Here is a 68875-nt window from a genome sequence, read left to right on the forward strand (position 1 = left end):
GGGTGTTCTCGGTGCATTCTGAGATGTATTTGTAAGGACGGTGTTCTCAGTGCATTCTGAGATGTATTTGTAAGGACGGTGTTCTCGGTGCATTCTGAGATGTATTTGTAAGGACAGGGTGTTCTCAGTGCATTCTGAGATGTATTTGTAAGGACAGGGTGTTCTCAGTGCATTCTGAGATGTATTTGTAAGGACAGGGTGTTCTCAGTGCATTCTGAGATGTATTTGTAAGGACGGTGTTCTCGGTGCATTCTGAGATGTATTTGTAAGGACGGGGTGTTCTCGGTGCATTCTGAGATGTATTTGTAAGAAGGACAGGGTGTTCTCGGTGCATTCTGAGATGTATTTGTAAGAAGGACAGGGTGTTCTCGGTGCATTCTGAGATGTATTTGTAAGGACAGGGTGTTCTCAGTGCATTCTGAGATGTATTTGTAAGGACAGGGTGTTCTCGGTGCATTCTGAGATGTATTTGTAAGGACAGGGTGTTCTCGGTACATTATGAGATGTATTTGTAAGGACGGTGTTCTCGGTGTATTCTGAGATGTATTTGTAAGGACAGGGTGTTCTCAGTGCATTCTGAGATGTATTTGTAAGGACAGGGTGTTCTCAGTGCATTCTGAGATGTATTTGTAAGGACAGGGTGTTCTCAGTGCATTCTGAGATGTATTTGTAAGGACAGGGTGTTCTCAGTGCATTCTGAGATGTATTTGTAAGGACAGGGTGTTCTCAGTGCATTCTGAGATGTATTTGTAAGGACAGGGTGTTCTCGGTGCATTCTGAGATGTATTTGTAAGGACGGGGTGTTCTCGGTGCATTCTGAGATGTATTTGTAAGGACGGTGTTCTCAGTGCATTCTGAGATGTATTTGTAAGGACGGTGTTCTCGGTGCATTCTGAGATGTATTTGTAAGGACAGGGTGTTCTCAGTGCATTCTGAGATGTATTTGTAAGGACAGGGTGTTCTCAGTGCATTCTGAGATGTATTTGTAAGGACGGGGTGTTCTCAGTGCATTCTGAGATGTATTTGTAAGGACAGGGTGTTCTCAGTGCATTCTGAGATGTATTTGTAAGGACAGGGTGTTCTCAGTGCATTCTGAGATGTATTTGTAAGGACAGGGTGTTCTCAGTGCATTCTGAGATGTATTTGTAAGGACGGTGTTCTCGGTGCATTCTGAGATGTATTTGTAAGGACAGGGTGTTCTCAGTACAGGTGCAACAGAAATGTACAGTGGGCAGACAGTTCAGTTCCGGTATGGTGCCACGTCCATCCGTCCCCAGCCGGGGCTTCAGAGAGTTTCGGAATTCCTCTGTAATTAACGACCCGTGCGCCCCCGGCTAATCCCCCCTCTCTCGTTTGTGGCCGGGGCTCATCTCCCCGGACCCTGACCTCCCCTTTCTCCCCGCTTTGTGTCTGTTTCTCTTTGCTTTTCTTCCTTTGCTTTTGATTCCTTCCTTCCTTTCTCCCTCCTTGTCCGCTCCCCAGCAGTGCTGTGCCGTTGCGTTCTCAGATGCAGGAGAGGCTCCTCTTTCATGAGAGCCGAGTCCGCTGCTTAATCATGATGGACAGCTCCTCGGAGCCGCTGACTAACGAGGGGAACTGCGACTTCAATCAGCCCCCCTGAACGCACAGAGCCGCTCACAAAGAGAGGCGCCTTCCCTTCAGAGCTCTTGTGATGCCTCTTGTAATGTTTATTTTAATTCCACAGTTTTGTGTTTCGCATTGTCATCTGTTCAGGATGTATTATTATTAATAAAGTAACAGAGGAAGACAGTATCCCACCCATATCTTGCATTGGTAGTTAATGGGGCTGATGGTGCCACTGCAGTAAAACCTTTGGTCTGTTCTGTATTACCAGCAGGGCTGCAGTGATTCGATGTATCGATGAATCGTGATCCTTTCTTTACATGCTGTATCGTATTGTGATTGAGGGGTGTTTGTAAAGCACAGCAGTGCTCACTGTAGTTCACCCAGCGGTTCTGGAGGGAAGAATCTGCGTGTTTTTTAGTTGCCATGAATTCGTGTTCTGCCTCACTCGTTTAATTTTTGCCTCTCTGTCCAACTCCGCTAAAACGTGTTTGTCTGATATCCACTCGCAACTGTTCATTTCTGAACCTCTTTATCAGGGAGATGCTGAGAAAACGAGCCTCTGCTAACCTCTGCCTTGGAGAGGCTTGTTTCCTCTTTCAGCAAGGCTGCAAAGGTCTGGTCATTCCCTGCAGCACCTCTGCAAAACCTGCCATAGCCACCAGGTGTCACTGTTTCCACAGTTCACTATAATATAAAAATGTATTATTATTATTATTATTATTATTTATTTCTTAGCAGACGCCCTTATCCAGGGCGACTTACAATCGCAAGCAAATACAAATACATTCAAGTGTTACAATATAAGTCATACAATAAGAACAAGAAATACAATAATTCTCAAGTGTGACAAACCACAATTCAATAATACAGCAGATAATAGTGAAAGTTACATCAGGATATGATTAAGTAGTGATAGTTACATCAGGATATGATTAAGTACAAAATACTACAGATTAAACACTTGGGAGATTACAATATTCTGAGGTACAGGATTAAATGCAGTAAAATAGGGGGCAGATAAGAGCAAAATAAAGCATATTTAAATGAAGGGTGATAGTGTCCCAGGATACAACAGAGGAGTTCTACAGGTGCTGTTTGAAGAGGTGAGTCTTAAGGAGGCGCCGGAATGTGGTCAGGGACTGGGCAGTCCTGACATCTGTAGGAAGGTCGTTCCACCACTGCGGAGCAAGGGTGGAGAAGGAGCGGGCTCGGGAGGCAGGGGAGCGTAGCGGAGGTAGAGCCAGTCTTCTAGTGCAGGCGGAGCGGAGAGGTCGAGTGGGGGTGTAGGGAGAGATGAGGGTCTGGAGGTAGCTGGGTGCAGTCTGATCAAGGCATCTGTAGGCTAGTACAAGAGTCTTGAACTGGATGCGAGCGGTGATCGGGAGCCAGTGGAGCGAGCGGAGTAGTGGAGTAGCGTGGGCGAAGCGAGGTAGAGAGAACACCAGGCGAGCAGCAGAGTTCTGGATGAGCTGGAGCGGACGGGTGGCGGACGCAGGGAGGCCAGCCAGGAGGGAGTTGCAGTAGTCTAGGCGGGAGAGTACCAGGGCCTGGACCAGGAGCTGGGTAGCATAGTTGGTGAGGAAGGGTCGGATTCTTCGGATGTTGCTCAGGAAGAATCTGCAAGTGCGTGCCAGAGTGGAGATGTGCTGGGAATAAGAGAGGCAGGGGTCCAGGGTGACTCCAAGGTTTTTAGCTGAGGAAGAGGGAGAGAGTGTGGTAGATTCCAGAGGAACAGAGATAGAGAGATCAGAGGAGGAGGGAAAGAAAAGGAGGTCAGATTTAGAGAGGTTGAGTTTGAGGTGATGCGAGTGCATCCAGGAGGAAATAGCAGACAGACAGGTAGAGATACGGGAGGAGATGGTGGAGTCAGAGGTGGGGAAGGAGAGGAAAATCTGAGCATCATCAGCATAGAAATGGTATGAGAAACCATAGGATGCGATGAGGGGGCCCAGGGAGCGGGTGTAGAGAGAGAACAGGAGAGGACCCAAGACTGACCCTTGGGGGACTCCAGTCAAGAGAAGGTGAGGTGTGGAGGTTGCTCCACGCCAGGTTACCTGGTAAGTGCGGTTGGAGAGGTAGGAGGAGAACCAGGCCAGAGCAGTGCCAGAGATCCCCAGGTCAGCAAGAGATGATAGTAGAATAGAGTGATCAACAGTGTCAAAGGCAGCAGAGAGGTCGAGGAGAATTAGGACAGAGGAGAGAGAGGCAGCTCGGGCACACTTAAGTGAGTTGGTGACAGAGAGAAGGGCGGTTTCAGTGGAGTGAGCAGAGCGGAAGCCAGATTGGAGAGGGTCAAGCAGAGAGTGGTTGGACAGGAAAGCAGAGAGCTGGCGGTGTACAGTCCGCTCGAGGGTTTTGGAGAGGAAGGGTAGGAGGGAGACAGGACGGTAGCTCTGGAGGGAGGTGGGGTCGAGGGTAGGTTTTTTGAGGAGGGGAGTGATAGAGGCTTTTTTGAAGGCAGAGGGGAAGATGCCAGAAAGTAGAGAGGTGTTGAGGAGGGAGGAGATGAAGGGGAGTAGAGCAGGAGCAGCAGCTTGAAAGAGGTGAGTGGGGAGGGGGTCCAAGGCACACGTGGTGGGTTTGTGACCCTGGAGCAGGGAGGAGAGGTCAGAGTCTGAGAGGGGCAAGAAGGTGGAGAGGGAGGGCGAGTTAGTAGGGGATGTAGTGGGTGTAGGGGTTGGAGCAGGAGGGGGTGCGGGGGAGGGAGAGGTGTTAAAGAGTTTGCGGATATCTGAGATTTTAGAAGAGAAGAAGGAGGCAAAGTCGTCAGGGGAGATAGAGGAGGGAGGAGGAGGGGGGGGAGGGTTTAGGAGGGAGGAGAAGGTAGAGAATAGTTTACGTGGGTTGTTAGTGGAGGCTTGGATTACAGATTGGAAATAAGCACATTTAGCAGAGGAGAGAGTAGAGGAGAAGGAGGAGAGAAGAGTGCGGTAAAGGTCTAGGGCAGCAGGGAGTTTGGTTCTCTTCCATTTCTTTTCAGCAGATCGCAGTGTGATTCTTGCCGAGCGGAGCACAGAGGAGAGCCAGGGATGGGGAGGGGAGGGGCGAGCGGGTCGGGAGGTGAGGGGACAGAGGGAGTCGAGGGAGGAGGTGAGTGAGGAGAAGAGGGTGGAGGTAGCAGAGTCTACGGAGAGTTGTGAAAAGGAGTCGATAGGAGGGAGGTGAGAGAGAGCAGTGGAGGCAAGGACAGAGGGGGAGAGAGAGCGGAGGTTACGGCGAGAGGTGACAGTGGGGGTAGGAGGAGCAGGGAGAGGGGGGAGAGACAGAGAAAAAGAGATGAAATAGTGATCAGAGAGGTCCAGGGGGGTGACAGAGAGGTTGGAGGGGCAGCAGGCCCTGGAGAAGGTGAGGTCCAGTTGACGGCCAGCTTTGTGGGTAGGAGGGGACGGAGAGAGACAGAAGTCGAAGGAGTGAAGGAGAGGGAGGAATCCAGCAGAGTGGCTGGGGTTGGAGAGATGGATGTTGAAGTCACCCAACAGGACAGTCGGGGTAGACAGAGAGGGGAGGGAGGAGAGTAGATAGTCGAGTTCATCCAGAAAGTGAGTGAGAGGCCCAGGGGGGCGGTACAAAACAATGAGCAGGAGTTGACAGGGAGAGGTTAGTTGGACTGCATGAAATTCAAAGGTAGTGACAGAGAGGGAGGTGAGATCAGAGGGGACAGAAAAGAGTAAGGAGGGAGAGAGGAGAAGACCCGTCCCACCTCCCCGTCCGGTGAGACGCGGGGTATGGGACAGGACGTAGAGAGAGGACAGGGCAGCAGGAGTAACAGTGTTATCAGGGGACAGCCAGGTTTCAGTGAGAGCAAGGAAATCGAGCGAGAGGTGGGAGGCAAAGGCAGAGATGAAATCAGCTTTGTTAGCAGAAGAGTGACAGTTCCAGAGTGCACCAGAGAGTGTGCGGGAGGGGGGGAGAGGCAGAGAAATGAGGTTAGAGGGGTTGGAGGAGCAACAGCGGAGGGAGGGCAGAGGACGAGGACGGGAGGACAGAACAGGGATGTGAGAGACAGTCATAGCAGGACAAGCAAGACAAAAGGCACAGTAGGAGCAGTGGGGTGGAGGATACAGACCTGACTAGTAGATGGCTTCTTCCAGAGCGCTATCAATAGGAGATGCTTTGATTTCTTAATCCATTATGAACTTGGATTCTTAAAAATAAAAAATAAAAATAAATAAGACCTTCTTTAGAAGCACTTCTATATAAGTTTCAGTATAACACTAAGGAATCCTGTTAGTCTGCCAGGTCCCTGTGAATGCACTCGCATCATCTCAAACTCAGCCTCTCCAGATCAGACCTCCTTTTCTTCCCCCTCTTCCTCCCTCACCGCTGCTCTCTCTCTCTCTATTCCTCTCCTCCACCACCCTCTCTCCCTCCTCATCCACCCTCGACCCCTCCCTCTCCTCCTCTCAGCACATCTCTACTCTGGCACGCTCCTGAAGCAGCTTCTTCAGAAACATGCAGAATTCGCCCCTTCCTCACCGACTACTCCACACAGCTCCTAGTTCAGGCCCTGGTACTGTCCAGCCTTGACTACTGCAACTCCCTCCTGGCCGGCCTCTCTGCCTCTGCTATCCGTCCGCTCCAGCTCATCCCAAACTCTGCTGCTCGCCTTGTCTTCTTCCTTCCTCGTTTCTCCTACGCTACACGCTATCGCTGCTCGCATCCAACTCAAAACTCTTGTACTCGCCTATCACTGTGTTGACCTTTCTGATCTGTCCTATCTCCAGACTATCACCCCTCTCGTCCCCTGCGTTCCTCCACCACCGGCAGACTAGCTGTATTATTATTATTATTCAGGGTAGACCTCAGATTCAGAATGAACTGTATTTCAGTGCAGTTGCTTTAATCCACATTTCCCTCTTGATCGCTTGAAATGCTTCCCTTTGTCTTTAATCACAGCTATAGAGTGTGCTCATACGCCTGCATGTTGAAGCACCATTAAAAGGGAACCCTAGAAGGATCAAAGCGCTGTTAAACTACAGAGTATAACATAAGGACTGCAAACTTGTTTTAGTTAGAGATTCATTCATTTTCTGTTTCGCCGTTTTTGGTTAGGTTTTTTTGCATAAAAACTCCCAAATAAATTGGTCTGAGTGCTCCTAATAGTTTTGGAGGCCGGTGTTATTCATATAGAGCGACGCCTGGTGGATTGGTAAGGAATTACAGCTGTGCTACTGTATGCGGAGGCTTTATTAAGTGTACTGGCTGGTTGTTACGAGCAAGTTATTTTTATTGGAAGGGACTGTGTCCAACCCATGCCATATTCCGAGCATTCAGGTTGTGTTTGTGAATATTAATGACGTGCCGAAATGCAGATGCGCTTCAAGGTGCCTCTCCTCTCCCTCTCCGTTTATCTGCGCGTATCCATGCTTCCACTGCGCTTTATCGCACACTGCTGTACCTTCGGTGTGGACAGCTTTTATAAGGTTGCTTAAATTCGACAACGTTTAAAATTAAACAGAACAACAAAAAAATGATAACTTTGAAGATACTTTTTTGCAAGTGACATTTTAAAAAACATTTGTATCCAGCAGTCCCGCGAGAGTCGTAAAGAGCAGCAGATAAACGGATTCAGTGGAAAAGGAGGGGAGGTACTTTGGGGTTTCATGCAGGGAACTGGAGAGAACATTTAAACATCAATGAATTAGAGCAGGTGGGAACCGTGGATCACATCCAATACGCAGGTGGACTTCGGTACAACCAGGACTGTGTGAACAGCTTACAGAATAGATAAGAGCAGTGAGAAAGAAGTCATTAAAAAACAGGCACATGACTATGTGAAAGGGAAGGAGGGAGCATTGCATGTATATACAGAGGGATCAAAGGATCCAAGCTCAGGAAAAGTGGCTATATATATATAGATAGATAGATAGATAGATAGATATAGTCAAAGATTCGAAACTGTACAACATTGTTTTCTGGAATGTAGTCAATTCAAACAAGATAGACAGGTGTTAATAAATCAGTTGCATTAGAGCTGGATACGAGATTAATACAGAGCGTATTGAAGGAGGGGAAAGGAAACCAAAAAGGGAAAGAAACACACACAATCCGGTCTATCCAGACTACGGGAACACGGGTCCGAATCGAGATCATACTGCAGATGGGCGATAGAGGGCGCGCGTCATCTGCGGTTAAACGGCATGCGCCAACTTCTGAAGAAAAGTGTCGTGAAGCACCTCCTCCCCTCGCGATAGCGGCACTTTGCGGCAGCGAGGAGCTGGGAAACCGAGAGGAGAGAGCGAGCGGAGGAGAGGCGAAATATTAAGAAGAAAAAAACAAACTTAAAAGGCATTCATAAGGAAATTCAGCCACGGGAGGACAGGAGAGGTGCCCTTCACACCCGCCGCTCGCTGTGATATTCCCCTTCCGTGGCTCCTTTATCGCCCCCTTTTGCCCTGAATGAAGCGGAATGGCCGAAGTGCCGCCTGGGCCTAGCGCGCTGCCTGCATCCCCGGCCGAGATTATCCCCTTCCTCAGGGCTGGACGTGCCTTGCCCGGGGAAGGGCAGGAGCGAGGTTGTGGGCGCGGAGGAGACACAGCGACCCCCGGGGCCGGACAGCAGCACCCGGAGAGCGAAGGGAAAGGGTCAAGCAAGCTGCCGCAGAACTGCCTGCACTCGCACCCGAGCTCTCAGCGCTTACACCCAGCGCAGCAGCAGCAGCTCAACGGCATGATTGGCGGCGGCTGTGCTGGAACCGGCGCGGAGGCCGGCTTGCAAAACTACCACAGCCGGCTCAACAGCCACCTCCACCAACACCACCCGGCTCACAGGCCGAACGACAGCCCCCGGGGTCCCGCTGAGAATTGTGACAGCACAGGCGGGGTTCCGGACGGGCTCCCCGAGAACAACAACTGCAGCAGCTTAAACAGCAACCGCAGCCTGCACCCCCCGCACAACCACAGCCCCTTCGCCAACAACAATTACAACAGTATCAACAGCAAGCGGGCTCCCAAACGAGGGGGCAACAGCACCACTACTATCACCGGCCAGCAGGCCGAGACGCAGCTGGGCTGGACCGGCGGCCACAGCAGGACTGATCCCCGCTGCTTGGCCCTTGACATGGACGAGGACGAGGAAGGTGACGGTTTGGAGAGAGCAGGCCCCGGGGCGCAGGGGTCTGTAGTAGAGTTAGCCGCGGCCCTGGACGCCTCCTGCACCGTGCATGATGAGACAGGGCCGGGCACGGATACGAAGCCGGTGAGCCGGAGTTTGAGCAACAGCTCGCTGGAGGAGGAAGGCTCGGAAGAGGAGGACGCGATCCGGTACGTCCGCTACGAGTCGGAGCTCCAGATGCCCGATATCATGAGGCTTATTACCAAGGACTTGTCCGAGCCCTATTCAATTTACACCTACAGATACTTCATCCACAACTGGCCTCAGCTGTGCTTCCTGGTACGTAGCATTGAAAGCATGCGAGTGAAGTGAACCGTGTGTCCGGTCATGTTTGCTGTGGGGTGAAATACTCTTCGTATCGCTCGGTGTGTTTCCATTGTGTGTAGGCCCACAGGATCCAGACAGTGTTATAGGGATCTTCATGAACTGCAGTCCTGTTTATAAAGAGTACCGCGAGTAATTATTCAATAAGGGTCGTGCGAATTAATCAAATATATTGTGTCTGATTTTATATATATATATATAAATTACTTCCACGCATTAAAACCCTAACCCCATTTATATCTTCATATATAGCCCAGATACAAGTAATACTGTGAGTGCCGACATACTGTTATATATATATATATATATATATATATATATATATATATATATATATAATTACACAAACAAGCTGGTTGAAAATGTCCTCATTGGTTATATCCTGTCATTAATTTAGTCATTTTTGGTATTAACAGTAAGTGTTAGGAGTGCAAAACGAGTGTGTGTGTGACAGACAGGTGAGGATTTACCGGTCATGTATTTAGACAGGAGATTAAGAGACAGGGAGACTGACAGGCCGTTCTAGTTTTTAGTTTCAAGCCATGTGAACAGATGGCAGGAATCTTAGCATTCAGACTGACCCCTGCGAAAACTTGCTTGTTAACCAAACAAAACCGGTAGGGAAGAACAATTCATTTGACTGAAATGCAGAGCAGATGAAGTTAGCAGCCTGTACGAATGGTCATATTCCTGCACGAGAGGTTTACAGAAAGAAAGAAAGAAAGAAATCAAAGTGCTAAGGAATTGGGGTACAAAGGTTCCCAGCGTCTGCGTAGACATGACCGAGTCAATCTGAATATTGTGAGCTGTTTCCAAAGTGAATTCAGGCACCCTGCCCAAGATTATTAAATGGATAGATTTGCTGTCCACACTCACAAGGGCCGCAGGGTTTACCCAATCATAGCAACTGGGAAGTTTGATACATTAATGCTGGCAAAGGATAACATTTAGAAAACAATGTAGCTCTCTACTAAATAGATGCAGATTAGAGGTGTAAAGGTCAAACTCTGGACAAGCCCGAGCTCGCGCTTGCAGGGTGTGCAACCCCATGGAGGAAAAGCACGTTTCCAGTCCCTGCACCTTTCCCTCAGAAGCTGGGGATAGGATGGCAGTTTCCCCTGGTAATCGGGCAGACATCTGAGGGACTGGGAGGCAGTGTGGTTCTAGTGGTGAGTGAGCTGATGATTTGGGAGGCAGTGTGGCTCTAGTGGTGAGTGAGCTGATGATCTGGGAGGCAGTGTGGCTCTAGTGGTGAGTGAGCTGATGATTTGTGTGGCTCTAGTGGTGAGTGAGCTGATGATCTGGGAGGCAGTGTGGCTCTAGTGGTGAGTGAGCTGATGATCTGGGAGGCAGTGTGGTTCTAGTGTTGAGTGAGCTGATGATCTGGGAGGCAGTGTGGCTCTAGTGGTGAGTGAGATGATGATCTGGGAGGCAGTGTGGCTCTAGTGGTGAGTGAGATGATGATCTGGGAGGCAGTGTGGCTCTAGTGGTGAGTGAGCTGATGATCTGGGAGGCAGTGTGGCTCTAGTGGTGAGTGAGCTGATGATCTGGGAGGCAGTGTGGCTCTAGTGGTGAGTGAGCTGATGATCTGGGAGGCAGTGTGGCTCTAGTGGTGAGTGAGCTGATGATCTGGGAGGCAGTGTGGCTCTAGTGGTGAGTGAGCTGATGATCTGGGAGGCAGTGTGGCTCTAGTGGTGAGTGAGCTGATGATCTGGGAGGCAGTGTGGCTCTAGTGGTGAGTGAGCTGATGATCTGGGAGGCAGTGTGGCTCTAGTGGTGAGTGAGCTGATGATCTGGGAGGCAGTGTGGTTCTAGTGGTGAGTGAGCTGATGATCTGGGAGGCAGTGTGGCTCTAGTGGTGAGTGAGCTGATGATCTGGGAGGCAGTGTGGCTCTAGTGGTGAGTGAGCTGATGATTTGTGTGGCTCTAGTGGTGAGTGAGCTGATGATCTGGGAGGCAGTGTGGCTCTAGTGGTGAGTGAGCTGATGATCTGGGAGGCAGTGTGGTTCTAGTGTTGAGTGAGCTGATGATCTGGGAGGCAGTGTGGCTCTAGTGGTGAGTGAGATGATGATCTGGGAGGCAGTGTGGCTCTAGTGGTGAGTGAGCTGATGATCTGGGAGGCAGTGTGGCTCTAGTGGTGAGTGAGCTGATGATCTGGGAGGCAGTGTGGCTCTAGTGGTGAGTGAGCTGATGATCTGGGAGGCAGTGTGGCTCTAGTGGTGAGTGAGCTGATGATCTGGGAGGCAGTGTGGCTCTAGTGGTGAGTGAGCTGATGATCTGGGAGGCAGTGTGGCTCTAGTGGTGAGTGAGCTGATGATCTGGGAGGCAGTGTGGCTCTAGTGGTGAGTGAGCTGATGATTTGTGTGGCTCTAGTGGTGAGTGAGCTGATGATCTGGGAGGCAGTGTGGCTCTAGTGGTGAGTGAGCTGATGATCTGGGAGGCAGTGTGGCTCTAGTGGTGAGTGAGCTGATGATCTGGGAGGCAGTGTGGCTCTAGTGGTGAGTGAGATGATGATCTGGGAGGCAGTGTGGCTCTAGTGGTGAGTGAGCTGATGATCTGGGAGGCAGTGTGGTTCTAGTGGTGAGTGAGCTGATGATCTGGGAGGCAGTGTGGCTCTAGTGGCTAAAACAAGGGGCAGAGAGGAACAATGGAAGTCAATTCAATAAAAGTTACTGTGCACAGCAGTTATTTTATTGCAGTCATAAAATGCAGTTTCAATCCTGGATTGTAATCCAGGGAACAGTTTTAAATTTGTACTTATGCTAGCAGTAGCCTTGCATGGCTGATCAAGACCACAGTAGGCAGTGATTTATACAGTAGCTGTAGGCTATTGGCATACAATGCTATTTTAATTACACAGTGCACCTTTCCTAAACAGGCTTGCGTCAATGAGCAGTAAAACAGTCAGTGAAAATATCAGGTCACCAAATACAAGGGCTTGCAGTTCAGCAGGCTCTGCACCCCTTCATGCTCGCAGTTTGATAGTCTGTTTCATAGTGGTAGCTGCAGCGTGTGTTTTTGTTTGAGCAAACTGCGTTAGTGAGCTTGGAGTCTATCTTTTTTATCCCCTGTGCCGTGCTGAGCACCAGCCACTTATTTCAGCAACTTGGGCAAAATTTCCACGTGCACTCTGAGCTTTTCCTGTTGTACCCGCTGGCGTTTCATCATTTTTTTTATTATTTTATTGTCGTAGCATAGTTTAGAATATTAATATATTAAATGCTAAATCCAGTGGGTTATAGTTATCCATTTTTGTGTCGCTTTACAGTATCAGGAAAGAGAACAGAGCTCAGATAAAGCATTCTAGCACAGAAATGCAGAATAGAGCTGTGATTACCTTGCAGGTTCAGTCCTTTGTTGAATGCTGCAGTTTTCTGTTGTGGCCTAGGTTGCAAAGAGCATAGCTTGTGTGTTAAAAGTTGAGTAGTAGGTTTGTTTTGTGTTCTGTTGTGGTTGTGGTGGAGGTGGTGGAAGCAACTGTGTTTATGAATCACTGAGTCCCACTTTGTGTGTTAAGTCTTATGCATGTAAAAGACATTCTGCCACACACGCAAAACATTTTAAAAAAAGGGAGGTTGCAAATGATAATAGATTTTTGGGTGAATTCTTTGGGGAATATTGTGGTGTGTGTTTTGTGTATGACTGCACGTGCGCTGTACAGACACATACTAGAGTTCAAACACTAAGGCTGCTGTCATGTAGATCTTTAACATGTATGTTTTTGGTTTAGTGATTTGGACAATTTATAAAAATGCAATTTTATTATAAGCTCTAAGCTGTTCACCCCGCTAGGGTAGCGCATTGGCTGTGAGACCTGGCTTGTGAATGAGCGCCCCCCCCGGGGCCCCCTCTGACCGCTCCTCTTCGCTCTCCCCCTGCAGGCGATGGTGAGAGAGGAGTGTGTGGGTGCCATTGTGTGCAAGCTGGACATGCACAAAAAGATGTTCCGCCGGGGCTACATCGCCATGCTAGCTGTGGACTCCAAGTACAGGAGAAAAGGCATCGGTAAGACACTACAGGGGCGGGGTGAGAAGATACTACGAGAGAAACACAGGCACAGTTATGAGTGTCCTGATTTCTCTGTGAATGCTGTCTGCAGTGAACTCCACTCTGCTCGTTTAACCCTTTTTAAATCACTGGGTTAGAAACGTGCTCCTAGTCACGCAACCAGTTTAATTATTGAACCAGGAGCCAGGTTCTGATTTTTAAAGATCGGGTCTGCACTGATAAGTCTGATTTTAGTATTTGGTACACAATTATGTATTTCCATATTTATGCATTCACACGTGTGTACATGTAAAGATGGTCAGAGTTGAGAAACTGCATCTCTAATGCCCTGCCTACCGTGTGGAAAATCCCTCTCTGTTCCAGGTACCAATCTGGTGAAGAAAGCCATTTATGCCATGGTGGATGGAGATTGTGATGAGGTAAGGCTTCAGCAGCTTATATATGACGGTACAGAACATTGTGTTTTAAATAAATAAGTAAACTCAATTCCTCCTGCAGGCTGTCTTATCCTGGTGTTTCTGTTTTAAAAATGCCTTCAATGCGTGAAGCTGTATTTTTTTTTTTTTCTGTGTCTCTAATTATTCCACTAACCCAGGTTCTCTTTCTGGTTCTCTTATTGTGCAGGTGGTTTTAGAAACGGAAATCACGAACAAGTCGGCTCTGAAACTGTACGAGAACCTGGGCTTTGTGAGGGACAAGCGGCTCTTCCGATACTATTTAAACGGGGTCGACGCGTTGCGGCTCAAACTCTGGCTCCGCTAGCGAGTGACCCCCCCGCCTTCTCCCACCCAGGCTGGACACGAGTACAAGGAATGCGTTTCTTCCTCTTCTCCATGACAAAAGGAACAACAACAAGAAACACACACACAAATAAAAAAAAAAACAGAAACTATATAAATTTAAAGTTATGATTTTAAACTAGGAGAGCTGCTGCAGTGTTCTTCCCAGGCATGCAGCAGTGCAGTGTTTTTTCGGAGCAGTTTTGGGGGCTGCGTCCGCTCCCCCTCGTGATAGAGTCCGGGGGTCGTGTGAGAAGAGAGCGACCACGTCTAGCAGGACTTTCTCCCGTGCATTAAACCAATCAAAAACAAATCTCCTGACTGACTGACTTTTATTTTTTACAAAAAAAAATAAAATAATTAAAACTAAACAAAACACACCGGTGTAACAAAAAAGCCTATCTACGCCTACTGCTACCACTGGCAGACATCTGTGGAACTTCATTTTAATTTCTTTTTTTGCTTTTATCTTGTGGGTGTGTGTCTGTGTGTAAGTGTGTGGGTTCGTGGGTGCGTGTGTAGAGACTGGCTGATCTTGTGCTTTTGTAAGAAGAAACGCCTACTGGCCGAGTTTCAAAATGGATTCTCATAATTCTGCTCAGACGCACAAACACACACACACACATATAATGGTATACTTTGAGTAGAAGAACAGGAAATGTGGTAGGTGGGGCCCTCATAGCAGAAAGGTATTGCCAGTTCATGCATTCTGCTCACTCGCTGAACTCTCGGGCTGTGAGAGGTTCTTAGCCTGCACCACGAGTTTGCTGCACACGGTCGCATGTGTTCCTGAGGGGCTGCGATCGTTCTCATGGAAGTGTGTTTGTGGTTATAACTGTCACAATGCAAGTGCTGATGGACTACTGTGTTTGACGCATGAGAAGATACAGTTATCATTCACATGGTTAAAACGTTTGTTGATGTGGGGGGAAAAGCATGTGTCAACCATTTATCACATTTCTTCATGGTTCAAACCCTGTTTGGTGGACTGCTGGTGTGTGTGTGCAGTGTTTTGGGTTGAGTTGCATGCTGTATGCCCTCTGGCTCTCTTGTTTCCCAGCCCGGAAACAGTGGTGCTAATGTAGTGCAGTTTAAAAAAGTGCTTTATTTCAGAAGGGAAAAATATGATGTGTTTCTGCTCTGCTTCTGATCAAGCTTAGAATTTTTTTTATTTTTATTTGAACAGATTAATTTTTTTTTTTTTTTTTAAACCCAAATTTACTGTTCTTGCTTCTGACCCCTAAAGCTTGTTTCACAAAACCTGCTTCTCACTAATCTTGGACACTCTTGGGTAGCATTTGGTAGTCCCAGATTAGGGCTGATCGAGGTCTGTGAAACCAGCCGTTTCTCTCAAAGCCGTGCCCACTAGTGGTCGAGGCAACTCTCTGGGAGGGTTGAAAGAGAGAGAGAGGCAGAAATAGTGTGTTTGTAATGCATTCTCATGCTGGCAAATACAATTATGCATTTCTGGCCTGTTTTTTCTTTCCTTTCTTTTTTTTTTAATACATTTATTATTTCGAGTACCAGAATGATGCTCTTATGCACTTCAGTTTGCTGCTGCTGCTGTGTGTGTTTGTGTGTGTGTGCCAGTGTTTGCGTGTGATTTTGTGTATGTGTTTATATACATTTATTACTAATGCTTACAATTCAAGTGTAGTCCACCCCCAGAAATGGTTTGTAACATGAATTATCAGCATTGAGTGTATATATTTATACATATCTGTATATATTTATATACATATAAATATATATATATATATATTGTGAGATGCCCCATCAATGTTCTTTTTGTTTTGTTTGTTCCTCTTGATATGGGTTCATGCTGGACGGTGTTGTGAAGAGAGGTCCGGGATGAGGAAAAGGGAAATTGGTTTTAGTTTTGTGTTGTATTTTAAAAGTGCATTGGGTGTGTCCGTACTCCTGTCCTGCTTCAGCTGTTTGCTGCTCTGAAGTACTCTCTTTGTTTCTGTGACTCCTTGGCTGTGGAAAGCCATTGGGACAGGTCTTCCCCGTCACAGTGCGCCCCCCTTTCTGGTTTCCGATAGCCCCCTTCACGGTTGTAGCTGATTGCAATCAGACCCACTCTGTAGACTGAGGGTCTGGAACCCATCTGGTTTTCGTTCCACCTGTACCCTAAATTATTTAATTGAATCCATTTAACCTGACAGGTCCCAATCGGATAATTATTTAATGATGCCTTGAAAACCTGGAGGACTCCGGAGCTGGAGAAACCGGTTTGCCCCCCTGCATGAAGAGAGTAAAGCACACCTTGAATTCCTGCTGTCAGCCCTGCCCGGCATGCTGAGCCTGTGGGGGAGCAGCAAGCACCCCGCACTCCTTTAGTTATCCCCCTTTAACTTTGTTGTTTTCACTGGGTTGTAAATGAATTGCAGGGAGGTCAAATAGAGAAGGTGGCCCTTCCAGTCCTGGTCTTTGTTACAATCCTGTGTTAAAGTGAACCAATTAAACCTCCATCCAGACCCTGAAGTCGTTCCTGATCTCATGTTACCTGTTAAACCTGGAGTGGAACGGCCCTCCAGGACTGTGATTGGACACCCCTGGGTTACACCGTGGTTTAATCTGGCAGGGCGAGGAAAGGCTTGTTTGTGACTAATTAAGCTCCTCTTATGTGAAACCTGAAATGGCTAAAACTGCTATGCAATCGGAACAGTGTCTCCCCCCCATATCCCTGTGTCGTTTAAAACCAGCGTCCTGTGCAGATAAAATAGAACACTGCAGAATTGAAATAGCCGATGAAGACTGTGTGTGCCTCTGTGGCAGAGCAGGGCTGTCTGGCAGGGAACTTTTAAACTGTCTCTGAGCCTCAACCTCGGTCTTCCTTGTCACATTATCCCACATCTGACACCAAATGTGACAAGGAAGACCGAGGTTGAGGCTCAGAGACAGTTTAAAAGTTCAAAATAAAGTTTTTAATTCACAAAAATACAAAATAAACAGGCACAAGGGCCAAACAATAAAGGTTTCAAACAGAAAATACACACAAAACAAAACTTACAAATAAAGCTTCCAGGCTGGGCGTTGCCTTCACTGGTTTAGCAAAAACGAAAAAACCACATACAGAAAAACACAGTTGCTTCCTCTCCTAAAACTCTCTCCCCTAAATGGGAGGCTGAGGCCTCCTTTTATGCCAGGTGGCTGGGTCCTTAATTGGATAATTAATTAACCGATTGCTCCCACCTGACACAATCAACCTGGGCAGGGAGGAGAATTTAACTCCTTCCCTGCCAGTATTTCTAAGGGCAGAGCCCTGCTCTGCCACAGCCTCACACTCCTCCCAATACTGCCTTCAGAATCTGCTGCTGCTGAGGCGCTTCCTACACTTTGTTCAACATGCAAAGAGTCTGACAGTTGCATTGCCTTTTCTAATGGGTTTTGCCATCTGCAGTAATGCAGTAATGGTCTTGCAAGCTGGGTTTAAGGAAATGTTCTGAGGTCAGGATTTTTGGGAAGGTTCTTTGGAAGAGGAATTCTAAAATGAATAGCTGCAGCCTGCCTGCAATAGATCAATAAAGTCCAGGGCTGCAGAAACCACAAGAGTCTTTGACCCAGCATGTTTGGCACAAGTATTTCCGTGGTGGTCTGTGTGTGTGTGTTTTGGGGTGGGGTGGGGTGGGGTGGGGGGTGGAAATTACTGAAGTTGAGTTACGTGTCTGTGTTGCTAAGGGTTGGACTTGCATGTGGAGTTGTTTTTACTTTAATGTCATGGATACCTAGGAGAGCTTGTAAGGGTTTGGTAAAACGGCTGGTGGGTTGGATGTGTTTTCTGTTTTGTGCTTGGTTTGTTATATATATTTTGACATGGTGTGAAAGCAGTGCTTTGTCTGTTTGTCTGTCTCTGGTGCTGCGACACCTCCAGGTACACAGGGAATGAAACTGGACCACAACCAGTTACCATACTGAGCTTTTGAGAAAACGCAAAGTTTTTTTTTATTACGTTTAGTTAAGGTTACAAATAAAGGGCCGTATTTTCAAAGCGATTCTCCAGTCTTTAATGAAATCTTTTTTTTTTTTTTTTTGAAAAGGAGAAAAAAACAAAAATGATGTTAATATTATAAAATGATACAAAAACTAAGAGACATGTAATAATAACAAAGACTGTGTTTGGCAGTATTGTGTGTCTAATTCTTGATAGAAAGAATTGCAGTCACAAAAGCTTAGTAAATTAAACTTTGTATCGGGAGGGGACTTGATCTCCACACCACCTGCATTTGGACACTTGAATATTTCTTCAGAAATACAGCTGAGACCGACAGGTTATCCTGAAACATGCCAAAGGGAGCCCGCTCCAGTGTTAAGGTTTGTTGACAGCCGTTTCATTTGTTTTTTGTATGCTGGTTCATCTATAAATTCAAGAATTATAAAGTAACTGGGATGGACATGCATTGCATAGCAGTTTGAGCCTTTCCTGGTTTTACTAGGAGTTTAGTAAGACACACTGGCTAATCCAGCTTGTATTGAAACCTGGGATGGGTGAAACTATTATGCAATATAAGTCTTATTAAGAAATTCAGGTTATGCATTACATTAAAACTGTTTAATCAATGAAACTTTGACTAGGGCCACACTGTAGATTCACTCTCCCTGTGCACTTATTCCACTGAAACCAGTACAGCAGCTAGCAATAACAAGGTTGTTTATTTGAGACCGAGGGGTCTGTAAAGTGTGTTTTTCTTTTTCTTTTTGTGATTTGTTCGTATTTGCAATGTAAGAATATTGAATTAAGTAAATTGTTTCCACATTTCCTTTGCGTGGGAGATAGAATTCCAGACAGCCAGGTCCATGGAAGGTAGCGCAGAAGATTTCAGAAAGTAATATCGCACAGTCTTCGAAACGCAATCCTGCTGAACATTAAAAATCTCCCTTCAGTTTTAAAGGTAAGGGTATTGATGTCGGGGGTTATAAACAGGATTTAAAAATCATGTTTGTTTTTTTTTGGGGGGGGATGTGTTGAAAGCCCTTTTCTTTGTTTCTGTTTAATCTGGGATATGCAGCTTTTTCAAATACAACACTACAGAATTAAAAGCTGCTCTTCCTTCCTGTGCTGTAGGTTACACGGTCATATCGCCGCTGGACCGCATGCACCCAGCTATAGTATTTGTAGACAAATCTCTTTGAAATGGGAGTGAACCTGTCAAAGGCTGTTGCTCATTCCTGCGTATTTGGGGATCCCTTTTATAATAGGAGCTATAGCAGGGGTCTGCAGCCCTGGTCCTGGAGAGCTATTGATGCTGGTTTTCGTTTCAAGCAATTTCCTGTTACTTAATTGAACCAATTATTGGCTTAATTAGTCAAGATTAACAGGTGTTCTAGATCTTTAGCTACTGATGATGTAGAGACATGTATAAAATCTGCTGGATAGGGGCTCACCAGGACCAGGGTTGGAGAGCCCCGAGCTGTAGCACTAAGCTGTAATATCACAGCGCCCACTAGATGGCGCCTCTCTGTGAGCAGCAGGGGTTGCAGTTTAGCTTTGCAGTGTTGGCTGTTCACAAACACAGCAGTGTAATTTAAATGACAATGCAATTATTTTTAGTTGTCATTCTCTGGGACTGGAAAGTAAACACAGACACACCTGAGAAGCTTTTTTTTTGTCATGCAAATCCTGCCGGTCGTGCCAGTTATGCAAACGCTGCGGAGGACATGGTGGCGATTGAATGAATTAATTCAATATGAATCAGAGTTTCTTTGTACGGGGCATTGAGATGCCATATCTACATGACAAGCACTAACCCTCCTTACAGAAGAAGAAACAAAGGATCTTTATTCAGACTGCGCTTTTGAATATGAAAGGCGGTTCTTTTATTAAAACTCAATAATAATGTGTTCTATGGAACATCAAAACCCTAAAAGGTCTGCCTGGGTGCCTTCTTCCCTTTAGCTGTTTTATACTGACAAAAGCTTGGGGACAAAAGATTTTTGTTGGTTGGTTTATTTTCCAAATCAGGAGGATCATAAGACCAAGCCAGTATCTGATGTTTGACGGCCACATTAACATTGAGTTAATGAACGACGTGAACTTGACCAGAACACATTCTGTTGAATTGTATCCTTATAATGTACAGGATGAATAATAATAATAATAATAATAATAATAATAATAATAATAATTGTGGAACCCTAGCAAATGTTGGGACAACACACAGAGCTCAAGTGAGAAGAAATATTTCACGCTAATTAATTCTATAGGAGTGTTCTCTGAGCAGCAGGTGTGTGAGAGTGGGGTCCCTGCTGGGGGGTTCCTGCCCTGTCTACATCTCATAGTCCAGGGATTCCTCGAACGCAGGAATGGCCTCAGCCTTGGTCCTGGAGAGCCTGGGTCTGTGCTTCCAGGCCTGCCCGCCCTCTCGGAGCTTGGGCCTGGATTTACACTCCTCCCCCATTCTGCAGTCCGACTGCCCCGGCCCCCAGCAGGCCCCCCTCTCCCCTCTGTTCTCTGGCAGCCGGCTGAAGCTCAGGTGGTTGTCTCTGTCCGCTTCCCAGTCCATCATCCAGGGCTTCGGTTTTCCGGCCTCCCCAGCTCCGTGTTCCGAAGGCCTGGGGCTCGATTTCCATTCCCCTCCTGTTCCAGACTGCTGCACCCGGGTCCAGGGGTCCCCGGGGATCACGGCCTGCTCGCCGACACACAGCCTGGGATTGGCCAGGCCCTGCTCCCCCAGGTCTAGCCCCTCTCCGCTGGAGGTATCCCAGAAGATGTCCCTCTCTGCCGACCGTTTCACTAGACGGACCCGGGGTTGCCCCTGGCGACCATCGGGCTCCCCTCCCCCTATAAAGAGAAAGAATCAGATTTTGACGCTGGCGGTGCTGCAGGTGCCCTTGTTTGCAGTGTGTGGGAGTTGCTGCGTCACTGTGTGATTCCAGCAGGAAGGGGTATATACTGTAATGCACCGGATCATAGGACCATCAAGTCTCTTCCATGCAAACTCATGCGCATTGCTGAATGTGTTTTTGCAACGACACGACACCGACGTGGGTACGGTTTGGGGAAAAACAAACTTCACAAAGGGATGCGTTGACAGCACAGCGTCACCAGCCTGCCGCAGAGCTGCATGACTGATGTGCTTCCCACGCTTACCTGCTCTCGGGAGGTTCCGCACTGCTTTTTTTGATAAATACTGTTGTAGTACTTATTAAAAATAACTTTCTTACTAAGTGTTTTTTTTTTTTAGAGGTATTAAGCAAGTTTTCGATGTGTTAGGGTTCTCTTACCACAGTCTGTGTCTAAGGAATCCCCTTCCTCCTGGTGCAGCAGACTGTCCTTGTGAAGCCAGCTTCTGTCTCTGTCTCTGTCTCTCGCGGTGTCTCTGTCTCTCTGCTTCCTCAGCTCTCTGGCTCGCAGTCTCTGGTCTCTCCGCAGTTTGTTCGATTGCTGGCTGAACTCCGCCTGGGCAGCCAGCAGCGCGCTCTGTGTAACACGAGGGGTTGATTATCTTGATCATCAGCATATGTTAAGCTGTCCAAACCCCCTTCAGTTTTACAAAATGAAATCTAATATGGATGGATCTGAACATGAAGCCCAGCATCCGTATTTATCATTTATTACATTTAAGGAAGAAACGCAACGTAATAAAAAAGGAAATAGGAAAAACAAAAACCTACAAATCAGACGAGTAAATTAAACTTTATATCGGGGGGGGGGAGGGGATCTCCAGCCCCCAGCTCAGCTCATGGGGGGCGGGGGGGGGGGGGGGGGGGGCTCGTCACAGTACCTCCTGTCCCCTGGCGAGTGGAGCGATGCTGCACCAGTCCACTTACTCCATTTGAGTTCTAATTACCAGCACTGGGACTCGAAGCTCTCAGACATGACAAGCAAGCTGTCTACCTTCCTCTCCCACTCTCCTCCACATGCACTCGTTCTCGTTTTCTCTCTCTCTTCCCCTTATTAGTAGTAGTATTTAAGAAAGGGTGACGGTCCGACTGCACTGGAACCTCAATCCCCCAGTCCGAATCGTTACCTCCTGGCCCTGCTGCAGGCCTCCAGCTCGAGAGCGCCCCCTCTGACTGTGAGTGGACGAGCGCTGAGCGACTGCCTTCCCCCACTCCCTGTCCTGTGAGAAAAGAGATGTGAACTTGTGAATGGAAGAGCCATCAGATGCTCATCTTTGGACATAAACTAATTTCCACAGCGAGTACAAAATACTTTTTATTTAGAAATAAATGTAGAGTAATCTAGTCTAACAGTCCGACCAATCCGAGCTGAGAGGGGGCGGGGCAGCAGGGCTTACCTCTGACTCTCGATTGGCTGCTGACTCCAGTCGCTGGTGTCGGAATTCCTTTGTTGGCGGAGCCAGCGGCTCCAGTCTCTGGAGAAAGAGAAAGGAGTGCAGTATATAAGGCCCAGAGCTGTCGGACAGTCCGCTGTAAAATGGGAGAGCAGCTTGGACACTAATAGATGGTGCTCAGTTGTTTGGAGCCGCTGTCTGCCTGTAGCCAGTGCCATCGGCCCTCACCTTTCATGAACAAAAAACAGAGAAGTGAAAAAAATACATCTGTGTGCGTTGGGTCCTTACCTGTGGTCTACGGGGCGGGTGTGTTTGAATGATGCTGCCTGCTGCACTGCCTGAACAGAAATCAAGAGAGAGGGGGCCTGCAGACAACAGAATACAGAAAGAAAATTCACTGACAGAAAACATGGTGTGCTGTACACTGCCAAATACAGGAGACTCGTACTCACCAACCATAAACTCTAGAACTTTAGAAAAGACCCTAACCCCTAGCCTCTCATCTTTACCCTACCCTAGCCTCTCCTCTTTACCCTAACCCCTACCCTAACCTCTCATCTTTGAACACTATGATACATTTTCACAGAGAACAAAAAAGATTGAAAATAAGTTTAGAATAATTCAGCATCTAACACTCTGAACATTCTGAGCTCAGCGAGGGCTGGGCAACAGGACTTGACCTCTGCCTCCTGATTGGCCAATTCCTAATAGGTGTGCTAAAACCACAGTTAACAAGGGTGAGGATAGTTAATAATGCACAGTGACCCAGCAGAGACCCACCTGTGTAGAGAGGGGGGAGGGCCAGCGGCTCTGCTGTTGCCACGGCGAAGCTCAGAGGCGCTTCCTGTCTCAGAGGGGGCAGTCGTCCAGTCCTCCTCCTTCCCAGAACCTCCTGCTGCTCTGCTCCACTCTGCAGTGGTTCTGGGCTGCGGTAGGGTCTGGCCCAGATGCCCCTCCCATCTCGCAGGCTCACTCCTCCGTTGTGGGGGCTCTGCAAGGGGGCTACCCGAGTCAGCTTGGGTCTGGAGTTAGTGGAACCCATATCCCAGCCAGCCAGCCAGTGAGCTACTGGGGCAGGAGCACAAGCCAGTTTCCATAGAAGAGCATAGCCCCACTCCACTCCATATATATTTATATATAATATATGTATATATGCACCTATACGTACATACTGTCATTACTAATAGCAACTCAAGTAATTAATAAACGTTACAAATAATTTCTTAAAATCATCTACACATCACTGCTACAAAGACTATTCATTGTGTCCATTTTGTGAGTAAGTAGTTCTGTAACTGTGTGTAAGAACTCATGTATTCTTGGTTTCTCTCGGAGTGTTTGTATGGGCACAAAGCCTGCGTTCCTTCGACTCCCTCTTCGCTATGTGGAGAGCGTGTCTCTGGCAGAGGCAGTGATGTTCTGAGACAAACCCACCTCGCACTCCATATTACGTCCCAGAGGTCAAGTGTGGCCCTTAAAGACCTTGCAAGTGGCCCAGCGGTGTCTGAATTTATGCGTTAACGGATAACAAGGAAATAAAAAGAATCTCCAAATGCCTTGGACGCAAACACATCCCAATAGCCTTCTGTTGAGGGGAGCATGACTAATAAACAAAATAAATCAATACATCCTGCAATCCCTGAACCGAGGCAATCGAGTCGTCCCGCGCCCTTTTCTGCGGCCCCTCGAAATCTAGCTGCTTCACCCCGATGGAATGCACAGAACAGTCAGTCCAGTCGCCGTTCGTTCCTGTTGATTTACCAGGGAGAGCTGTAGAGACGCTGTCCCCACCAGAGCAGTGTCCAGCTGCCTCGTATCCTGTCCCACAGTTTCTGTCCCTGTCTGGGTCTCTAACCTCGGTCCGGCTACAACTAACACAACGAGGCCTGCTGAGTTTTCTTTGTTTTTGTTTGTTCCCTCAAACTTATTTTCTGTAACATGGCATCTCTCTTTCTCTCTCTCTCTTTCTCTCTCTCACTCTCTCTCTCGCTCTTTCTCACGGTCAAACGAGCTGTGTTTCCGTGGAAACGGTCACTGTGCAGGTTAGCCAGTGACTGCACAGAGTTAAAGATTGACTGGAAGTTAGTTTGTGGGGCTGAGCCTGGTTAGAGCTGCTTCTGCAGCTGAGGCTCCCCAGCTCAGACCCTGGTCTCAGGGAGCAGCGGGGCTGGGGAACACCATTGAAAGAGCTCCTTCACACCAGCGGCTCTCTCTGTAAAATGCCTTTTCATTCAGCTTGTTTAATACCCTCTAATTATTATTATTATTATTATTATTATTGTTATTATTATTATTATTATTTATTTCTTAGCAGACGCCCTTATCCAGGGCGACTTACAATTGTTACAAGATGTCACATTATTTTTACATTTATACAGTTGGGTTTTTACTGGAGCAATCTAGGTAAAGTACCTTGCTCAAGGGTACAGCAGCAGTGTCTCCCCACCTGGGATTGAACCCACGACCCTCCGGTCAAGAGTCCAGAGCCCTGACCACCACTCCACACTGCTGCCCACGGGACAGATCTAATGCTTGCTTGGGACAGATCTCCATTACTATTTCTTGCTTGGATGATTATTGAGCAGGTTTACTAACTAAGCTGATTAACTAAGTGAGGTTTGGTTGGAAATGATCATGAGGGCTGTGCAAACGCTGTGTTCTTAATACCGCCTTGATTGAACAGGACACTATGTAGCACTCGTTAACATTGAACAGGACAGTATGTAGCACTCTTAACATTGAACAGGACACTATGTAGCACTCGTTAACACTGAACAGGACACTATGTAGCACTCGCTAACATTTTCATATGAAGGCTCTGCTTGAACCTGTATAGTATTTGTCACAAACCAAAAAACTGAGAATTTCAAGTGCATAACTGAGCTGTTAAACAGCAGGGTAGTGTGTGCTGTCTGCTCCCCCCCACTCCCTCCTCCTCCATGAAGTTAATGAAACAGAAACACAAGCGTCTCCAATTCTGTCATTTCAGCACACGCTCCATTAGGACACAGATTCCTCCGTGTGCCAGTCATTATCACACACTCTCCAGTGATGTAAGTTTGATCCCAGACGAAGAAGGCTGTCAGACACACACACACACACACACACACACAGATGCTCAAACACACACGCAGAGACGCTCACATAGAAAGGAGGGACCACACTGCTCAGAATGAAGACTGTGCAGGAAACTGGAACAATTGTATTATATTTTACTGTCGCACACACCGAAGATTTAATGATCTTATTGAAATTAAAAACACAGGAGACATATAGTAGGCCTCATAGAAAAACAATCCAATTTTAATGCAAGATAAGACTATACAGGTACAGTATATAATATATATATATGTATATGTATATGTATGTATATGTATATATATATGTGTGTGTGTGTGTGAGTGGGGATTGTCCTGTTTTGTCTGCTGCCAATGGAAACATGCAGGACTGATTTCAACCTGCTTTCAAATGGGTCCCAGCGGGAGGTGGAAACTCAAGCATCAGACTGACGCTTCCTCCTCCTCTGGCGTTTCCCTGAACCGAGCGCTGCCTCTCAGCGCTGTCAGGCAGAGAACGAGAAAACAAAGAACTGGAGACTGATCCCAGAGGCTTTCCACAAACAGCAGCACCTGTCCCAGAGCTGTGGGGGCCAGCGATCCAGACACTGCTTCAGAAGAGAGAGATTGCAGCAGAGGAATAAATATTCACTCCCAGTTAGTTCAGATCATATACAGATCTTGGAAAGAAAAGAGATATTGATCTTATTTGGTACCCCAACAAAACAAAACAAAACAAAAAACACACACACACAAATATTCAAGATAGCTTTCTTTTTATTAAAATCTTTATTTAGCATGTTATATTTTACATCCAGTCCAGTATATAATATTAGTGCCAAGAGCAGTAATAATAATAATAATAATAATAATAATAATAATAATAATAGATATATTTTCTAAATGCATCTGTATTGATAAGTTTGTCCCAAAAGAAATGGAGGGTGCATGATTCCTATCATGCTGGGCTTTACAGTGAAACTGCAGGACTTCTAGTGTAAGGGCTGTGTCTCCTGCAAACCTAGATCAAAACACAAATAAAAAAAACTCAAATTATTCTGCAGACATCCAATTTTTTCTGTCATAAAATGTATTTCTAAAACACTGTCAATATTGTAACAGCTGCTCAGGGTTAGACACTTCCGAGTCCCTTGTTTAGGGAGAATGATGAAAGGACCAGGTGGCAGGAATATGAGCCGTCAGACACGCTGTAGAATCTGCTGTGAATGAACTGATCACACTATTAGCTGGAGTTCTTCAGGCAGCTCATTTATTTAACAGGAGCCTTACTGCTCAAACTCCTGGCTCCCCAGTCGTTTAAATAACACACCAGGATTGAGCGGAGTTCTGAACCCCAGGACTGGGAGCTGCGGGGCTGGTGTGAGTCTCTAACCCTGGCGCTGTTACTGTGGGAATGTGCCGGCCCAGCCCTACATGTGAGGGGTCGGGGGCCGGGGATCAGGCCAGCGGGATGGACACGGCTCCGTTGGCACGGCTGCGGCTGCGTGTGTGCACGCTGGACTCGGACAGCTCCCCGCCGGGCTCCTCCCCCTTCTTCTCAGCGAACGTAGACAGGAAGCGCAGCGTCATCGAGTCCCACTCTTCCGGCAGCAGCAGCAGCAGGAAACCCAGGCAGATGATGAAGGAGGCGGCCAGGCGGACCACACTGAAGATCACCTCGTGCTTCAAGACGTCCACCGCTGAGAGAGGGGGAGAGACACCGAAACAGTGTGAGAGAGGGATGAAGAACCACACTGAAGATCACCTTGTGCTTCAAGACGTCCACCGCTGAGAGGGGGAGAGAGGGGGAGAGACACCGAGACAGTGTGAGTTTGGGATGAAGAACCACACTGAAGATCACCTCGTGCTTCAAGACATCCACCGCTGAGAGGGGGAGAGAGGGGGAGAGACACCGAGACAGTGTGAGAGAGGGATGAAGAACCACACTGAAGATCACCTCGTGCTTCAAGACATCCACCGCTGAGAGGGGGAGAGAGGGAGAGAGACACCGAGACAGTGTGAGAGAGGGATGGAGGAACCACACTGAAGATCACCTCGTGCTTCAAGACATCCACCACTGAGAGGGGGAGAGAGGGATGAAGAACCATCCTGAAGATCACCTTGTGCTTCAAGACATCCACTGCTGAGAGGGGGAGAGAGGGAGAGAGACACCGAGACAGTGTAAGAGAGGGATGAAGAACCACACTGAAGATCACCTTGTGCTTCAAGACATCCACCGCTGAGAGGGGGAGAGAGGGGGAGAGACACCGAGACAGTGTGAGAGAGGGATGAAGAACCACACTGAAGATCACCTCGTGCTTCAAGACATCCACCACTGAGAGGGGGAGAGAGGGGGAGAGACACAGAGACAGTGTGAGTTTGGGATGGAGAACCACACTGAAGATCACCTCGTGCTTCAAGACATCCACCACTGAGAGGAGGAGAGAGGGAGAGAGGGGGAGTGAGAAGGAGTGCGAGAGGGAGTGTTTGTACCTGCGTTTCCTGGCACACTCAGCAGGGTGCCGATAGAGATGAGGATGGGATAGGTCAGGACAACCCCGACATTCACCAGGATGTTGAACACTGCAGAGAGAGAGAGAGAGAGAGAGAGAGAGAGGGGGGGGGTTAGACACACACGCACACACACACACAGACAGAACTACAAAGACCTGCCATGGTATTCTAATGTTTATTTTCACAGCCTCTATTTTTAAGGAAAGTCTGTGTCATCAGCGACAGATGGAGAGCTAAAGTGTGAGGACTCCGACCTCTCCTGGCTGAAATGTATATATATATATCCAGTAAAGTATTGGAACTTGAATTTATAATCCTATTTCCCGCAGGTGCTGCAGGTCAGCGGGGGGACTTACCCAGCCAGAGCCCTGCCGCCCCACACAGGTACCCCCAGGGCAGGGCGGAGAAGGAGCCCCAGTGCTCCACCTTAGTGAAGAAGAGGATGAGGGGGATGCAGGAGATGAAGATCAGGTTGAAGAATCCCAGGGTGGAGAAGAAGTGCGCCGCCTCGCCCAGGTTGGCACTGCCCTGGAACATCTTGAACAGGACCTGCCAGGGGGACAGGGGACAGGGGGACACTTCCCCAATTAGACACAGACGTTTTGTTTGCGTTACTGATTGTGATCATGTTGATGAAGTCTGTTCCCGGCACAGTCAGGGTTAACACGCTCTTGATGAAGTCTGTTCCCAGGACTCTCGCCCGGGAAAGTCAGGGTTCACACGCTCACCTTGTAGAGTGCTGATGTGGAGGCGGAGCCCACCGCCAGGGCAACGCCTATGATGGAGTCTCCATGGAAACCGTCTGCGTACGCCATCATCACAATGCCTGTGATCGCCATGATGGCCGCCACTATCTGTGGGCAGAAGCACAGGACAGGGTATTGTGGGATAGCAAGAGTCCTCCAGTCAGCTCTGTTTTATTGATCTTAATAAAGACGCTCTCTTGGAATAATTGCAATCAGAGCTGAAGGTCGCAGTGAAGGGGCTGGCATGCACTGCTAGAGAAGGACGTTTCTTTACTGATATAGTTAGTAAGCTTCCTAACACAAGCAGAAACCACAATAGAGAACAACAGGGGACACATTTAATAGGGCGTTAAGGAGGAAAGAAATGACATGTTTAGAAAATTGAGAAAATAGAAAGTATTTCTTTATGCTGGGAGCTGACAGTAAAGTCCGGAGCTGTTTGGACATCATTCTGGACTGGAGTGAAAGGCTTGCTGTTTGAGAGCAGGGTCAGGGTTAGGGTTAGGGTCAGGGTTAGGGTTCATGAGGTCTTTGAAACGGATTGATTAAGCACTCCCATCCTCACCCTCCCTTACCTCCCTCACCACCTCCACCACCCATCACCCATCAACCCTCCCTCACACCCTCCCTCACCCCTCACCCCTCCCTCCTCCCTCACCCCTCACCCCTCACCCTGATGCCCATGAAGCGGTCCTTCAGCACGATCCAGGACAGCAGGAAGACAAAGGCCTTGTGGCAGCAGTAGAGTGCCGACACATCGGTGGCGCTCAGCTTGCGCAGAGCCAGCAGGTACAGGTAATTGGTGAGGGTCCACAGGATGGAGAAGGGGGCTGTGCGCTTCACAAAGAGCTTGAGTGTCAGCCCGTCCTCTCCGAAAATACGACTGCACTCCCTGGGGGACAGAGGGGAGGAGAGGTTAGGGTTAGGGTTAGGCTCAGGGTTAAATACTCGCCAGGAGAGGGGAACCCACCTGAATTTCTGGATGGGGGTCTGCTTGGGGCTGCCTGTGACCAGGTGCCCGGAGTAGTAGATGGGGAAGAAAAGGATGTTCCAGTTGGTGCTGAACCAGGTCATGAAGAAGGGGCAGGAGAAGGACTGGAAGGTCAGCTTCATCACCTGCGTCGTGCCCACCCAGGAGGAGGAGATGGAGAGCACCACCAGCAGTGAGCCCAGGACCCTGAGGGCCGTGCAGGCACAGGACTGGCAATGCGAGGGAGCCCTGCCTGCCTGGCTGCCTGCTGTCTCTGCAGGGGAGTCTGAGCCATCCTCTCCTGCAGGAACACAAGTACATGAGAACGTGACAACATGAGAACACGAGAATGTGAGAACGTGAGAATGTGAGAACATGAGAACACGAGAACGTGAGAATGTGAGAACGCGAGAATGTGAGAACATGAGAACATGAGAACATGAGAACATGAGAACACGAGAACACGAGAATGTGAGAACGTGAGAACATGAGAACGTGACAACACGAGAACACAAGAACACGAGAATGTGAGAACATGAGAACACAAGAACACGAGAATGTGAGAACATGAGAACACAAGAACACGAGAATGTGAGAACATGAGAACACAAGAACACGAGAATGTGAGAACGTGAGAACACAAGAACACGAGAATGTGAGAACGTGAGAACATGGGAACGCGAGAACTTGAGAATGCGAGAACCAGAGAACCAGAGAACACGAGAACCCATGTGAGTCCCTGTGCATATAACACTCTGCTCCCGTGGCTTTTTCGGTGAAGTGCTCTAGTAAGACACTTGATGCTGTCTACATTGATATGTTAATTTACTCCCTGTGCATTTCCTCTAAGTGCTCGCTTTCAAAGGGAAATGTCAAGGGCTGCACAAAATGACGCTGTGATGGTGTTGCTGTTGGCGTCAGCAGCTTTACAATGAAGACTGTTCCTCTCTGAAGATCTCGTCTTTCCTTTCTTTTAATCGGATACTCCACTCCCTGCTACAAACACACACACGCTGCACAAGGCTGCAGTCCAGGGGGGTTTAAGCACTTTATTTTGTGTATGTTCAGACGTTTTCTATTACAAGGCACTGAAACAGAGGCTGAGTAAGCGATATGTGAAAATGAGAAGGGGGGGCGGGAGGGGGGGGTTGGTTGGGTGTGAGATTTACTGTGCTGTGTGTTACTTAGTTGTCTGGTTCCAGTTTGATGAAATGAACACTTTTATTTTTGTTATTTAAAGACTTGTGTCAACTCTTTGAAAACATGGATTGTAAATATGTCCCAATATGTCTTCAATTCTGAAATTGTAATGCCACTACAAGCACACGCCAGCTATTCCCAAAGGTCAAGACTTTTTTTATCCATTTTCTTTTTCTGTTTTTGCTTATAAAGCACAGTTCCTACATCCTGAGGCTCCTTCCCTCTGCACAGAGTGGGTTGGCTGGGGTCCCAGTGCAGTGCGATCCCGGGTCCCTCAGCGAGTGCGATTCATTACACTGAGCTCCCAGCACTGATCAATTTACACAGGAGCTGGGAGAATGAATCAGGTGTGGTTCTTTTACCCACCTCAGCACTTTCATTCACTCCCCGCAGGCATTGTGTTTCCTATCGGCTGCACTTTGTGCCAGTAAGGGAGAGAGGGAGATGGGAGAGAGGAGCAGTGTGACTGGGAGAGGGCAGGAGGATGGGGTAGGGACAGTGTGATTGGTTAAAGGGCAGGGAGAGAGGGGCAGTGTGATTGGTAGGGGAGAAGGATAAGGACAGTGTGATTGGTTAAAGGGCAGGGAGAGAGGCGCAGTGTGATTGGTATAGTAGCTAGGGGAAAGGTAATTGTTTATTAAATATCTTTGCTAGGAATAAATCCTGAGGAGTATTAGGTGACAGACCCAGGTGGACTTGGCAGCATTAGTGTCTGCATCCTAATCAAACGTGCTGCGATACCAGGCGTGTCGGGTAATTAGTGCTGCGCTGATCAGCCACGAGCAGAACGATCCCTTTGTGCATCCCGTTTATTAAAAACTACAGACTGATCTAGTGATTATCTGTGCTCAGAGTCTCCCTGCACATGCTGCGCTGCCTCGCAGAGATACAATCATCCCTTTACTACATGCGCTGCAGCAGCTGTCCTTGACTTTACTTGGTGTTCATTTTCATTGAGCTGTTACAACGACATGAACACGAATTCACGACGTCAAAAATGAAATAGTGCAGTTTCAGAGCTCGCCGCTACTTCAGTCACTGCTTGGGCTCCCCAGGGTCAACGAACTGCGTCGTCAGCGCGGCTGCGGGTTCAACAACGAACTGCATCGTCAGCGCGGCTCCGGGTTCAACTACTTACAGCCGGTCATTTGGAAATCAACAGTGAACTGTCACAGTTAAGAGTTAAAAGGGACTCCTTTGTAAGTAAAGATTACATTGTCATGTAAGGGTGGCTGTGGGCTTAGGGCATAGCCTTTCTTTATGCTGGCTCAGTCATCATTTCCAGTGGATGTTTTGTACAGAGTTGTGTTGCGATTAAGAATAATACATTTTTTGTTGAAAAGTTGAAAATCTACATATAGATGCATTTCTATTCCATATTGATCAGGGTGTATTTCAGGGTGGTCACTTCATGAAGGGGTCCCCAGTTTGAAAACGTCTGAGAACCCCCAGGCTGTCGAACATGACTGCTATTCCCAGCTGTGATTCAGATCACACCACTTTACAGAAATCTCTGTTTGCAGCCCTTGCTGGCAGATGCACTTCCTGGGCAGTTTCATAAAACATAATAAATATTTTGCATGAACCAGAAACAATGAGCCAGTCCTGGCAGACTTTTCAACCCCATCAGCATCCTTCAATGGGACAGTTCACTTTGAAAATCAAACACGCTGTCACCCCGGCGTGGCCGTGGAGTTGGGTTAAACACGCCGTCACCCAGCGTGGCCGCGGAGCTGGGTTAAACACGCCGTCACCCCGGCGTGGCCGCGGAGCTGGGTTAAACACGCCGTCACCCCAGCGTGGCCGTGGAGCTGGGTTAAACACCTTGAAGTCAAATACATTGTCGTCTGTCCCTAGCCTCTCTTGTTTATTATCAGACTCAGGGAAGCTCCTAGTTGAATGATTTAACCCTGTGCCATCGCCTGCTGCTTCAAACCTGAAACAGCAAACCTGATTAACATTGATCCAATCCCCCAAAACATCCTCTGCAGGTCATTTATTTTTTATCTGTCTTTTTTTATTTATTCCTTAAATTAAAAGAAATAATCAGATGTTTTACATGAAAAGTATTTGAGCACATCTTAGTATCAACGTCTTAAAAACTAAAAAACAAAATAAATAAAACATTAAGAAACAACCAACACTGTCTGTGAGACTGATTGTCCAGCATACTGAACGTTTCACTGTAAGTCATACAACTGTAAGTCGCCCTGTGTAAGGGCTAATAAATCAATAATAATAATAATAATAACTGGATAGCGCCCCCTGGGTGTTTACCTTCAGAGACGGTGCAGGTGAGCACAGAGGTGCTGTAGGAGCTGAGGGGTGCCACGCGGGCAGAGTGCTTCTTCATCCTCCCCTGGGACTCCGTGCTCTCCACAGACTCGATGTCTCCGATATGAACAGGCTATCGAGACTATTCACCCACCCACCACACTGTGGTCCTGAGCTTTCTCCTCACACACCCACCACACTGTGGCCCTGAGCGCTCTCCTCACACACCCACCACACTGTGGCCCTGAGCTCTCTCCTCACACACCCACCACACTGTGGCCCTGAGCTCTCTCCTCACACACCCACCACACTGTGGACCTGAGCTCTCTCCTCACACACCCACCACACTGTGGCCCTGAGCTCTCTCCTCACACATCCCTGGCACCCACGCTCTCTCTCTCCCCTTCTCTTTCTGTTCCACTCTTTCTTTCTCTCACACACTCGTTTTTTTATCTCTCCTGCTCAGTATCTCTCTCTTTCTCTGTTTCCTTCTCTCCTTTTTCTCTTTCTCTCTCGTTCCTTCTTGCTGTATATTTCAATCTCCGTTCCCCTCGCTCAAGTTTTTAATCTCTCTCCTCTCCTCTGTTTTTTTTATCTCCACCTTGCCCTCACTCCCTCTCTGTTTCTGAGGGCTGTGCTGTTTGATGGTCCCTCTTGTGTTGTGCCCTGCAGTCCAGGCTCAGTGCTCAGTGCTCAGTCTCACACGCTCCGGCCAGCTCTCTTCTCTCTCCCAGAGAGACTGATGTTGCGGGCTGAGTCTGCATTGGAGTTCTGCTGCTACCGATGTATCTGCTAGCTGCTATAGTCACACATCCAGCCCTGCCCCCTCTCTCTCCCTCTAGTCTCCCTTCCCCTGTCTCTTTCTCTCTCTCTCACTCCCTCTCTCTCTCTCTAGCCCCCCCTCCCATGGCTCTCTCTCCTTCTCCTGCTCCCAGCAACTCAGCATTCTGTTTCAAATGAAATTCAGAGCTGTTAGCCTGCTAATTATGCTTCGGCACACAAAGTGCAATATATTTATAGCAGTATTGTTGTTTCTGCAACTAGAGACAAGGCTACAGAATCCAGGGTTGTTGGAACAAGCAAAAGCTAACAACGCAGAGGCCTGTACCATGAGACACACGAATCTTCACTGCTGCGGAAGTGTTTTTATATAAAAGCCAGAAAACAGTCGTTCATTTTGTTTATTGGACAGGATAACAGACCAGTACTACATTGTAAAAACAACGAAGCGCGGTCATTCGAGAGAGTCTACAGTATGTACAGGATGGGCACCTTGCTAGATTTGCAAAGTTCTCTCTTTAGAAATGGTGCAAACACTGCAGTGGAGTCGCAATGCGCTGGGCCAGTGATTGTTATTATACCTGCTGAAGTCAGTAATGGACAGAACAGGTCCAGCAGCCACGGCTAGTAATACACATCGTCTTGCTAAGAGGATCTGAGGGTCAGCAGCTTCAACACAGTTCAGCAGGAGCGAGTAACCTGACAATCAGCAGCCTCTACATCCAGCCCCTGAGTGTGGAGCAGCGAGGCTGCGGAGCTGCAGGTCAGAGCTCTGCAATATCAGCTGCTAGTCTGAATGCTGCCTGTCTGACCGGGACCGGGACCGCTCCCCCGTACAAACCTGAACACACATTCCAGTGACAAAGTTTAACAATCGAACCTAAACCTCTCTTCTGATTCCGGGAGCGTGTCCCAGCAAGCGAGGAGGGGTGCAGGGCAGCACTGCTGACGCAAACCCTGAATTCACCTGTCAGTCCTGGTGTAGCCCTACAGTGAGGGGAACATTATCCAAAGCTGGCTCTGAAGCAGCAAAGAGCTGCCAGGGAACATTAGCACCAAGGCTGCCGCATGTGAAATGTCACATCAGAACTACCAGGCTTCAAAGAATGCAAAAAAAGCAAGACAAAACTGTACCAGCAAGCAATTAGCGGCGGTCTCCTGTGTAATATTATACGGGCCTTACCGTAGACGCCTCTGTAAACAAGGCCCCTGGCTGGGGTCCATGCTCGATTCTGCAGTCGGCAGCATTTCTCGAGTAAAGAGCTGTTCAGGGAAACCTCGCTGACTTCAGCCCAAAAAGAGTTCACTGTGAAAGAGTGGAGACTGCAGTACAGTGAGGCGCAGGAATCATAGGGAGATACAGGAAAGCGTGGGGACATGAGGGCTAACCAGGGATTGAGAGTTGTTTGATGTGACTGTGAGTCTGTCCTGTTGTTTGATGTGACTGTGTGTCTGTCCTGTTGTTTGATGTGACTGTGTGTTCTCCAGCGTGCTGTGTGTCTGTCCTGTTGTTTGATGTGACTGTGTGTTCTCCAGCGTGCTGTGTGTCTGTCCTGTTGTTTGATGTGACTGTGTGTTCTCCAGCGTGCTGTGTGTCTGTCCTGTTGTTTGGTGTGACTGTGTGTTCTCCAGCGTGCTGTGTGTCTGTCCTGTTGTTTGATGTGACTGTGTGTTCTCCAGCGTGCTGTGTGTCTGTCCTGTTGTTTGATGTGACTGTGTGTCTGTCCTGTTGTTTGATGTGACTGTGTGTTCTCCAGCGTGCTGTGTGTCTGTCCTGTTGTTTGATGTGACTGTGTGTTCTCCAGCGTGCTGTGTGTCTGTCCTGTTGTTTGATGTGACTGTGTGTTCTCCAGCGTGCTGTGTGTCTGTCCTGTTGTTTGATGTGACTGTGTGTCTGTCCTGTTGTTTGATGTGACTGTGTGTTCTCCAGCGTGCTGTGTGTCTGTCCTGTTGTTTGATGTGACTGTGTGTCTGTCCTGTTGTTTGATGTGACTGTGTGTCTGTCCTGTTGTTTAATGTGACTGTGTGTTCTCCAGCGTGCTGTGTGTCTGTCCTGTTGTTTGATGTGACTGTGTGTCTGTCCTGTTGTTTGATGTGACTGTGTGTTCTCCAGCGTGCTGTGTGTCTGTCCTGTTGTTTGATGTGACTGTGTGTCTGTCCTGTTGTTTAATGTGACTGTGTGTTCTCCAGCGTGCTGTGTGTCTGTCCTGTTGTTTGATGTGACTGTGTGTCTGTCCTGTTGTTTGATGTGACTGTGTGTTCTCCAGCGTGCTGTGTGTCTGTCCTGTTGTTTGATGTGACTGTGTCTGTCCTGTTGTTTGATGTGACTGTGTGTTCTCCAGCGTGCTGTGTGTCTGTCCTGTTGTTTGATGTGACTGTGTGTTCTCCAGCGTGCTGTGTGTCTGTCCTGTTGTTTGATGTGACTGTGTGTCTGTCCTGTTGTTTGATGTGACTGTGTGTCTGTCCTGTTGTTTGATGTGACTGTGTGTTCTCCAGCGTGCTGTGTGTCTGTCCTGTTGTTTGATGTGACTGTGTGTTCTCCAGCGTGCTGTGTGTCTGTCCTGTTGTTTGATGTGACTGTGTGTCTGTCCTGTTGTTTGATGTGACTGTGTGTCTGTCCTGTTGTTTGATGTGACTGTGTGTTCTCCAGCGTGCTGTGTGTCTGTCCTGTTGTTTGATGTGACTGTGTGTTCTCCAGCGTGCTGTGTGTCTGTCCTGTTGTTTGATGTGACTGTGTGTCTGTCCTGTTGTTTGATGTGACTGTGTGTCTGTCCTGTTGTTTGATGTGACTGTGTGTCTGTCCTGTTGTTTGATGTGACTGTGTGTTCTCCAGCATGCTGTGTGTCTGTCCTGTTGTTTGATGTGACTGTGTGTCTGTCCTGTTGTTTGATGTGACTGTGTGTTCTCCAGCGTGCTGTGTGTCTGTCCTGTTGTTTGATGTGACTGTGTGTCTGTCCTGTTGTTTGATGTGACTGTGTGTTCCCCAGCGTGCTGTGTGTCTGTCCTGTTGTTTGATGTGACTGTGTGTTCTCCAGCGTGCTGTGTGTCTGTCCTGTTGTTTGATGTGACTGTGTGTCTGTCCTGTTGTTTGATGTGACTGTGTGTTCCCCAGCGTGCTGTGTGTCTGTCCTGTTGTTTGATGTGACTGTGTGTTCCCCAGCGTGCTGTGTGTCTGTCCTGTTGTTTGATGTGACTGTGTGTTCTCCAGCGTGCTGTGTGTCTGTCCTGTTGTTTGATGTGACTGTGTGTCTGTCCTGTTGTTTGATGTGACTGTGTGTTCCCCAGCGTGCTGTGTGTCTGTCCTGTTGTTTGATGTGACTGTGTGTTCCCCAGCGTGCTGTGTGTCTGTCCTGTTGTTTGATGTGACTGTGTGTTCTCCAGCGTGCTGTGTGTCTGTCCTGTTGTTTGATGTGACTGTGTGTCTGTCCTGTTGTTTGATGTGACTGTGTGTTCTCCAGCGTGCTGTGTGTCTGTCCTGTTGTTTGATGTGACTGTGTGTCTGTCCTGTTGTTTGATGTGACTCTGTGTTCTCCAGCGTGCTGTGTGTCTGTCCTGTTGTTTGATGTGACTGTGTGTCTGTCCTGTTGTTTGATGTGACTGTGTGTCTGTCCTGTTGTTTGATGTGACTGTGTGTTCTCCAGCGTGCTGTGTGTCTGTCCCCGGTTGCTATCAGCTCCACACTCATTCCCTGTGTCTCCCTCCCTCCCAGGTGAATTCAGGGTTTGCGTCAGCAGCGCTGTCATTACCAGCACATTAATAATAATGAGCACTAGTCTACACACTCCACTCTCAGCTCTGCAGCGCTGTCATTACCAGCACATTAATAATAATGAGCACTAGTCTACACACTCCACTCTCAGCTCTGCAGCGCTGTCATTACCAGCACATTAATAATAATGAGCACTAGTCTACACACTCCACTCTCAGCTCTGCAGCGCTGTCATTACCAGCACATTAATAATAATGAGCACTAGTCTACACACTCCACTCTCAGCTCTGCAGCACATTTATTCAAAACTGCCCTTAATCAGTGGCTTTTGAAGTTCTGGTGTGCAGATTGAATTGATATTAATATTCATAAGGCAGTGGTCCGAATCACTGTTCATATCGGGAGGGGGGGGCTGTGTGGTCGTGCCTATGCCAGGATGCAGACGTGACTGCTTATCACTGGCAGTGTTTGCACAGATGGGGGGAGAGAGGGAGGGAGAGAGGAGGGAGGAGGGAAGGAGAGGAAGCACTCTGGTATACTTCTGCCTCTGCTGCTTATCACTGAGAATGTGTTTGCACAGACGCAGGGGAGAGAGAGGGAACAGAAACAATTCAACAACATGAGCACCCCCTCCTCCCTCTCCCCTTTCCTTCTCCCTCTCCCCTCTCTCACTCCCCCCTCTGCCTCTCCCCTCTCCCTATCCCCCCTCTCCCTCTCCCCTCTCCCTCCCCTCTCCTCTCCTCTCCCTCTCTCCCTCCCCTCTCCTCTCCCCTCTCCCTCTCTCCCTCCCCTCTCCTCTCCCTCTCTCCCTCCCCTCTCCTCTCCCCTCTCCCTCTCTCCCCTCTCCTCTCCCCTCTCTACCCTCTCTCTCCCCTCTCCCTTTCCTCTCCTCTCCCCTCTCCCTCTCTCCCCTCTCCTCTCCCCTCTCTCCCCTCTCCTCTCCCCTCTCCTCTCCTCTCCTCTCCCCTCCCTCCTCTCCTCTCCTCTCCCCTCTCTCCTCCCCTCTCCTCTCCTCTCCTCTCCTCTCCTCTCTCTCTCCTCTCCCCTCCTCTCCTCTCTCTCTCCTCTCCCTCTCCCCCTGTGTTGGCATGCCAGTCTCGCTCCTCAGTAATGACACATGCCTGTCTCCATTAGGACATCATCACGACTCGCACACTTCCTCTCGCTGCACAAATGAAGGGAAATGGAGCTGAGGATCACCTCCGACCCCTCCAGGAACCAGAGGAGAGACAGAGGGAGAGAGAGAGAGAGATAGAGAGAGGGGGGAGAGAGAGTGTGATAGAGAGGGATACAGGGAGTGAATACAGAGGGGGAGAGAGAGTGTGATAGAGAGAGAGGAGAGGTAGAGAGAGAGAATTACATCTACTTCGTTCTTATTTTTATTTGTAATTTCTCTATCTTTGCTGAACTGACTTTGACAAACTCAATAAGGACATCAATCAAACTAAGAAAAAAGGCTACATCCTATTCCCTCCCTCCCTCTCCCTCTCTTCTTTACTCCTCAGTCTGAGCAGCCCTGTGATTGCTGTCAGGATGAGAAATGCCTCGTCGGCTCTGTGAACTCTTTGTATTCTTGTGAATATTAAGAGCTCTCTTAGCAGGTACAGACTCCGGGGTGGAGGAGGGGGCGGGCATTGCCGGGAGCATCTTGTCTTTGTTTTCCTCCCGTTTCTTTTAAAGCGATCTGCCTGTGTATTAAAGCACTTGATATATACTGTGTATCTCGTTTTAAACTCGCTGCCTCCAGGCTTGTGCAGTACACTGCAGCAGCCAGGTGGAAATAACAATATATTTAGAGCCGAGATAGAAGGTAACCCTTCGGAGAAGCGTCAAGGAGAGAAATGTTCACAACAGTGCCTTCAGCAGCACACGGAGAGCCATTCTTTCTGGGTTCAGTTAGAATGATAATGTTTATCGACATGGTGCTCATGAAACAATTGTATTTCTATTAGGTATTAGACAGAATGACAATTTTACAAAAAATCGATCACTAAATAAAAAGATAATAGTTTGCCATGTTGTTGTTTTTTTAATGCGCTCTACCATACCTACTTGCAGAGAAAATGAGCCTCTGCTAACCTCTGCCTCCGAGATTTGTAGAAAACTTGTTTATAAACATCTCTCCAGACAGGTGCAGCCATTTCCAGACATAATAATAACAATATAATAATAATAATAATAATAATAATAATAATAATAATAATAATAATAATAATAATAAAAGACCCATTTTCTTCATGCACACAGATACATCGATAAAGACCTCAGATCATCCTGACCCGAGACAGTATGTTTGTACACAAGATCACTTCTAAAAAATACAAATAAAAAACATCTCAAAGCTATTATTTTCTGTTTATAAGGTCGTGACCCCAACCTGGGAAAACTATTAGGAGGGGAAAACAACGAGACGTTTAAGGTCACTGGAAACTAGTGTCCCGAAAAATAATAGGAGAGTTACGAAACTACAAAGTCCACAATGCACCTGGCTGAGCTTCCTGCCAAATCAATACTCAAGAGACTGACACGTGGAGTGTGAATTTCGTGGCACGATATCAAGATTCAGCCAGTGTCAACATTTAAAATGATTCTTTTTTAATTTATATTTGGAAAAGGAGACCCTATATGAAAAAGGTAGGCGAAGTTACTATTTTATTGTTTCAAATTAGGATATGTAACGAGCATATTTTTATAAATCAAATTTCAGTTGTATTTATAATTTTTTTGTTTGCTTGTGTAAGTTACCTGTAAGAATGTTTGCTCAAAGTGAAACTTAGCGGTCAGCGTGTGTCTGTGTCCGTGCTCATCCTTAGCGGTCAGCGTGTGCCTGTGACCGTGCTCATCCTTAGCGGTCAGCGTGTGCCTGTGACCGTGCTAGCGGTCAGCGTGTGCCTGTGACCGTGCTCATCCTTAGCGGTCAGCGTGTGTCTGTGTCCGTGCTCATCCTTAGCGGTCAGCGTGTGCTTGTGTCCGTGCTCATCCTTAGCGGTCAGCGTGTGCCTGTGACCGTGCTCATCCTTAGCGGTCAGCGTGTGCCTGTGTCCGTGCTCATCCTTAGCGGTCAGCGTGTGTCTGTGTCCGTGCTCATCCTTAGCGGTCAGCGTGTGCCTGTGTCCGTGCTCATCCTTAGCGGTCAGCGTGTGTCTGTGTCCGTGCTCATCCTTAGCGGTCAGCGTGTGTCTGTGTCCGTGCTCATCCTTAGCCGTGAGGTTTTTAATTGCCCCGTACTCCAACACAGAAGCACAAGTGTGTAAAAAAAATCTTCATAGAAAAGTGTATTATGTGCTGTTGAGTGCTGTGGAAAGGTACTCTTCTATATTCATGTAATATAGCAATATATCGTTTTCTTAAAGTTTAGTTTACTGCAAGTAGTTTACACGTTTACAAAAAATGAATACAAAGTAAACGTGGCAGCCTTGATTCCACTTTTGCTGTGGTTTTATAAGTAAGGTGACCATATGGCGCCGTGTTCAGTGGGACACTTCAGGCTTTTCAACTCCCAACCCAAAGCATTGTGGTAAGCGTAGTCCTGCTTCTCAGTAAGCAGTGAAACAGGATCCACTCTGAATCAACAAGAACCTTTCACAAGACAATTAATCCTGCAGTATGCATAGTCTGCCCCCCAGTGGCTACAACAGGAACTGACACTGTACCCTTGAGCAAGGTACTTTACCTAGATTGCTCCAGTAAAAACCCAACTGTATAAATGGGTAATTGTATGTAAAAATAATGTGATATCTGTATAATGTGAAATAATGTATAATGTGATATCTTGTAAGAATTGTAAGTCGCCCTGGATAAGGGCGTCTGCTAAGAAATAAATAATTCTATACGAGTGGCACATGTGTCTACTAAAGGATACTTTTTTCTAAAGTCAGTAAAACCAGCAACAATATGCTTTTTGTAATTGCTCTTATTTGAAATCGTTCTTATCCAGTTATCATACTTTATGGAATCTACTCTTATAAGCAAATATCGTTACTATCAGTTTAACTGCTCTTGGTCGAATTCACTTTAAATGTAATTATTCACTGTATTCTTTATTTTGCTCTTATTTGAATCTGATCTCACTTTCTACTGACTTTACTGTACTTTATAACTGCTCTTATCTGTACTGTGATGCTTTGTATTGTGATGCTTTGCAATGTGATACTTTGTATTTTGATATTTTGCAATGTGATACTTTGTATTGTGATATTTTGCAATGTGATACTTTGTATTGTGATATTTTGCAATGTGATACTTTGTATTTTGATATTTTGCAATGTGATACTTTGTATTTTGATATTTTGCAATGTGATACTTTGTATTGTGATGCTTTGCAATGTGATACTTTGTATTGTGATATTTTGCAATGTGATACTTTGTATTGTGATATTTTGCAATGTGATACTTTGTATTGTGATATTTTGCAATGTGATACTTTGTATTTTGATATTTTGCAATGTGATACTTTGTATTGTGATATTTTGCAATGTGATACTTTGTATTTTGATATTTTGCAATGTGATACTTTGTATTGTGATGCTTTGCAATGTGATACTTTGTATTTTGATATTTTGCAATGTGATACTTTGTATTTTGATATTTTGCAATGTGATACTTTGTATTTTGATATTTTGCAATGTGATACTTTGTATTGTGATATTTTGCAATGTGATACTTTGTATTTTGATATTTTGCAATGTGATACTTTGTATTGTGATGCTTTGCAATGTGATACTTTGTATTTTGATATTTTGCAATGTGATACTTTGTATTTTGATATTTTGCAATGTGATACTTTGTATTGTGATGCTTTGCAATGTGATACTTTGTATTTTGATATTTTGCAATGTGATACTTTGTATTGTGATATTTTGCAATGTGATACTTTGTATTTTTGATGCTTTGCAATGTGATACTTTGTATTGTGATGCTTTGTAATAACTGTAAGTTGCCCTGGATAAGGGCGTCTGCTAATAAATAAGTAATAATAATAATAATAATAGTAGTAATAGTAATACTAAGAGTGTTTTCAGACTCGAGCGTGGAATCTGTTGTAAGGGTGTAGCGGGGTGAACCCGTGCTTGTCCCGTCACTGTCTTAACCCCAGCGTTCTTCAGTTGAACGGTTTATTGCAACACACAAAGGTACAGGACTCTCCTGGCTTGGACTCATTATCTGACCGCTATGGAGCTCCCCTTTACCTTCGGGGTCACTTAAAGGGGCAGCAGCAAACAATAGGCATACATTAACTGGGGCAGCAGTGTGGAGTAGTGGTTATGGCTCTGGACTCTTGACTGGAGGGTTGTGGGTTCAATCCCCAGTGGGGGACACTGCTGTTGTATCCTTGAGCAAGGTACTTTACCTAGATTGCTCCAGTAAAAACCCAACTGTATAAATGGGTAATTGTATGTAAAAAAAAAAAAAAAAAATTGTGATATCTGTATAATGTGAAATAATGTATAATGTGATATCTTGTAACAATTGTAAGTCACCCTGGATAAGGGTGTCTGCTAAGAAATAAATAATTAACACTTAAAGGAGGGGCCGCAATTCACAGTGGGGTTCGTTACACAGGGCAGAACACCCGTCACCCCTGTGAGGAATTCAAGCCCCCCCAGTTTGAAAACACCCATCACCCCTGTGAGGAATTCAAGCACCCCCAGTTTGAAAACACCCATCACCCCTGTGAGGAATTCAAGCACCCCCAGTTTGAAAACACCCATCACCCCTGTGAGGAATTCAAGCACCCCCAGTTTGAAAAACATCATCGCTTTTACTGAAGTTGTCTTTCTCACTCTGCTCAGTTAACTACATGACCGCAAAACCACATGCAGAAGGTTCTGGCTGCATTGAATGTTGCCCAAGGCACTGTGCTGCAGGCATGTCCTCACAGTGCAGTTCTATGATTCCCCCACACAAGGGCACTATAAAACTGCTCACTTGCAAGCAGAAATGTATTTATTCTGTTTACGCAACAGGGACCCTCTGTAAGAAGGAACATACCCCCAGAAACCTCAAGTCTGATGAGTTTCCTAATTGGTTGTACCAGTCAGTGTTTGGAATGAACCCTCATTTACTGGAATGCATCCTAGACAAATTACAAAACCGTTTTCTATTCTTATAAACCACTGGATTGCCTCACTCTCGGATATTCATGCAACAGAGGAGCCTCGTATTAAAATGGTTTATTAGCTTGCACATGGATTCAAATAACAGTTGTTTTAATTCATGGGTAACTGTATTGGTCAGGAATAGAGCATGTTAATGTGAATATGTGGAATAATAGATTTGTGTAGAAATCCTGAGTGACGCGACCCGCTCAGCTCTGCTGGGTGTCTGTGGTCTCTAGCTGGGTTTATTTCGTGGGGTCAGTAGTGACTGGAGCTTGACCGTGACATGAAAGTCATGTCTGCTCACTTTTGAAATGTCTGGTTACAAAAGCCCTGCTTTCCTTTGCTGAGAGAGAGAGAGAAAAACAAACACACAAGACAGGACTCCCCCTGCACCCCACGAGGTAGTGTCTTCACCAGGGAAACACACTTTCCTGACTAGGACTCCCCCTGCACCCCACGAGGTAGTGTCTTCACCAGGGAAACACACTTTCCTGACTAGGACTCCCCCTGCACCCCACGAGGTAGTGCCTTCACCAGGGAAACACACTTTCCTGACTAGGACTCCCCCTGCACCCCACGAGGTAGTGTCTTCACCAGGGAAGCACACTTTCCTGACTCGGACTCCCCCTGCAACCCACGAGGTAGTGTCTTCACCAGGGAAACACACTTTCCTGACTAGGACTCCCCCTGCACCCCACGAGGTAGTGCCTTCACCAGGGAAACACACTTTCCTGACTAGGACTCCCCCTGCACCCCACGAGGTAGTGTCTTCACCAGGGAAGCACACTTTCCTGACTCGGACTCCCCCTGCAACCCACGAGGTAGTGTCTTCACCAGGGAAACACACTTTCCTGACTAGGACTCCCCCTGCACCCCACGAGGTAGTGCCTTCACCAGGGAAACACACTTTCCTGACTAGGACTCCCCCTGCACCCCACGAGGTAGTGTCTTCACCAGGGAAACACACTTTCCTGACTAGGACTCCCCCTGCACCCCACGAGGTAGTGCCTTCACCAGGGAAACACACTTTCCTGACTAGGACTCCCCCTGCACCCCACGAGGTAGTGTCTTCACCAGGGAAACACACTTTCCTGACTAGGACTCCCCCTGCACCCCACAAGGTAGTGCCTTCACCAGGGAAACACACTTTCCTGACTAGGACTCCCCCTGCACCCCACGAGGTAGTGCCTTCACCAGGGAAACACACTTTCCTGACAGTGTAAAACCAGAAAATATTCCCTCTGGAAATCTGGAATGTATTGGCAGTGATGGAGCGATCAATGAGCAGATTGATACACACAGGCTGGGGAACAAAGGGACAGATTGTGTTAAATGGGTTTTAGATCAGCTGCGTGCACGTGGACACAGTGACAGACCTCTGACCCACTCCGCTCCCCTCTGACATCAGGGAGAGGATTTTTTCATCTTGCTAGAAAGAGCCAACAATACATGAAGCAAATATCAGCAGAGACCTCCCCCAGTCTTCAGGATTACTACCGTACTGCCAGATACTGTCTCCAGTACAATCCCTCAGCTCTAACCACAGTCCCTCAGCTCTAACCACTAGACCACACTGCCTCCCTCCCTCCCAGTCCCTCAGCTCTAACCACTAGACCACACTGCCTCCCTCCCAGTCCCTCAGCTCTAACCACTAGACCACACTGCCTCCCTCCCTCCCAGTCCCTCAGCTCTAACCACTAGACCACACTGCCTCCCTCCCTCCCAGTCCCTCAGCTCTAACCACTAGACCACACTGCCTCCCTCCCAGTCCCTCAGCTCTAACCACTAGACCACACTGCCTCCCTCCCAGTCCCTCAGCTCTAACCACTAGACCACACTGCCTCCCTCCCAGTCCCTCAGCTCTAACCACTAGACCACACTGCCTCCCTCCCAGTCCCTCAGCTCTAACCACTAGACCACACTGCCTCCCTCCCAGTCCCTCAGCTCTAACCACTAGACCACACTGCCTCCCTCCCAGTCCCTCAGCTCTAACCACTAGACCACACTGTGAAAGGCACAGAAAACACACCAGTGCTGTTCAGAACGAGGCCGAGGCTTCAGATAGCTGGGCTTTATTTACAGCTCTTCAGTTAGACCTGCTCGTTTGTTCTTCAGCCGTTTCTCATTCTTCCTGTTGAAATTGAGCTGATGAGTGCGAATTGGTTTTGCTAAACGGCGGTCTGAGCTGTAGATGCGCTGGATTGAGAGCGTGCGTCGTGTTAAAGACCCGCGGGGCGCTGCGCGACAGATATGGATGTGTTTGTGTGCGAGGGTGAGCCACAGAGAGCTTGTAATGCGAAGCCCTGGAGCAGTTAAGCAGCGTCGGGAATCTGTCACAACCATTCACTATTCACAGGAGTCATTTACACACGGAGCTGAAACACAAACTTTATACCGTCCGCGCTTTGACAATATTTACATTTCTTACCTGTTTAATATGTTATATTGTGTGGGGGTGTATGTGTAGTATTTGAATGTTTTTATTTATACACACTCACACACACACACACACTCACACACACACACACACACACACACACACACACACACACACACACACTCTCACACACACACACACACACACACACACACATCCACACATGCTTGGAATCATCCCAGTAAGATTAGCTGACCTGTTTACTTATTCTTTAGATACAGAACATACCTGTATATACACCTAAAGAATACACGGCAAAGCGGACCTGAGGCCAGTTCAAACACAGCGGGGTTTAAACACGTCGCACTGGCGGCAGTGTCCAGTTTCATTATTGGACACGATACAGAACTTCAGATCTGTACGTGGCGGTGTCTTTACACTGAGAAGCACATTCACGCTAAAATCACTCGCACAACTGAGATGAATTCTTATGAATTTCGTATTGCAGAAGGCTATACTAAATACAAAGAACAGTTTGACGTGTTCTCATATAAAATGGCAATTTGTACAGATTTTATAATTATTGTTTTGTTCCCTATATTGTATTACTTCATCTGTTTTTATTATATATATATATAGTGTGTGTGTTTTTGTATTTTTTTGCTTATATATTGCTGTTATTATTATTATTATTATTATTATTATTATTATTATTATTATTATTATTATTAATCAACGCGTTTTAAACACGCTGTTGTGCGTTGAGTTTCCGCACGTCCACAGAACAGTCTCTAAAGTATTTGAAGCTGGCACTGAAACGTGCTGATGAATGATGAATGACTGTCCTCGAGCTTGCATCTGAGTGAGCGGCTCCTCCCACTCGCCTGCCCTGTTCCTTATATGTAGATATCTATATAAATAGAGACATCTCCTGCTGCTTTAACCTCCACTCTTTAATAAACCCCAGCAGGGGACTTACTCTTGTGGCTAGAGTATCCAGGGTAGTAGCCGTAGTACCCCGTGATCCTCAGGATCCGGTCTTCAATGGTGAGCACTCCATTGGTCGGGGGTTTGTCGACTTCTCCAAAACAAGGGCGGCCGCCCGGCTCCTTCTCCGGCCGGGAAGGAGACCCCTTGCCCGGGAGATGCGTAGCTGTTTTCAGCGGCTGCAGTCCGAAACTCTCCACCTCTGCATCCCTGCCACTAGCGCCGGTAGAAGCCGTGCTGACCATCGCAGGTCCGGTCAGGCACAGGGCAGGTCGCGGGGGCTCCGCGCTCACCATCCGGACACGGTCAATGATATCAACGCGGGAGAAGAGCGGTGGAAGAGAACATTCCTGCAGACTCGCGCTCTGCAATGCCAGGACAGCGAGTGACCGGAGAGGGGATGGTGGGGAGGTAATGTGTCTATGTCACCGCCAGAGGGCGCCCCTCCTCCTCGCTTCATCTCTTATCCAGACGCATGGGGTTTACCGTTGCCTGCTGCTGTTATCTCCCTGTGCAGTGCAGTGTGGCGCAGTGTTTAAACGATGCCAGTTCTGTTCATTATGAGTAAGTCACCACTGCTCTTACATAAAATCTCATGCTCGCATAACATGTTTATTATCAAACTTTACATTACATGTTAAATTCTTAATCCTGGTTATATAGAGTCACGTGTGTTCACTACACAGCACACCAACACAATGCAATAATAATAATAATAATAATAATAAACTCCATGCTTCTTTGACACAGAGATTAGTGTGTATCACTGGTCTGGAGACGCGGAGATCAGTGTGTATCACTGTGGTCTGGAGACGCAGCGATCAGTGTATATCGGTGTGTATCACTGTGGTCTGGAGACGCAGAAATCAGCAGTGTGGTCTGGAGACGCAGAAATCAGCAGTGTGGTCTGGAGACGCGGAGATCAGCAGTGTGGTTTGGGGACGCAGAGGAGCCTGTAGTGCCGCAGCTCTGGCTGGCTGGGCGAGGAGATCCATACAGAGGCTGTCTTGTGTATGGGGAGCTGTCCGCTGAAAACGTGGTGCTGAAGTGAGGAACGCGGCGGGCAGTCAGGCAGTGTGCCGCGCTGTGGGGTCACAGTGAATGGAGAGAGGGATTTTTTTCAATATAAAATAATTATAAAAAAGTAACATTATTATGTGACCATAACTTATTTTTTCAGATATGTTAACTATTTCATGCATGAAAGGGTTAACTCACCTTTATAACAGCAAGCGCGCTGCTTTACCTGATCAAAGCTACCCGAATCAGCCTACCTGTCTTGCCTTTATAATTGGGTTCAATGCAGCCTTAATACACAGGAATAGAGATTTTCAACATGTGTGGTGGCACTAATAGGTGATCACCAGCATACCCTTCACAGGGATGTGTTTGTGGTGAAACATGGCGCTGGATAAATGATCTTTTGTAAAAGAGGGGAGTTCAACTTTAACATTAGAAACTTTTTTATGGTTTGATATTTTTATTTGTTGTATTCATATAGAGTGATGCTTTGACCTCACGACCCAAACCATTATTTACACATAAAGAAAGGCTTTCTATTCGGACCCCAGTGCCACTGTTTCAAAATGGGATAGCTTTGCTTCATACATCTTTATAAACGGCATGCAGTGCGTATATTTCCCCTAACGATGCACACAAAGCAGCCTGCAGTGCCGAGTTGAATTGAGAGGCTCGTCAGGACTCTGGGCACTCTGCCCTCTGCCTCCATCTGCTCATTGCTCAGGGGCTGCTGTGTCATCACGTCAGTGTGGAATGTGGTGGGTTTGAGTAGCTCAGTGGTTAGAGACATTTCTGGGCTGCAGTGTGGAATGTGGTGGGTTTGAGTAGCTCAGTGGTTAGAGATATTTCTGGGCTGCAGTGTGGAATGTGGTGGGTTTGAGTAGCTCAGTGGTTAAGAGACATTTCTGGGCTGCAGTGTGGAATGTGGTGGGTTTGAGTAGCTCAGTGCTTAGAGACATTTCTGGGCTGCAGTGTGGAATGTGGTGGGTTTGAGTAGCTCAGTGGTTAGAGACATTTCTGGGCTGCAGTGTGGAATGTGGTGGGTTTGAGTAGCTCAGTGTTAGAGACATTTCTGGGCTGCAGTGTGGAATGTGGTGGGTTTGAGTAGCTCAGTGTTAGAGACATTTCTGGGCTGCAGTGTGGAATGTGGTGGGTTTGAGTAGCTCATTGGTTAGAGACATTTCTGGGCTGCAGTGTGGAATGTGGTGGGTTTGAGTAGCTTGTAATGTTTCAGTTCCAAGCAAGAAAGAATACTGAGCTAATTCCTTTTTTCTGTTTAATATTTCATGTAAAGCATTGTATTGACTGACATTTATGTGCATTGACCACGATTTATATCTTATAATTATGCAGACGTTTACATATTTTATTCAATTTATTCATATTTTCTGTCTCTGTTAATTTAGCGGATGCCTGCGCACACTAGTGCATGCTGGAGTCCTGCTTGAAACCTCCATTCATCAGGCGTGCTAATGAAACCCAGCCAGCGGTCTGGGGGCGGAGGGGGTTCCAGTGCAGTATATATCTCTGGGGGCGGAGGGGGTTCCAGTGCAGTATATATCTCTGGGGGCGGAGGGGGTTCCAGTGCAGTATATATCTCTGGGGGCGGAGGGGGTTCCAGTGCAGTATATATCTCTGGGGGTGGAGGGGGTTCCAGTGCAGTATATATCTCTGGGGGCGGAGGGGGTTCCAGTGCAGTATATATCTCTGGGGGCGGAGGGGGTTCCAGTGCAGTATATATCTCTGGGGGCGGAGGGGGTTCCAGTGCAGTATATATCTCTGGGGGCGGAGGGGGTTCCAGTGCAGTATATATCTCTGGGGGCGGAGGGGGTTCCAGTGCAGTATATATCTCTGGGGGTGGAGGGGGTTCCAGTGCAGTATATATCTCTGGGGGCGGAGGGGGTTCCAGTGCCTGCCTGTCTGTCTGCCTGCCTGTCTGCCTGCCTGCCTGCCTGCCTGCCTGCCTGTCTGCCTGTCTGTCTGCCTGTCTGCCTGCCTGCCTGCCTGCCTGCCTGCCTGTCTGTCTGTCTGTCTGCCTGCCTGCCTGCCTGTCTGTCTGCCTGCCTGTCTGTCTGTCTGTCTGTCTGTCTGTCTCCATTTCATTTCCAGCTTCTGCTTCCTTGTACCTGGTCACTTCTTTTGCTGATTTCTGTGCTGGAGTGACACAGGAAGTGATTAGGTGCCAGGAAGCTGCAACGCAGTTTTATATTGTGTTGTGTTTAAAATCACGGATACATTAAACAAAGCAATGTCTGCAGTCGTACAGGACAGCTTTGTGGTAAGGACAGTATGGGCATTAAATAATAGAGCAAAGTATACAGGAGGGATCAGAATCCGGGGGTATTCGGTGTACAGTATAGCTAAAACAAAAATACAATTACAAGGTCTTCCCCACACAGGGCACTGATGAAGGAGCCCTGACAGCGCTGACTAATAATCCAATTAGGAGGGTCTGTCTGCACTGCCCCCCGGAGACTGGAGCCCTGCTGTGAGGAAACCCAGGCATCGCTACAGGAGCCCGCTAATTAAACACATCAAATACTAAACAGCCTTCCGAGCACGACCTTCGAGAGACGACGGGAAGCCGCAGTGAAAACCTTCAAATGAACTCTGTTAGTGCGTTCATCTGGACCTTGTTGTTGTTGTTATTATTATTATTAGTACTGGATTGCTTAGAGAATGCGGGGCCTGGTTAATGACTGAATCACACGCAGTGTAGAGAGCTGGCTCTTCTACCTGTTCTGATGTAGCCTGTGTTACACGAGTCTGAAAGAGAAACCAGCAAGTACAACACAAGAGCTGCTCCTGAGCTCAAAACAACATCGACACAGAGTACAGGTGTGTCAAGAATAACTCCCAACCACTGGAAACATCACAACGAAAAACAAACAGGAAAACAGCACTTTCCACCAGATCCAATTCCCAGGGTTTTATTCCGTGTATTTTCAGGCTGTGTCTCGCTCCCAGCCTGCCGGTTCCATTTCAGAGTCTATTCTGGGTTTGTTTGCTGAAGAGCCTGAGCTCTGATATCCAAGGTGACTCGATGGATGAATGGCACAGATTTATCTTCTCTGCGTTTTTTTCTCTTCTTGTCTCGCCTTTTGGAGTTTTACTTTCAAAAAGTTAAGGACAGGATCGATCCAAAACTTTGAGCAGAAGAGCTTGTTAGTGTCTCCAGATATACTGTGAGATAAGAAATAAACCAACAGACGGGAAAAGTTATTAAAGCTAACAATTGCCCTGAACCTGAATAATAATGAGCACTAGTCTACACACTCCACTCTCAGCTCTGCAGCGCTGTCATTACCAGCACATTAATAATAATGAGCACTAGTCTACACACTCCACTCTCAGCTCTGCAGCGCTGTCATTACCAGCACATTAATAATAATGAGCACTAGTCTACACACTCCACTCTCAGCTCTGCAGCGCTGTCATTACCAGCACATTAATAATAATGAGCACTAGTCTACACACTCCACTCTCAGCTCTGCAGCGCTGTCATTACCAGCACATTAATAATAATGAGCACTAGTCTACACACTCCACTCTCAGCTCTGCAGCGCTGTCATTACCAGCACATTAATAATAATGAGCACTAGTCTACACACTCCACTCTCAGCTCTGCAGCGCTGTCATTACCAGCACATAATGAGCACTAGTCTACACACTCCACTCTCAGCTCTGCAGCGCTGTCGTTCCTCCTTTTACCCTCATATCTATCTCGAAACATGTTCTCTAACCCTCCCCTCCTCCCTCTCTATTCCCCCCTCCCCTTCTCTTTTGTCTTGCTCCGTTTTTCCTCACCCCCTCTCTCCTCAGTCCCTGTCCCCCTCAGGCTCACAGTGAAGCCTCGCTCTGCTCCACTCTCACACAGTCATTAAAGAGTTGTCATGCCAGGGTTATTTATAGAAGGCATCATGACTGCGACAGTGTAGCAATGACAGCCTCATCGCGTTGCATTGCAGTAGCAGTGGCGTGGCAGGCCGGACTGCTCTGCCATTGCAGATCCTCTGAGACGGGGGTCTGTCCTGATGGTGTGTACCTTGATTATGAAGAACGAGTCAGACTGCTGGATTCCACATGTCATCGTTTATTTAAGGAAAAGTGTGATCAAGTAAAATAAACTGAGTATGGGCTAATTGCGTCCGTTTGAATAGATGTCTGCTTCAAACTGCACCACATTCCATGCAATAACAGAGCAGACAGGACCTGGGCTTGCTGTATCACCCTAAGGACAGGGCTTCCTGAAGCGCAGTGCCCCTGTGCTGTGCTCTACCATGTGATAATGAGCTGCCAGAATCCCTGCCCATCTCATCCAGTGTACAGATATCCTCCCATGCGCAGATCACAATGCTCATGTTAAAAGATGTGTGTATGTTTAACAGGTTCTGGAGGACCTTCTGTGTTTTTGTGATTCATTAGAAGCTGATGCATGGGGGGGGGGGGGGGGGGTTGGGTAAGTTTATGATTGAAAAGAGACCCGACCAAACCTGGATCTCCTCTGAGAGAGCAAAGGGAAGACTGCACCGTTGAAAAAACACGACGAGTCAGACGAGCAACTCAGTCACAACAATAGCAAGAGTCACAGCAATAAAATTATTAACACCAGAACAACAGTCATAATAACTAAGAGGAGGAGGAATGGGACTAGTTTACAAAGTGCTTTCCTTTGCTTCCGTGCCTGCTGTACATTTCAAATGATATCAGAGGCATGTACAATACAATACACAGTAATACGTCTCTCTACAGTACTGGCAGGCGTGGCAGGGGCGTGTCGGGGGCTTCTCTGTGAGACAGGCAGAGAGACAGAACTCCTATAACAGTAACAGCCAGCCCCTGGCACACCTTTCAAGATATCAGAAGTCATGCTGCAGCTAAACAATAAACAGTCCTGCACCTGAAGACCTACGGCCCGGGACTGGCTTTGCTGGATCTTCTCTTCCTTCTCCTGCGGCTTCTCTCGTGGTCTGTTTCCAAGGCTGCTGTCAGCAGCTTGCACAGTCCAGATCTCTCACTCGCTTCTCCAATTCCAAACTGTCTGTCTCCATTCCCGTTTTCTACGTTATCGGTAAGGTAAGGAATCGGATGTTTTGAATTCTATTTACATGTTTGGTGCGCAAGACTTAACAGACACTCTTACCAGGCTGAAGTGCACTGGCTGCTGGGACGTCCTAACAGGGATGTGACCTCTAATACTACTGGCAATATTAATACTTACAATTATCATCAATTAAATGGAAGCATGCGATGGTTTCGTGTGATTGGCTGATCAGTCTAAAGTTGTGATTGGCTGCACTATCTTACACTGTGATTGGCCGATCCATCTCAGATTGTGTAACAGTTCAAACGCGTGCCCTCCTTTGCCACGGTGCCTCAGCGTATCTGTTCTCCAGCAATACAGCTTGTGTGTAAGAGCTGTGGGTCCTGTGTCTGTGCGTTCTCGTGCCATGGCTGGTAAAACACTCATCCATCTTTCTAACTGGGAGCCCTTCCCTCTATCTGCTATCTACCTGTGGAAGCTATCTGTCTACAAACACTTCTCCACCCCTGCTCCTCTCTTTTTCCATTGCTCCTTCTCTAGCTCACTCTTCCTCTCTCACCTCTGGTCTTTCTCCCCTCCCACTCTCTCTCTCTGTCACCCCTCCCCGTTCTCCTGTGAAATTGTATACCACCCCTCTTCCCTCTCTCTCACCCCTTCAACTGCGTTCTCCCTTATTTTACTCTCTCCCTTCTATCTTCATCCTACCCTTCTTTTTCTCTCTCTCCTCTCCCGTCCACCTCTCCTCACCTCTTCACTCTACCTTCTTTCATTCTCACCCCTTCCTTCTCTCCCTCTCTACCCCTTCATTCTCTGTCTCACTCCCACCTCTCATCCCTAGTTCAGTCTCTCTTTGTCTCTCTCCTCCCTCTCTCTGTCTCCAGTGTGAGAGGAAGGAGGGATTGCAGTATCTTGTGCAGATGAACACAGCGCAGCCTGGCACAGCACTCTCTCGATGATGTCATGAAGATGAGAGCTGCCTCCGAGGGGGGCAGGGCAATAACAAGACTTGGGGCGATGCTTATTGCTGGAGGGGGGCGGGGTTGTGGGAGGGATTAGAACTCGTCCTCTGAGCTGTCGGCCAATAGCATCACGCGGTCCTGCCTGTTGCTCATCTCCCCGTGCTGATGACACAAACAATAAGAAGGAGTTAAGCTGTTAGAAACGAACAATATTGAACTGGATTCAAATCATTAGATCAGAACTCAACGTGAATCAATAACCAGGCGGGCAAGGAACATAATCCACATCTATGTAAGAGCCTAAATTGTGATACAATATATCCCTGGATAATATATATAGAATAAAGACACATTATTAATTCCCTCTACTGAATCTGAGACACAGCTAGTAATGAGAACGTCTGACATCTGTATAGTAGAGTCATTTTTTGGAACCCTATCTTTAGATTTTAATTTTGTATGTCAAGGGCGAGTGTTTGTTCACTCTCTAGTAACTCAATATACACAGAGCTGAGGCTCCTACACTGCCTCGCCCCCTGACTCCTCTCCACCCCCTCACCTTCCACTCAATATACACAGAGCTGAGGCTCCTACACTGCCTCCCCCCCGACTCCTCTCCACCCCCTCACCATCCACTCAATATACACAGAGCTGAGGCTCCTACACTGCCTCTCCCCCTGACTCCTCTCCACCCCCTCACCTTCCACTCAATATACACAGAGCTGAGGCTCCTCTCCACCCCCTCACCTTCCGCCGCTGCCTCTTGAAGCCGCTCCTCCTCTTGCGGTGCATCACCTTGATGCTGTAGAGCGCGCCCAGGATGAACAGAGCACCCACGATACCGATCCCCACCGGAGCCAGCATCCCCGAGACATAGCCAGCCTGGGGAGAGGGGAGAGGGGTGAGACAGCTGAGACTGGAGAGGGGTGAGAGAGCTGGGACTGGAGCCAGCCTGGAGAGAGGGGGAGAGGGGGAGAGAGCTGGGACTGAAGCCAGCCTGGAGAGAGGGGGAGAGGGGAGAGACAGCTGAGACTGGAGAGAGGGGGAGAGGGATGAGAGAGCTGGGAATGGAGCCAGTCTGGAGAGAGGGGGAGGAGGAGAGCTGGGACTGGAGCTAGTGCCCCAGTCATAGCCATCCCGGGGACTGGAGAGAGAGGTGAGGGTGAGTTTCAGAGGGGGAGAGAGCTGGGAATGGATTCCTACCTTATCTCGAATTTTCTCCACCCAGCTTCGCACTGAAAGAAAAACAAAAAAGAAAGATTTAAAAACACAGAAGAATGAGAGAACTTGGGAGAGCTGAGCAGAGCTGGGATGAGCTGGGCTAGCAATCGAAATAGAAAGAAAAGCTACACTAGTTGTCTATAGGGGAGGTGGCACCGAATAGCGACTCGTCGAATAGCAAAGTGACATTCGACCGCAGAAACTGGTCGTCGACAAATCGCACGCCACGTCATTGTGATGTCATTGTGACGCGTACGGGTTCATATATATGACATATAAGAACATTCATAACATTTTTTTTTAAAATCCATGTAGTTTTAAAATATTCAGCACAAAAAACAGTGAAGAGTTACAAAACAGTTACTATCGACCCCCCAAACCCCCCCCCCCCCGCCCCCCCGACAGTGATGCCCGACTCCCTCTGCCTCTCTCAGTGCTAATGAGCCTCATCGTCCAGCCAGCCGGCCGGCCGGCCAGCATCCCCTCTGCCACTCGGCACGGTAATGGATGGGCCTTCAATTCAGCAGCTGATGACCAAGCACTTCCACACTTAAAAGGGAAACGTCCCGTAGCAGCACCGGGACCACAGCCAGAGATGAGCTTCCCCCTTTTAAAATTACATTACACATAATAATAATAATAGAAAAAAATCTACAGCTGATTTCTGCACTTCGGCAGTTTTTTAAAAACAGTGAGGTCATCCATCAGCCTCCCCTAAAGCACCTCCCCGGCACAGAGCCCAACTTGCAGCAGGCAGGGAGCTCCACGATGAGAGATTGCACAGGCAGGGAGCTCCACGATGAGAGATTGCACAGGCAGGGAGCTCCACGATGAGAGATTGCACAGGCAGGGAGCGATGAGAGATTGCACAGGCAGGGAGCTCTGTAATGAGAGATTGAACAGGCAGGGAGCTCTGTGATGAGAGATTGCACAGGCAGGGAGCGATGAGAGATTGCACAGGCAGGGAGCTCCACGATGAGAGATTGCACAGGCAGGGAGCTCCACGATGAGAGATTGCACAGGCAGGGAGCGATGAGAGATTGCACAGGCAGGGAGCTCTGTAATGAGAGATTGAACAGGCAGGGAGCTCTGTGATGAGAGATTGCACAGGCAGGGAGCGATGAGAGATTGCACAGGCAGGGAGCTCTGTAATGAGAGATTGAACAGGCAGGGAGCTCTGTGATGAGAGATTGCACAGGCAGGGAGCGATGAGAGATTGCACAGGCAAGGAGTGATGAGAGATTGCACAGGCAGGGAGCTCCACGATGAGAGATTGCACAGACAGGGAGCTCCATGATGAGAGATTGCACAGGCAGGGAGCTCCGTGATGAGAGATTGCACAGGCAGGGAGCGATGAGAGATTGTACAGACAGGGAGCTCCACGATGAGAGATTGCACAGACAGGGAGCTCCACGATGAGAGATTGCACAGGCAGGGAGCTCCACGATGAGAGATTGCACAGGCAGGGAGCTCCACGATGAGAGATTGCACAGACAGGGAGCTCCACGATGAGAGATTGCACAGACAGGGAGCTCCACCATGAGAGATTGCACAGGCAGGGAGCTCCACGATGAGAGATTGCACAGGCAGGGAGCGATGAGAGATTGCAGCAATTATCATGGGCCACTGAGACCCACAGACAAGGCACTGTAATAAACACACAGACAGCCCAGACAGGTACATTTTGTAGTAAACCATTCCCCAGGAATCCTATGATTGAATAACCCTGAAGATGTCTGTGGGTCACTGTGTGCAGGTTTAATACACATGTGGCACATCCCTGTGATTTAGGGGTGGAGCCAGTCTTCATTCCAGCAGATAGCCCTGGGTGAGTGTGAGTCAACCAGCCGAGGGAGAGAGAGAGGGGTATTCAGAGAGATCACCAACGCCTCGCTGACTCTACTCCCAGGAGCAGGGCAAATGTCGCTGCCAGATCAATTCCTCGCAGAGACTTTGGAAACAGAAACCTGCTCTGCGCGGATCCCAACTTCACAGGGCTTGGGAATTTTCTGGAAATGTGGAAATCCAGGAATAACCAGGATTCTGTCTCTGTCATCTATACCTATTAATCACTGAACAGAGCCAAATTTAGAAAAATGTAAAGAAAGTTAATAAATTCACTGACAAATGTCATTCACCAGAGATGAACTAGGGATGGCATTTTTATTCTATAAGGTCCTGTATTTTAGTTCCTAGTTACATGAATCAGTCATTCAGTGACAGGGTAGCAGAAGCCGTCTCTCAGACAGTCAATTCCAGAGAGACTCCTGTCCGTGTTTCATTCAATTAGAAATCAGCTTCCGTGTTACTCTATTCATTGCTGATTAATCTTTCAGGCAGCTTTCCTAAAAGCTGATGCAGCGAAACCGATTTCCTGCGTCCCCATGGGTGCAATAAACCCAGCGCTCAAGTACTGTGCTGTTTGTAGGGCAACCGCTATGGACCACAAAGAAAGAAATCAAACCGCTGACTTGGGGAATTTGCTTTGCTTAGATCAAGCTCTGCACATGCTTCTCAACCCCGCGTGATTGAGAACAGTGGGATTCACGCCTGTCATTCTGTCTTTGAATGAATGAAAGATAGATTCCACTGTGAGATCTGGTGAAATTAAAAATGAAAACATTGTATTGATTTGCAGCTTTGAAAACAGAAACGTCATTCAAGTTTGTTATTCACGAAACTCTTTGAAACTGTTGCTGGCTCTTTTAAGTGCTCTTGAAAATGTTCACGCATGCAAAGCTTTACGTCCTGCAGTAAGTTTACACTTTGTGAATCCAGTCTCAGTCTCCTACGCTTTCAGTTATTGTTTCACTGGCATTTTATCATGGAGGACTGGTGCCCTCTAGGCTGCAGAGAAGGTACTGCAGAACACTGGATTATACTAATCTTATTATCTTTGCTCCCACCTGGTGGTGAGCTGTGAGCACAGCACTCATTTATAGTTATGAAAAGCTAACAGTTATGAAAAGCTAAACGTTTTTGCTTTTCTTTGTGTATTTATTTATCTCCCTCTCATTGACCCAGCCCCTCTCCCCTCCCAGCCCCTCTCTCCTCTCTCACCCAGCCCCCTCTCCTCTCTCTCACCCAGCCCCTCTCCACACTCACTCCCTCTCCCCTCTCCCATCTCTCACCCAGCCCCTCTCCTCCCTCACTCCCTCTCCCCTCTCCTCTCTCACCCAGCCCCTCTCCTCTCTCTCACCCAGCCCCTCTCCTCCCTCACTCCCTCTCCCCTCTCCTCTCTCACCCAGCCCCTCTCCTCCGTCACTCCCTCTCCCCTCTCTCTTACCCAGCCCCTGGTTTCGCTGTGCCCACTCGGACCCCTCTGGCAGATGGAAGGGGGTGTGGCTGTGCAAGGGGGTGGTCGTGGAGACCTCCGGGGGCTCACTCTCCTCCACACTCTCAGCTTCATCAGAGTTGGGGGGCTCCTCCTCCTCCTCCTCCTCCTCCTCGTCTTCATCCTCACTGACATTATCTTCTCGATCCTCTGAGAGAGACAGGCAGAGACAGAGGGGAGGGAGAAAGCCTTGATTACTCTATGAATCACAAGCTAGGTCATGGTTTGACCCCCTAAGTGACACCCATTCCAATTGCATGGGAGTTTCTCTAGACATGTATAACAATGTACATGCGATGACCTTCACTGTGTCCAAGCCCGGGGCTCACTGTATCTCTTATTGGCATCACATAAGGTATTACCAAAGGAGCTGTCCACAGGTGCACTGCACCCTTTACTTCTGTCTCCCCATTTGCATCTCTCCCCATTTGCATGAGCTACTGAAGCAAGTCTAAACATCAGAAGAGAGGTGTGACCCGCAGGAGCAGGTTTGTGAATCTGTGGGTATAAAGGGTAGCTATCCCCATGGGGCTCTCCACTGCCCTGCCTTACCTTCAGACTCCAGTTTCTCCAGATCATCCAGCCGAGCTTCGGCGGGCGGCCACATCAGGCTGGTTGCCATAGTGACAGACGTCGGGGGCAGTCTGGTTGTCAGGGGCGGGGTTTCTGATGTGAAGATTCTGGAGGGCGGGGTTTCGGGATTTCCAAATGTTCCAGAGGGTGCAGTTTTGGGATTTCTGAACGTTCCATGAGGCGGGGTTTCTGAACTTTTCAAGGGTCCGGGGGGCGGGGTTTCTGAAATGTTAAAGATTCCGGGAGGCAGGGTTTCGGAGAGAAGGGGAGGGACTTCATCTAGATCATCTGCAGAGTTGTAAGACAATAAAAAATGTAGTTTATTTTAAAAAGATTACTTTGAATTGAACTATATTTTAATTATCTACAGTATATTTAAACCACTAATATATTCATTTAATGTGGTACAGATTTATTTTCATGTATGCCTTGTGGAATCATTTTACTGGCATGCTGCCTGAAGAGTAAAAGTTACCTGCAGCGTCTGACCAGCCTGGAACCAGTGGGGCTCCCTCAGGGGGTACAGAGTCAGGTGATGGTGATAAGATCTCTTCAGGGGGTACAGAGTCAGGTGATGGTGGTAAGATCTCTTCAGGGGGTACAGAGTCAGATGACTGTGGTAAGATCTCTTCAGGGGGTACAGAGTCAGGTGACTGTGGTAAGATCTCTTCAGGGGGTACAGAGTCAGGTGACTGTGATAAGAGCTCTTCAGGGGGTACAGAGTCAGGTGACGGTGATAAGATCTCTTCAGGGGGTACAGAGTCAGGTGATGGTGGTAAGATCTCTTCAGGGGGTACAGAGTCAGGTGACTGTGGTAAGATCTCTTCAGGGGGTACAGAGTCAGGTGACTGTGATAAGAGCTCTTCAGGGGGTACAGAGTCAGGTGACGGTGATAAGATCTCTTCAGGGGGTACAGAGTCAGGTGATGGTGGTAAGATCTCTTCAGGGGGTACAGAGTCAGGTGACTGTGATAAGATCTCTTCAGGGGGTACAGAGTCAGGTGATGGTGATAAGATCTCTTCAGGGGGTACAGAGTCAGGTGACTGTGATAAGAGCTCTTCAGGGGGTACAGAGTCAGGTGATGGTGGTAAGATCTCTTCAGGGGGTACAGAGTCAGGTGACTGTGGTAAGATCTCTTCAGGGGGTACAGAGTCAGGTGACGGTGGTAAGATCTCTTCAGGGGGTACAGAGTCAGGTGATGGTGGCAAGATCTCTTCAGGGGGTACAGAGTCAGGTGATGGTGGTAAGATCTCTTCAGGGGGTACAGAGTCAGGTGATGGTGGCAAGATCTCTTCAGGGGGTACAGAGTCAGGTGACTGTGGTAAGATCTCTTCAGGGGGTACAGAGTCAGGTGATGGTGGTAAGATCTCTTCAGGGGGTACAGAGTCAGGTGACTGTGATAAGATCTCTTCAGGGGGTAAAGAGTCAGGTAATGGTGATAAGATCTCTTCAGGGGGTACAGAGTCAGGTGACTGTGGTAAGATCTCTTCAGGGGGTACAGAGTCAGGTGATGGTGGTAAGATCTCTTCAAGGGGTACAGAGTCAGGTGACTGTGATAAGATCTCTTCAGGGGGTACAGTGATGGTTGACTCTGACACAAGTGGGGTCCCTTCACGGGGTACTGAGATGAAGGGTTCTGATGGCAGCGGGGCCCCTTCGGGGGGTAGAGTGACAGCCGTCCCCTCATTTTCTGCTACAGTAGGTTCTCTTAAGGAGTGAGTGGCTGTCTCCGCTGCAGTCAGGGGATCCTGTGTGGAACTGGAGAGGAGTTCTGCTGCTGAGGTCTGGTGAGACTCTGTCACGCTGTACAGAGCAGAGGAATCTGTCCATGGAACGAAAAAAGCAAAACGTTTATTTTGTCGTTTGTCATTTTATGGATGTTCTATAAGTAACACATTTGAAATGTTTTTATATATTTTATTACTATATACAGAATATATAGTGATGTACGATACAAGCTGGTATCCACTCCACGGGAGGGCAGTGGGTGAGTGTTTGTTTATGTCTTACACACCACCCTATACAATATGTATGTATGTGTGTATGTATGTATGTATGTGTGTATATATATAGTTAAATAATAATAATTAAACAGTATAGCTAATACTGTGATGTCATTCCATCCGATACAAGCTATCTGATACAAAGACATTCCAGATTTCTGTATAACATCAACCATATAGAACAGATCCCTAAACTAAATAGCTGATAGCTCCCCCCCCCCCACTTCACCCCAGGCAGTTGGACCCCCACACTCACCTGCCTCCTGCAGTGTGGGGCCCCCTGTCCCAGGATGTGACACGGTGGGGTTGGGGGAGGGAGCAGAGCTGGATATTAGCCCCCCCTCGGGACTGTGTGTCAGGCTGATCCCAGGCTCCCCGAGGAACCCTTGAGAATGCCAGGTATCCTTTACACCCGATACACCCGGGTACTGGGGACGCACTGCGATGCCTGTCTGAGATGACTTGGTCTCGTCTGGTGTGGGCTGTATCTTCAGCAGCGTTGAGTTCCTCAGTCCAGCCCTGCTCTCTTCTGATTTCCAGCCCCTTTGCACACCGTCGGTTTGGGTATCTCTCGCACCCGGGACTTCCTCTGCTAACCCAGCTCTCTCCTTGTGCCGTTCTGCTGTTCCACCCCTGAGCCTCTCACTCTTCCCAGTCTTCCTGGGTTTCGGAAGCAATTCCCTGTCCGATTCCCGATCTCCTGGTCCCTCCTCCTCCTCCTCTTCTGTCTTCCCAGGATGTTCCGGACTTGCTCGGATTCCATCTTCCATCTCACCCCCTCGCTGTGTGGAGTCTGCCCCCTGCTGGACTGCTCCAGCCTGTCTAGCTGTGCCCCAGTTGGGCTCCACTGGCCCTCTCATCAGGGGGTGCTGTGATGCAGTCACTGCACTGGGTTTCACTGCCCCTGTGGTTGCTGCTTCCATGATACTAGAAGGTATCGAGGCTGTGCCTAACCCTGTAGGATTCAACCCCCAAGCCTGGTTGCCTCCAACAACCTCACTAGGGGCCCCTCCAGCCTTTATATTGAGACGCTGCCCCCAAGACAAAAGTCTGCTTTCAGTCATCCCCCCGTCTCTCCCTCTTGCAGGCCCCGCTATTGTGCCCCTTCCTGGGGCTGGCAGCTTCTCTGTGACTCCATCCCCCTTTCCCCTCTCTCCCTTCTCTCCACCCGCCCTTCTCTTTGCATTTTTGCTTCCAGAAAGGAGCTCCAGACCGTGTTGAGCCGCCCCCTCTCTTTCTGGAGTCTGATTGACCAATGGGGTGCGGTTTGTGGTGCCCATGGCAACGGGGCTAGGGGAGGACGGTATCCTAGCAACGTCTCCAGGCAACGCTGTCAGTTCTACAGCACTTAGGCTTGGGTTCCCAGAGAGGAGCTGCACTGTCCCGGGCTGCTCAGACTCCTCGGGGGTGCTGACAACAAGGGCTGACTGCAGGGGATTCTGTGACAGCACCCCAAATCCTGTTCCCAGTATGGGAGCAGGGGGCGAGGCAGCAGTGCTCCTTAGGCATTTTTTCTCCTCCCTCCTTTCTCCTGTTTCGTTCCCTTTGTCTGCAGGAGAGGCCAGTTCAAGTCCTGTCACTGGGCTGCTCGTCTCTCCCTGGAAGGATGTGGGGGAACATGGGGCTGCTCCCCTCTCCGGGACTGGAGTGGTAGAGCCCAGCCCCAGGCCCCAGGCAAGCAGGCAGACACACAGAGCTGCAGGGGAGACCATGTCTCAGAGCGGGGGTGGCACCATAGAGATCGGGGAGTACTAGCGAGCAGACATGACAGGAATCGGGAAGAGTCTGCGGAAAGGAATGAAAAAATGGAAAAAGAAAAAAATAAAGAATTAGTCTTTCTGCATTTTGTTGAGCTTTTGTTAGAGAGAGAGAGAGAGAGAGAGAGAGGAAGAAACAGATGGGCACGCATGTTGATAAGCAAACCCCTGCAGCTCCAGTCAGTTGTAGCTGATGGATTTTGGCAGTGGAGAGCTGTCAGGGGCGGTGAGGATAGACAGATGTACAGGTAGACCTACAGACAAATATACGGATAGACAGACTGAAAGATAGATATTTACACCTATAGCTAGACAAACAGACGGATAGACAGACAGACAGACAGATAGTAACTGGCAGGGGGATCAGACGATCAAGAGGGCGCTGTAGACACAAAGACAAGTCCATTATCACAGCGGGACACATGCACTGCAGGCTATATTTGAACAGGAATAGAATACACTCTTATGGGATGCATGGATTAATCTCGTTTACATGGGGGGTGACGAGACACCATAGGCTGTACTGTACAGTTACAAAGACAGACAACAATGCAGCATAACATCGAGACGGAGACCAACGAGATCGCTTCAGAAAACGGATTTCTCTTCTCGCTTTCACTCGAGCTGTGCGGGTGTCAAAAACATAATATCAATAATAATAATAATGATAATGATAATAATATAGCGTATATATATAGCGTGACTGATTCAACACATGACATCATTGCAATGCGAATCTCTACTGAATTACTACTAAACAATCGATATTAATAATAGAATATAATCTGTATATAAAGATCTATAAATAGTACAAAATAATAATAATAATAATAATAATAATAATAATAATAATAATAATAATAATAATCTTTTTTTTGATAATCTCAGCTGCCTGTTGTTTGCTGTATGATATGCGACTCTACCCCTCCCCTCCCTGTAGTGTATTTCCAATGTATTCATTACATAAGTTCTGTTTTCAATACGGACCTGTACACATGAGCATGCATGCAGACGCATGAATAACACCCCACACGTCCATGCACTGACACTCCCAGCATGCCTGCGCCTCTCTGTGTGTCTGATAAGAACACGGGTAGCAATACTAGCCTGCACAGCGACATACGCACCCGCCTCTCCCCTTACCCGCACAAGACTGCGTGCTTCTGTTTAGTTCAGCGCAGTCTGGACGTGGAGCAGGTTCGGTTTGTAGTTCGGTCGTCGAGGAGCGATCGTGTCTCGGTCTTGATTTAAAAATACAAACAAAAGCCGCTATCGATCCTGCAGCGAGCGTGGGGTCTAGGCATGCAGGCAGACTGGCAGGCAGCAGCTAGTCCGACCGACTTAACTGTGATGGAGCGCCTCTCTGTGACTGTGCGTGTGCGTGTGTGTCTGAATGTGCGTGTGTGCGTGTGTGCGTGTGTGTGTCTGTGTGTGTGTGTGTCTGTGTGCGTGCGTGCGTGCGTGTGTGTGTGTGTGTGTGTCTGTGCCGTACCAATTCTCTCTCTCCCTCATAAGAATTGCATTGCACAACGTCTCAGTGCTGTCTGTACTGTTCCGTCTGCATGTCTGTTAACCCTTAGTCTCTACAGATGCACATTCTGTGTGTGTGTGTGCGTGTGTGTGTGCGTGTGTGTGTGTGTGTGTGTGTTATTATTGTTAGGGAGATCTGGCTTGGAATTGGATACAAGACACTTCTGTTCAGAATTTACAGGAGGCATGTCTGTTATGATCGCTCATGACCCGGTGCTATTTCAAACACATTGAAACAGCCCTTGGCATAGATTTCACTCCTTTATATTAAATATTAGAAATGAATGTAAACTCTCCTTATAATAAACTCCAAGATATATTGAATTACACATAGCATTACACAAGCATTGCATTACACAGAAACCAGCACTGTGTTGCACCTTCAGATTTGCAGAAGGGAATGAATGAAGCTGAGCAAAGTGCAGAACTTCAAGCATGTAAAAAACACCTTCACAAAGTGCTAATAATAACGATGACACAATCATTTTCAATAACATTTCTTTATTCATGTCCCAGTGAATGTGGATATATACATAAATAAGGACATGAAGTGCTGTAATACTTGTGACAAAACATTTGTGACAGTCACTCGCAACGGCTCATTTCTGAACCTCTTTAGCAGAGAGATGCTGAGAAAATGAGCCTCTAGTAACCTCTGCCTTGGAGAGATTTGTAGAAACCTTGATTATAAACATCTCTCCAGACAGGTGCAGCCGTTTCCAGACATAATAATAATAATAATAATAATAATAATAATAATAATAATAATAATAATAATAATAATAATAATAATAATAAAGACCAGGTTATAGCATTTTATTTTCTTCGTGCATACACAGCTACACACAAACAATAAAGACACGCCTAACAGTTGTTATTTACTGTTCATAAGTTCGTGACCCCAACGTAGGAAAAGTCATAACATAGTATGGGGGTAACATTAAGGTTAACGGAAACCGGGGTGGGGTCAAACACAATACAGGGCGGGTTCTGATATGGTATCGCAAAATAAGTTTGATTGATTCAGTAGAATCATAAAAAAATGATATCATGAAATCCAACGAGGCGTACCACAGACATAGCGCCCGCAATCACGAACACGCAGCCGCGCCGGAGCTGCAGAACTCGCTTTGACATGTGTGCTTCTATTGATTGTTCATTTCAGTGCCTGTGTAAAGCTGAAAAACGTTACTCCAAGCAATCGCTGTATACTAATGAAAAATAGTCACTGTTCGTATTTATTTTTAATTCTAGGCTGTTTTTTTGTTTATTTATTTATTTAATTGCTTCGTTTTGAAGAAGTAAAGAGATTTATTTTAAATCAGGCGATCTAAACGGTCGCCCCGAGTCTATTTGCTAGTGAGTGTGGAAGGCCCCCGCCCTGACTCTTCAGATTTCTGTCATAACATTGACTGGTTTACAGCGTTGCTTTTTAATTTTCGACATTTTCCGCTGGGATTAAAACCTCTGTAATTAACGATGCCCCTCTTCGAGGGACTGGGAACCGGTGGGGAGAAGACAGCTGTGGTTATCGACCTGGGAACAGCCTACACAAAGTACGTATGGGCGTTGTTGTTGTCATTAATGTTTATACAGTGACTCGACCAGTACAGTAGAACGCCTAGTACTGGGAGCACCCTGGGGTTTGCGCATACCAGTACCCGAACAGATACCGCTGTCAGTGTTTACACCAGCGCTCATCAAAGATACATACCAGCAGCGGAGTCGGTGCCAGTGGGTGTACTTACTGGTTGTAACATCGGTCCATTTGTGTTTATTTCTGTCACGTTTCTGTTAATGCAGTAACTACAGAAAACATCAACAACGTGACAACAAAACAAAACAAACCAGCGTCCGGAATGAACTGAAGCGATTCATTCCGCACCCCCTCAGACTTCTGACAGTTTACCACTAAGATAAAAACGCACTGTAGGCACACACACCCATATCTGAAGTATACAAACTGCTATGCAGTGGGAGGCTTATTTCCATCCCTGGTGTTGATTTCCCTGCGTCTCTGTGACCCTGCCTGTGTCTCTGTGACCCTGCCTGCGTCTCTGTGACCCTGCCTGTGTCTCTGTGACCCTGCCTGCGTCTCTGTGACCCTGCCTGCGTCTCTGTGACTCTGCCTGCGTCTCTGTGACCCTGCCTGCGTCTCTGTGACCCTGCCTGCGTCTCTGTGACCCTGCGAGCGTCTCTGTGACCCTGCCTGTGTCTCTGTGACCCTGCCTGCGTCTCTCTGACCCTGCCGTGTGTGTTTCTTGTGCAGATGTGGCTTCGCTGGAGAGTCTGGCCCGCGGTGCATCATCCCCAGTGAGATACAGAGGACAGGACAGGTGAGCGCTCGGCCATCCTTCTCAGATATTAACAGCCTGGTGTAGTAATGAATTCAACCTTTTACTTACCGTTGGGGTAAGTGCTTTTAAATACACGTGTGAGCTGTGAAGAGTAGGCTGACAAACTCTTTGGCGTATACCATCCTCTTTGTGTGAAATGTATTGTGTGTGTGTGAACCTTCCTCTCCCTACTTGTGTTCCAGGCTGTCAAAGTGGTCCAGCACAACATCAACACAGAGGAGCTGTACTCCAACCTGAAGGAGTTCATCCACATGCTGTACTTCAGGTACCTGCCCCCAGCCTTACTGAGCTGCAGCACATTAAGAAATGAATAATGCTGTGGTTTGTACAGCAGGGATGGAAGTAAGACTCCCGTTGCATAGCAGTTTGATCCATTCCTGATTTTACTTTGAGTTTTAGTAAGACACACCTGGGCTTGTTACCGAAACACTCATGGAATGGGTGAAACTGCTATGCAATAGGAGTCTTATTTCCATCCCATGCACTTTATCACAGAAAGATGTCAAGGACCCTTCACTTTAATCTTAGTGTTGACAGACACTGCACACTTAATGTACATAAAACTAAACATGAAATTCTAAGATGCTCTGTGCTAAATAAAACAAAGTTAAGGTCGACTCACATCTCCAAATGTATTCGTCAGCATTGCATGTGCGGTTCATGACGGCTAATTCCAGATTAAATGTGTATTAATGATGCCGTTTGTGCTGGAAGAGAGGATGGGACATTAAGGATGCTTATAGAGTTTGAGAACTTTATTTCAATTTATAAACAGATTTTGATTGATGAAAGTGGTTCTTAAATGTATATACATGTAAGTTTTTTTTTTTGCTATACAAGATTTTTTAAAAGTAAAAAACTCTCCCTCTCTCCCTCCCTCTCTCCCTCCCTCTCCCTCTCTCTCTGTGTGCTGTTTGCAGACACCTGCTGGTGAACCCCCGGGATCGGCGTGTAGTGATTATTGAGTCTGTTCTGTGCCCCTCTCACTTCAGAGACACCCTCACCAGAGTCCTGTTCAAGCACTTCGAGGTACTGGGGGGGGTGGGGGGGTACAATACCTCCGGCAGCGAGGGACTCATAGATTGATGCCTTTAGTAATGTGTGATGTGCTTGCTGACCTCAGACATCTCTCAATAGTAAGAGCAGCTTTGTATAAATATATAAAATGAATCCTTTCACATGGGTCGTATTTGACCCCAGATCTCCGTAGATGAAAGGCTAGTGATTTAGCCCGCGGTCTGCACCACCTGCCCCCCACAAGGCTCCCGTACTGACCCCTCTCTCTGTTATTCTCTCACTTCCCCGCCCCATGACAGGTCCCCTCTGTGCTCTTCGCTCCCAGTCACCTGATGGCCCTCCTCACACTGGGCATCGACTCTGCACTGGTACTGGACTGTGGCTACACAGAGACACTGGCACTGCCTGTATCCTTCACCTGAACCCAGAGCTGCACCCTTACAGTCAGGGGGATCAGAGGAACAATCTACCAGAGCCAGGGTGTGGAGCCGAGAGCAGCCTTGCACTCCAGTCTCTTCAATTCTCTTCTAAGACTATGTTAGAGCTGGGAGTCTGAGAAGAGGGTGAAGGAGTGGGTTAGCTGCTTTATATTGTACTATGACATAATGTATTGTAGTGTGTTGTTTTATATTCTAATCAGAGACCCTGTTAGAGCCCAGTGGGGTGGTGAGGGGATAGACTAGCAGCTCTGTGTTGTATAACTGTGTGTTGTATTGTATTATAGGATCATATTGTATTATCTCCTAATGCAGTGTAAGAGCAAAGAGTTGGAGGGTGAAAGAGTGGATTGAATAGCATTATATAATATTATATTCATTGAGACAGTGTTATAGCAGTAAGGAGTGGGTGTCAGGTCTGTATCTCAGACCGCTGTGTCAGTGAGAGTGAGTGTGCTGTGAGCTCCATGCCGTGGTCTGTCCTGAGCCCCCACAGTGAGAGTGAGTGTGCTGTGAGCCCCATGCCGTTGTCTGTCCTGAGCCCCCCGCAGGTATATGAGGGGATCCCTGTCCTGTCTGCCTGGGAGGCGCTGCCCCTGGGAGGGAAGGTCATCCACAAGTGAGTGCCTAGCAGGATTGCACAGTTCCCATTATTTTAAGCTATTTAAGTTTTGATTAAAAACAAGTTTAACAAAATAAGAAAATGAAATATTGACATCAACTCTCATCTCCTTGTCTGTGTGTGCGTGCCTGTGTGTGCGTGTCTTTGCATTTGTGTCCCTGTGTGTGTTTGTGTGTGTGTGTGTTTGTCTGCATGTGCACAACTCTGCATCTATCTCTGTGCGTGTCTCTGTGCG

The 68875-nt window shown here is 47.7% G+C and overlaps 5 protein-coding genes across 12 annotated transcripts in view; 2 read left to right on the forward strand and 3 right to left on the reverse strand.

Annotated features, from left to right (window-relative positions):
* Nucleotides 1-7730: 7730 nt before the first annotated feature.
* LOC117421982 (N-alpha-acetyltransferase 30-like) lies at nt 7731-14125 on the forward strand. Its single transcript, XM_034036554.3, has 4 exons — nt 7731-8980; nt 12907-13030; nt 13397-13452; nt 13658-14125. Exons 1-4 carry the CDS (start codon nt 7997-7999, stop codon nt 13793-13795), a joined length of 1302 nt encoding a protein of 433 aa, XP_033892445.3. The 5' UTR covers nt 7731-7996; the 3' UTR covers nt 13796-14125.
* A 5956-nt stretch (nt 14126-20081) lies between these two features.
* On the reverse strand, nt 20082-23094 carry LOC131697653 (uncharacterized protein CCDC198-like). The gene is made up of 6 exons (XM_058988192.1): nt 22833-23094; nt 22341-22417; nt 22056-22133; nt 21786-21878; nt 21040-21235; nt 20082-20596 (listed from the first exon to the last, which is right to left on the reverse strand). The coding sequence occupies exons 1-6, from the start codon at nt 23092-23094 to the stop codon at nt 20082-20084; spliced, it is 1221 nt and encodes a 406-aa protein (XP_058844175.1).
* Nucleotides 23095-25873: 2779 nt separating this feature from the next.
* Nucleotides 25874-47177, reverse strand: LOC117415334 (solute carrier family 35 member F4-like). Of its 6 annotated transcripts, none has more exons than XR_009307307.1 (8): nt 46759-47177; nt 29339-29639; nt 29041-29260; nt 28351-28476; nt 27979-28171; nt 27602-27691; nt 26543-26896; nt 25874-26129 (listed from the first exon to the last, which is right to left on the reverse strand). XR_009307307.1 is itself a non-coding variant. In XM_058986565.1 (8 exons), the coding sequence occupies exons 1-8, from the start codon at nt 47060-47062 to the stop codon at nt 26567-26569; spliced, it is 1476 nt and encodes a 491-aa protein (XP_058842548.1). In that variant the 5' UTR covers nt 47063-47177; the 3' UTR covers nt 25874-26566. The 6 variants fall into 6 exon arrangements, 5 of the variants coding, with proteins under 5 accessions (XP_058842548.1, XP_034773170.2, XP_034773169.2 ...); XM_058986565.1 differs by adding an exon at nt 26970-26992 and having other exon boundaries at nt 25874-26785; XM_034917279.2 differs by having other exon boundaries at nt 26543-26808; nt 46759-47176.
* A 4682-nt stretch (nt 47178-51859) lies between these two features.
* Nucleotides 51860-64181, reverse strand: LOC117962937 (atrophin-1-like). Of its 3 annotated transcripts, none has more exons than XM_058986547.1 (8): nt 63821-64181; nt 61177-62705; nt 59393-60739; nt 58897-59205; nt 58297-58494; nt 54993-55024; nt 54537-54671; nt 51860-53951 (listed from the first exon to the last, which is right to left on the reverse strand). In XM_058986547.1, the coding sequence occupies exons 2-8, from the start codon at nt 62630-62632 to the stop codon at nt 53883-53885; spliced, it is 3546 nt and encodes a 1181-aa protein (XP_058842530.1). In that variant the 5' UTR covers nt 62633-62705; nt 63821-64181; the 3' UTR covers nt 51860-53882. The 3 variants fall into 3 exon arrangements, with proteins under 3 accessions (XP_058842530.1, XP_058842531.1, XP_058842532.1); XM_058986548.1 differs by having other exon boundaries at nt 63805-64181; XM_058986549.1 differs by lacking the exon at nt 63821-64181 and adding an exon at nt 63665-63792.
* Nucleotides 64182-65539: 1358 nt separating this feature from the next.
* The window catches only part of LOC117415891 (actin-related protein 10-like), a 7085-nt gene continuing 3749 nt past the window's right edge, over nt 65540-68875 (forward strand). The window contains exons 1-6 of the mRNA XM_034919953.2: nt 65540-65763; nt 66477-66543; nt 66747-66829; nt 67485-67593; nt 67881-67988; nt 68570-68637. Coding sequence (XP_034775844.2) covers nt 65687-65763; nt 66477-66543; nt 66747-66829; nt 67485-67593; nt 67881-67988; nt 68570-68637 — 512 coding nt within the window. The 5' untranslated portion in view covers nt 65540-65686. The remainder of the gene's footprint in view (nt 65764-66476; nt 66544-66746; nt 66830-67484; nt 67594-67880; nt 67989-68569; nt 68638-68875) is intronic.

This window comes from Acipenser ruthenus, chromosome 15 (genome assembly GCF_902713425.1).
Source record: "Acipenser ruthenus chromosome 15, fAciRut3.2 maternal haplotype, whole genome shotgun sequence".
Taxonomy (NCBI): Eukaryota; Metazoa; Chordata; class Actinopteri; order Acipenseriformes; family Acipenseridae; genus Acipenser; species Acipenser ruthenus.

Coding starts and splice junctions, on each gene's coding strand:
- LOC117421982 (XM_034036554.3), top strand. CDS start 7,997: ATGGCCGAAGTGCCGCCTGGGCCTAGCGCGCTGCCTGCATCCCCGGCC. Junction 8,981..12,906: donor GGCCTCAGCTGTGCTTCCTG/GTACGTAGCATT, acceptor CTCCCCCTGCAG/GCGATGGTGAGAGAGGAGTG. Junction 13,453..13,657: donor TGGATGGAGATTGTGATGAG/GTAAGGCTTCAG, acceptor CTTATTGTGCAG/GTGGTTTTAGAAACGGAAAT.
- LOC131697653 (XM_058988192.1), bottom strand. CDS start 23,094: ATGGGTTCCACTAACTCCAGACCCAAGCTGACTCGGGTAGCCCCCTTG. Junction 22,418..22,832: donor CCTCCCCCCTCTCTACACAG/GTGGGTCTCTGC, acceptor TGTTGTCTGCAG/GCCCCCTCTCTCTTGATTTC. Junction 20,597..21,039: donor TTCCTTAGACACAGACTGTG/GTAAGAGAACCC, acceptor TTCTCTTTATAG/GGGGAGGGGAGCCCGATGGT.
- LOC117415334 (XM_058986565.1), bottom strand. CDS start 47,062: ATGGTGAGCGCGGAGCCCCCGCGACCTGCCCTGTGCCTGACCGGACCT. Junction 28,477..29,040: donor ACCGCTTCATGGGCATCAGG/GTGAGGGGTGAG, acceptor TTCTGCCCACAG/ATAGTGGCGGCCATCATGGC. Junction 26,993..27,601: donor GAGTGTGCCAGGAAACGCAG/GTACAAACACTC, acceptor TCCCCCTCTCAG/CGGTGGATGTCTTGAAGCAC.
- LOC117962937 (XM_058986547.1), bottom strand. CDS start 62,632: ATGGTCTCCCCTGCAGCTCTGTGTGTCTGCCTGCTTGCCTGGGGCCTG. Junction 59,206..59,392: donor AGGCTGGTCAGACGCTGCAG/GTAACTTTTACT, acceptor ACAACTCTGCAG/ATGATCTAGATGAAGTCCCT. Junction 55,025..58,296: donor ACAGCGAAACCAGGGGCTGG/GTAAGAGAGAGG, acceptor TTTTTCTTTCAG/TGCGAAGCTGGGTGGAGAAA.